The following is a 72,089-nucleotide window of genomic DNA, read 5'->3' on the forward strand; positions in this document are numbered from 1 at the left end:
TTCCTTTGGCTCAAATAAAAGATCTAAGACTATGAAGTGAATCTGTGACATACGGTGGACGTGGTTACATGGAGGTTAAGTAGCCTATAACAACCTGTCATTACCATGGAGGGAGTCATTTTCACCATGGATGATGGGGAGGGGTAGGGGGATAGGTGGGGGAGGGGATGGGAAGGGGGGTGTAGGGGATGGGAAGGGGGTGAGGTAGGGGAAGGGGGTGAGGTAGGGGAGGGGGATGGGATGGGGGTGTGGGATGGGGGGGGTGTGGGATGGGGGGGGAGTGTGGGATGGGGGGGGTGTGGGATGGGGGGGGTGTGGGATGGGGGGGGTGTGGGATGGGGGATGGGGGGGGTGTGGGATGGTGTGGGTGTGGGATGTGGGATGGGGGGGGTGTGGGATGGGGGGGGTGTGGGATGGGGGGGTGGGAGATGGGGGGGTTGTGGGATGGGTGTGGGATGGGGGGGTGTGGGATGGGGGGATGGGGGATGGGGGGGTGTGGGATGGGGGGGTGTGGGATGGGTGTGGGATGGGGGGGGTGTGGGATGGGGGGGGGTGTGGGATGGGGGGGGGGTGTGGGATGGGGGGGGGGGTGTGGGATGGGGGGGGGGTGTGGGATGGGGGGGGTGTGGGATGGGGGGGGGGTGTGGGATGGGGGGGGGGGGTGTGGGATGGGGGGGGGTGTGGGATGGGGGGGGGTGTGGGATGGGGGGGGGTGTGGGATGGGGGGGGGGTGTGGGATGGGGGGGGGTGTGGGATGGGGGGATGTGGGATGGTGTGGGATGGGGGGGGTGTGGGATGGGGGGGTGTGGGATGGGGGGGGTGTGGGATGGGGGGATGTGGGATGGTGTGGGATGGGGGGGGTGTGGGATGGGGGGTGTGGGATGTGGGATGGGGGGTGTGGGATGGGGGATGGGGGGGTGGGGGATGGGAGATGGGGGGGGGTGTGGGATGGGGGTGTGTGTGGGAGTGTGGGATGGGGGGGGTGGTGGGATGGGGGGGTGTGGGATGGGGGGGGGTGTGGGATGGGGGGGGTGTGGGATGGGGGGGGTGTGGGATGGGATGGGGGGTGTGGGGGGGGATGTGGGATGGGGGGGGTGTGGGAGTGTGGGATGGGGGGGGTGTGGGATGGGGGGGTGTGGGTGGGGGATGGGGGATGGGGGGGGTGGGGGAGGATGGGGGGGGGGTGGGATGGGGGTGTGTGTGGGAGTGTGGGATGGGGGATGGGGGGGGTGGGGGATGGGGGGTGTGGGTGGGGATGGGGGGGGTGTGGGATGGGGGGGTGTGGGATGGGGGATGGGGGGGTGTGGGATGGGGGATGGGGGGGTGTGGGATGGGGGATGGGGGGGTGGGGGATGGGGGATTGGGGGGGGTGTGGGATGGGGGATTGGGGGGGGGTGTGGGATGGGGGATGGGGGGGGTGTGGGATGGGGGATTGGGGGGGGTGGGGGATGGGGGATTGGGGGGGTGTGGGATGGGGGATTGGGGGGGGGTGTGGGATGGGGGATGGGGGGGGTGTGGGATGGGGGATGGGGGGGGTGTGGGATGGGGGGGTGTGGGATGGGGGATTGGGGGGGGGATGGGATGGGGGATGGGGGGGGGTGTGGGATGGGGGATGGGGGGAGGTGGGGTGTGGGATTGTGGGGGGGGGGAGGGGAACATGCAATTCTTTGCTTTGCCACTTTAACTGGGTTTAAGGAAAGGGGACGTGTCCACTACACGGGGCAGATTAGATGTGGGTCAGACGTGTTTCCGGCAACTTCATTAAAAAAATTACGGAACCAAAAAAAAAATAAATCTGATTCCTAACACGTCAGAGATGTGGGTGACTCAAATTCCGGACCGACAAGTGCAGGGTGAACAAAATGAAAGTTTAAAAGGCGGCGACAGGGGCCTCGGAACGCTGGAGAGTCGAAGCTTCAGACCGGAAGGAGTTCGGTGTGGGGCGCGCGCTCCGTCCGGGGAAGGTGATTTCCGCTTCCGGTCAGGGCGTTGCTGGGTAACCGGGGCCTGCGCCCTCCTCCGGACTGACTGGGCCTCGAGGCCTCGGGGTGGGTGGCGAGCGATTCTCTCCGTGTGGCTGGAGTCGGTCCGCGGTGTAGACTGGGGGCCTGTGACTGGGCCGAAGCCTGGGGTTGGAGGGGGGGGAATGCGGGGTGTTTCCCTGAGCAGGGAGTCAGTGTCCGGCCAGGAGCCAGAGACAAGCCGAGGCCCCCCCTCCCCTCCCCATCCCCATCCCCAGGGGCTGGATGAGCAAACTCACCCTGTGCCACCAAATCAAATCATTTAAATAGTAAGTTCAGGCCTTTTAATTTTATTGCAGCTGCTCACCTCACCTGGTGTATCTTAAAAGCAAAATACTGATGATGCTGGAAATGTTTTATTTATCATCAAAAAGCACCAATAATTTGCTCTTCCACCTTTTCATTGTGCGTAATCTTAACTAACTAACACACACCCTGGTCTCTCCCCCCCTCACAATTCCTTGGGCTTTTTCCTAGGTACCAGCTGCCCTCTGCCACCTCACCCAAGCAGCCATTCTTCACACCACCTGTGAACCAAGATTGGGTAGAGCTGTACGAAATCGTGATGGGGTTGGGACATTGTAGATAGGGAGAAAACGTTCCCATCGATGGAAGCAGTAAGAACGAGAGGGCGAAGATTTAAGGTAGTTGACAAACGAAGCAATGGTGACATGAGGAAAATCTTTTTAACACGTCGTGCGTGGTTGGGATCTGAATCATGTTGCCTGAGAGTATGGTGGAGGCATTCAAAATGGAATTAGACAGTTATCTGAAGAGGAAGAATGTGCAGGATTAAGGGAAAAGGCAGGGGAATGGTACTAGGTGAATTGCTCATTTGGAGAGCTGGTGCAAACATGATAGGATGTTCAATGGCATTAGCATCACTGAATACCCACCATCAACATCTTGGGGGTTACCATTAACCAGAAACTGAACTGGACTAGCCATATAAATACTGTGGCTACAAGAGCAGGTCAGAGGCTAGGAATCGTGTGACAAGTAAATCACCTGACTCTCCAAAGCCTGTCCATCATCTACAAGGCACAAGTCAGGAGTGTGATGGAATACTCCCCACTTGCCTGGATGAGTGCAGCTCCCACAACACTGAAGCAGCTTGACACTTCCAGAACAAAGCAGCCTGTTTGATTGGCACCTCATCCACAAACGTTCATTCCCTCCACCACACAGTAGCAGCAGTGTGTACCATCTACAAGATGCACTGCAGGAATTCATCAAGGCTCCTTGGACAGCACCTTCCAAACCCACAACCACTATCACCTAGAAGGACAAGGGCAGCAGATAGATGGGAACATCACATTTATCAAAATTCATCTGGTTTAAATATTGCAATGAAGTGTGAACTGAACAGAAGTTCCCCTCCAAGTCACTCACCATCCTGATTTGGAAATATATCGCTGTTCCTTCACTGCCCTGGGTCAAAATCCTGGAACTCCCTAACAGCACAGTGGGTGTACCTATGCCACATGGACTGCAGTGGTTCAAGAAGGCAGCTCACCATCACCTTCTCGAGGCAACTAGGGATGGGCAACAAATGCTGGCCTAGCCAGCGAAGCCCACACCCCTTAATGAATATTTTAAAAAAAGGCCTGCTCCTGTGCTGTAACAATCCTGTGATTCTGGATAAGTGCTAATGGAATGGTTGACCACACTATCCTCCAGAGTGCATCCTATGTTGACCAGATCAGTGTGACTGTCCTTGCTTGGTTACAGTTTTTCCCAACTAATTATAGGCTGAGAATCTCCTGCAAGGCTTCTCTTCCCACACCCTGTTACCTCTGGAGCCCCCTCAAATCTATCTCCTTTTCCTTATCTCCGTACTGTCCCTTGGTGACACCATCCAAAGATATGAGGTCAATTTCCACATATATACTGATGATACCCAGCTCTGGCTACCTTCCACCTTTCTCAGACCCCTTCAATACCTCTGCTGTCACACTGCCCAACATCAAATCTTGAATGAGCCAGAACTTCCTCCAACATTGGGAAGATTGAAACCATTGTTCTGAGCTCCCTAACTTCCCAAACTCTGATCCATCACCACTAATTCCATCCACCTCCCTGAGCACTCAGGCCGAAGCTGACTGTTTACTATCTCTGTGGCATGTTCGCCCCTGAGCTGAGCTTCTGGCCCCATATCTTCTCCATCACAAAGAACACCTCGTTAAATCTCAGTAACATCACCGCTCACTACCCCTTGCCTCAGCTAATTTGTTGAAATCCAGTTCCCAGGCTGACATAAGTGATGCCTTAGGTCCTAATGCATTTCCATTGACGAAGAACTGGGTTTAACCATTTAGCACACTTAATTCAAGTTAATATGTCTTGTACTTTAAGTGATGGAAATTGGAATGCAAGATTTGCCGTTGTTCACACTAAAATTCAAGGACAGTTACATCTTATATATTCCTCGCTGGTTCTCTTCAAGTCCACTTTGTGGTTGAAAGAGCAAATCGGCACCAGTCGTGACTGCCTCTGCTCTTGACCCACCAGCCAGATTTTTGATCACAACTTCGTTTTAAGTTTTTCCCACATCACCCCATCCCCAGTTTTGAGGGCTTATCCTCCACTTGTGCCCCCCTGCAGCAGATTGAAATTGCGACAACTGAATTGTTCCAAGTTCGCTGACAATACAAAATTAGGCAGGAGAGTAAGCTGTGAGGAGGATACAAAGGGCTGGATTTCACGGACCTATAAAAATGGTGGCTGTGACCTGGATTCAGAAATCCTGACCCCATTTCCGCCAGTAGTGGGGGGGTTGTGGGTGGTGGTGGGGTGGGGTGGGTGGCTTCGTAACTCACACATGAAGGTTGCCTGAATTTAGCAGGGCCATTTGAACTCCGTGCTGTGTTCAAACAGACCCCATTTTCGCTGTTGCAAGGGCCTTAATACACAGTGTATGATTCATAAATTTTTAGAGTAGATGCAGGTGCTTGTGAAGGGCAGGTAAAGTCTGTAGAATTGCCAGGCTGTGAAGCTATTTAAATCCCCAGCCCTTTAAAAGTTTTTAAAAAGGCTACCTGTGTCAATGAGGTGGAGGTGGCGTGGGGAGTGATGGGGGTGGTGAGACGTGAGGAGTGATGGGGGTGGTGAGACGTGGGAAGTGATGGGGGTGGTGGGGAGTGATGGGGGTGGTGAGGGCTTCAGGATCTAACATTTAAAGAAACAGATGGGACAAAGTCATTGGAGCCCATTGTTTACCACAAGGTGGGTAGGCCTTTTAAATAGCCCACCTCGGCATTCGGCAGCCTCTGTGTCCTCCTCTGATCTGCTTCCAGGAGATGCTGGGATGTGCTCCTGTCCCCCCCCCCACCACCCCGCAGCCCCACCCCCCGGCAGGACACTTTCTCCTTGGACGGGTGCACCAAGCAGAGAAATTTCTCGATGTGCTATCTGTCTGGCAGAGCAAAATTCCGACCCAAAGAGCCTGTACAGGGCTTTACACCTCTACCCCTCAAACCTCCATTCCCCCACCGGGATGGTCTGATGGCTCTCCACTTCTTCCTCGAACAGAGGCCCGAACAATCCCCATCCACCACTACTCTCCTCCGTCTGGCTGAACTTGTTCTCACACTGAACAATTTCTCCTTAAACTCCTTTCGCTTCCTCCAAATAAAAGGTGTGGCTATGGGTACCCGCATGGGCCCCAGCTATGCCTGTCTCTTTATGGGGTATGTGGAACATTCCTTGTTCCAGTCCTACTCCGGCCCCCTCCCACAACTCTTTCTCCGGTACATCAATGATTACTTCGGTGCTGCTTCATGCTCTCGTCTGGACCTGGAAGAAATTATTAATTTTGCTTCCAATTTCCACCCCTCCATCATTTTCACATGGTCCATCTCTGACACTTCCCTTCCTTGACCTCTCTGTCTCAATTTCTGGTGATAGACTGTCCACCAATATCCATTACAAGCCTACCGACTCCCACAGCTACCTCGACTACAGCTCCTCACACCCCGCTTCCTGTAAGGACTCCATCCCATTCTCTTAGTTCCTTCACCTCCGTCGCATCTGTTCTGATGATGCCACTTTCAAAAACAGTTCCTCTGACATGTCTTCCTTCTTCCTTAACCGAGGTTTTCCACCCACGGTGGTTGACGGGGCCCTCAACCGTGTCTGGCCCATCTCCCGCGCATCCGCCCTCACACCTTCCTCTCCCTCCCAGAACAATGATAGGGTCCCCATTGTCCTCACTTATCACCCCACCAGCCTCCGCATTCAAAGGATCATCCTCTGTCATTTCTGCCAACTCCAGCATGATGCCACCACCAAACACATCTACTCTTCACCTCCCCTGGCGGCATTCCGTAGGGATCGTTCCATCCGTGACACCCTGGTCCACTCCTCCATCACCCCCTACACCTCAACCCCCTCCCATGGCACCTTCCCATGCAACCGCAGAAGGTGCAACACCTGCCCCTTTACTTCCCCTCTCCTCACCGTCCAAGGGCCCAAACACTCCTTTCAAGTGAAGCAGCATTTCACTTGCACTTCCCTCAATTTAGTCTACTGTATTCGCTGTTCCCAATGCGGTTTCCTCTATATTGGAGAGACCAAACGCAGACTGGGTGACCGCTTTGTGGAACACCTTCGGTCTGTCCGCAAGCATGACCCAGACCTCCCTGTCGTTTATCATTTCAACACACCACCCTGCTCTCATGCCCACATGTCCATCCTTGGCCTGCTGCATTGTTCCAATGAAGCTCAACACAAACTGGAGGAACAGCACCTCATCATCCGACTAGGCACTTTACAGCCTTCCGGACTGAATATTGAGTTCAACAATTTTAGATCATGAACTCTCTCCTTCATCCCCACCCCCTTTCCGATCCCCCCTTTTTTCCAATAATTTATATAGATTTTTCTTTTTCCACCTATTTCCATTATTTTTAAATGTATTTCCATTCATTGTTTTATCTCTACCTTTTAGCCTATTTCGATCCCTTCCCCCCACCCCACCCCCACTAGGGCTATCTGTACCTTGCTCGTCCTGCTTTCTACCCTTAATGTCACCATTAGCACATTCCTTAGATAATATCACCACCTTCAACACCTCTTTGTCCTTTTGTCTGTGACATCTTTTGGTTATCTCCACCTATCACTGGCCCTCTATCCAGCTCTACCTGTCCACCCCCCCCCCCCACCCCCCCCCACCCCCACCCTAAACCAGCTTATATTTCACCTCTTTTCTATTTTTCCTTAGTTCTGTTGAAGAGTCATACGGACTCGAAACGTTAACTATGTTCCTCTCCACAGATGCTGTCAGACCTGCTGAGTTTTTCCAGGTATTTTTATTTTTATTTTTGTTATGGATTTCCAGCATCCGCAGTTTTTGGCTTTTAGCCTGTAAAGTGCTATGGGTGAGTTAAGTGAGTGGGTGAGGAGGTGGCAGATGGAATGTAATGTGGGAAACTGTGGTAGGAAGAATAAACAAAATATTTTTTAAACGTGAGAAACTAATAAAGGAATGTTGAGGAAGTTGACTATCCTTGTACATGAAACACAGAAAGGCAACCTGCAGACTCAGTAAGTTATTGGAGAGGCAAATGGTATGTTGGCCTTTCTTGCAAGCAGGTTGGAGTACAACATTAAAGAAGTTTTCTTGCAATTGTATAGGGTTACCACACCTGGACTAATGTGTACAGTTTAAAGCTCTGTGCCTAAGGAAGGATATACTTGCCTTAGAAGGAGTGCAACAAAGATTGATTGATTTCTAGAATGAGAGGATTGTCCTATGAGGATAGATTGAGTGGAATGGGCCTATACTCTCTGGAGTTTAGAAGAAAGAGAGGTGATCCAATTGAAACATACAAAATTTTAGGTGGCTATTTCGCCTGGCTGGAGTGTCTAGAACTAGGGGGCATAGTGTCAAGATAAGGGGTTTCCCATTTAGGATTGAGAATTGTATTCACTCAGATGGTTAGGAATCATAGGAATTCCGACTCCAGTGAACTATGGATGCTCACTCTTTGAATTTATTACAGCTGAAATCAATAGATTTTTGGAAACAAAGAGAATCAAAGGATGTGGGGATCAGGCAGGAAAGTGGCGTTGAGATTGAAGATCAGCTATGATCTTATTGAATGGTGGAACAGGCTCAAAGGGCCATATGGTTACTGCTGCTCCTATTTCTTTTGTTCTCATGAATATATTGACATTCAGACTTGGACTTCCTCCTTCCCTCCCTTGCCTTGCTGCATCATTATGTTCATGAGTCCCAGCTGCTCCTTTATGTTGCAGGCTAGTAAATATTTGGAGGATATTTGACTGTCGTAGGCATCATAACCAAAGTCAGACCCTGTCCTTGCCTAACATTCACACACTGTGTACATTGGGAAGCACTGAATTGTGATTAGGAATGGTAACTAGCCTGTTTACCCTCCCCAGCTCAGGGGCATGAGCCAAATTGCCACATCCTAACTACTGGCTGAGATGAGTTGTCTCTGCACAGACAAATTAAACTTGGGTAAAAACAAAATACTGTAGATGCTGTAAACCTAGAACAAAAACAAAAATACCTGGAAAAACTCAGCAGGTCTGATAGCATCTGTGGAGAGGGATACAGTTGACGTTTCGAGTCCGTATGACCCTTCATCAGCACTAAGAAATATAGAAATGAGGTGAAATATAAGCTGGTAGAAGGGGGTGGGACAGGTAGAGCTCGATAGGGGGCCAGTAATAGGTGGAGGCCAAGAAGAGACTGCCAAAGATGTCATAGACAAAAGGACAAAAGGGTGTTGATGGTGGTGATATTATCTAAGGAATGTTCTAATGGGGATATTAAGGGTAGCAAGCAGGACAAGCTAGTGGCAGATGGCCCTAGTGGGGGTGGGGTGGGGGGAAGGGATCGAAATGGGCTAAAAGGTGGAGATGAAACAATAGATCGAAATAAATTTAAAAATAGGAGGGAAAAGAAAAATATATTTGTAAAAAATTATAAATTATTGGAAAAAGGGGGATCGGAAAGGGGGTGGGGATGGAGGAGAGAGTTCATGATCTGAAATTGTTGAATTAAACTTGGGGCCTTTTGGTTGGTGTGGTTTGATAGTACATTTACTTACTGGGCTGTCACTATTATTTCAGCAATGAGCATTTGTATATAGTAGTTTGACAGAAACAATTTGCTTTTGACAGGTGGAGTTTTTAAAACAGGCAACAATGTCATCTATTATGTGGAACAAAGCTGCCATGTGTCTGAGGAGGAGTCTCTGGCAGTTTTCCTGGTTACAGTTTGTTCGTCATTGTAGCTGCAAAAGGGAAATACCCAATGACAGAGCATCAGTCAAACAGAAGCCCACAGTTAAATCTGAGAAGGCATCAAAGTCAAGTAAGAGCCACGAACACGACTTCAATAAGTCAGAACTGGATGTTAAAGGTAATGCAAAGAGATTAATTGAGTTCCCAAAGAGCTTCCATGGGCCTGCTGCAGTCAGAACGGCAAAGAGGCCAGAAATAAATCTTCCCACTGGAACTTCAAGAAAACAAGATGATGCTGGTTTTATTCAGGGGTCTCGAAACATCTCCAAAGTCACGTACGCACGATCAAACTCAAAACCTAACTGTGTCCGTAACTTGGAATTTCTGAACCTTAGAGACGATGATTTTACAAAAAGAAAAATGCCAAAGATCTCTCAACCCCTTGAAAGGGAGAGAGGTTCAGAGATGCTATTTGGCATTGCACCCTGCAGCCTGGCACTTTCCCAATTGCGCAGAAAGGTCTTCAAGCTGTTTGTTAAGGAAAATCGAAGCCGGCGAGCTGAAATGCAGGGGATCTACGAGCGAGTCAGGGAAATCGGCGTGCCAGTACGTCAGGTGATGAGAAAGGTGCTTGACAGGTTATGTGAGGGCCAAGTTCACCAAGGCATTTGTCTCGAGGTGACACCACTGGACTATGTGAACTATGATCAATGCTATTCAGCAGATATTGATGGTCCTGCACTTGAACGCAGTGACAGACCGATCTTGTGGCTGGCGCTGGAAGGAATCCAGGACCCCATGAATATGGGAGCTGTGCTTCGTTCAGCATACTTTCTCGGGGCAGATCTTGTTCTCGTAAGTCAGCAAAACAGGTAACTATTTAAGGTATTTTAAATTAACTGTCGATTCCTGTGGAGCATTTTTAGCATTGTTTTGAATGGCTGTTTAACATTATCTGTAAAACATAATATAATTTTCATCTAAATATTGACATGAAATATATATGAAAACCCATATAGGTGAGGAAATTGTAGTTGGTGCATGTAAACATTAATAAATCAAATTACTTTTTAATTTGGCAGTAATTGAACATGAAACTCTGATGTCCTCAGGATGGTGGCCCTGCAAATGGATCTGTGGCTTTTGTCATCTCTGTTGTTCACTCCATTGAGGTGAAAGAATGTGAATAAAAGTTAAATAAATAGTAATGAAATAAATAATGAAATAATGAAATGGTAATTAATCCTAGAATATGGTACTTTATACTATAATTACCATCTTTGAGGTAGTATTTTTATCATGAATATTTTTTGAAAGTAAACAGGCATTAAGCCATATCAAGAGAAATTATACCAATAAACATCTCATTAATTTCTGTTGTGCATGTTGCTGTAAATGCTGTGGGTGCTTCCACAAAATTGTCCAGCAGGTGGCACTCAAACCCTGTTTATTTAATAAGGAAAGCCTTTTCTTTCTCCCCCATTGCAGAACGAGCCAGTTAAAAATTATTTCAGGAATACTGGCAAGACTCCTTGTCAAGCTGGCACAGCCCCACCATAGGGATGCCCAAGTAAGCTTTGCAGCATCAGAGTCAAAAAAAACTTTCTCCTCTCTCATTGAGAATCTACAAATAAATAGGGGCAAAATTGTTCTTTGAATTTGAGCTCCTCCTTTTAACATTGCTGCTATCTATCTGCATGTAAAATGTCATCATTGTTTTGTAAGGGGTGGGGATTAGTGAAAAAAACTTTTAGGTTGGTGAGGTATTTTGAAATGATAGATCATTTTGAAATGATTAATCATGGTGCTGTCACCAACAGCTCCTGTTTTATTTAAATCCTCTCCTGACTTTACTGATTGATAGCCGGTCAGTCATTAAAAAATATTATTAGATTATTATACTCACAGAATGATGGGCACCTATTTTGACATATTGCACTGTTAAAATTTGCATTGTGATATAACCAGAGCTGGCCTCAGTATGATTCATATTTATGGAGATAAACTGTATAAAACCTGTTCCTTCGAAGTAATTTTGAACTTGCTTTATTGATCCATTTACGGTTAACTAAGTGGCAACTCTTCTCAGTGGAGACACTCTCACCTCTGGGTCTGAAAGATGTAGACTCAAGTCCTGGCTGCAGGACTTGACCATGTAATCTAGACTGCCACTTCAATGCATTATGGAGGGAGTACTACAGTATCAGAAGTGTTATATCTTAGATGAGATGTTAAACTGAGGCCAGGCGGACATGAAAAATTCAATGCGGCTTTTTCAGAGATCTCCTAGTGTTCTGAATAATACATCCAACAATCAGTGCATCAGTCCAGATCAACTGGTCGTTCATTCATCTCAGTAATGCTTGTGGGACTTTACTGTGTGCAAATACTAACTTCAAAAAGTAAATCATTGGCTCTGAAGCACTTTTGGACATCTTGAGGTTGCAGCTCTGAAGAAGTGTCATACGGACTCAAAACATTTGCTCTGTTCCTCTCTCCACAGATGCTGCTGGACCTGCTGAGTTTTTCCAGCATTTCCTGTTTTTGTTTTAGATTTCCTGCATCTGCAGTATTTTGCTTTTATCTTGAGAAACCAGACTTAGTTTACCATGAAAGCCAGCACTTCCAACAGTGCAGCACTCCCTCAGCACCACACTGATGTGTCAGCTTTGGTTTTTGTGCTCAAGTCCTGGAGTGGAACTTGGATGCACAATCTTCTGATTCAGTGATTAGAGTGCTACCGACAGAGCCACAGCTGATGGTAGCAATATACATGAAATATTTCACTATGAATTATATATAACAGAATATCTAGTAAATTTAGAAATGTACATTACGGAGATTCAGTGCTCAGAGAAACATTGAATATTTTTGTTTATTAATGTTCACCTTGTATTGTCTTCCAGTTGTTCTCTAACACCGACTGTGAGCAAAGCTAGTGCTGGAGTTGTAGAAGTTATGACTGTATATTGCACGCCTAGTTTGCCACAAGTGCTAAAGGTAACAAAAATTTAGATGTGCAAGTTGAAGAGTATGACGGTACTTTGGCAGTGTTTCTAATAACTTTGTAATGTTTCTTAACTGATGTCTTCTTTAACTTCAATACAGGCAAAAGCAGCCCAAGGCTGGCAAATAGTAGGAACAGTTGGAAAGTCTACAAAGGCTGCCAGTGCACCAATCATCCCTTGTGCACAGTTCCAGTGGAATAAACAGACCATCCTGGTTTTAGGTAGTGTAAAATGACTACTTAGTTTGCAAATGTTGGACGAGAGTGTTTATTTTAAAAAAAATTCCGTTGCTAATAAATTGGATGTTAGAATCTACATTTAAACCTGATACAACAATGCCCTTTTACGCAGGATACTCGGGGTGAGAGGTTTCATTTAAAAGAAAAATTCTTGTAAAATGGCTCCTTTGTTTATGTTATAATGAATAATTTATGCCTTGTCAGCAGTGATTCTGCTACAAAAATGTTGATCGACAAGGGAGTCAATGGTATGGGGGGAGTGGGGCAGGAAAGTAGAGTTAGGGCAACAGTTAGATCAGCCATGAATGGTGGAGCAGGCTCAAGGGGCCGAATGGCCTACTCCTATTTCTTATTGTCTTAATTGCTCACTGATTACACCAATTCTGTAGTTGTATAGTTTTATAAAACTGGTTTGTCACAGTTGTATATGCTTTTCAAATAACACTATTATTCCCAGCTCAAACGGCTTGAGCACAAAATCAAGGCTGACACTTCAGTGCAGTACTGAGGAAGTGCTACATGGTTAAAGCTGCTGTATTTTGATTAGATACTAAACTGAGAAATCATCTATTTGCTCAGGTGGATTTAAAAGATCCCACGGTACTATTCAGGAAAGAGCAGGGGAGTTCTCCGAACGTCTTAGCCAACATTTATCCCTCAACCAACACTACCAGAAAAGATTATCTGGCCACTTATCTTCTTACTGTTTCTGGGACCTTACTGTGTGCATTGTGGCTGCTGTCCTTGTCTATAGTATAACAGTGATTGTTATACGCTTTTGAAATGCCCTGAGGATGTGAGAGGCAACATATAGATGTAAATATTTTTAAATTTCCTTGCGTCTATGCCTTGCACTGAAATAAAATAATACGGGAAAGGGAGAGGGACTGACCACAGCCATATTCTTCTGATGTATAAGCACATGGAAAGAGTAAAGGTAGCTTTACTCTGCAGCTGGCTGTGGTACTCATGACCTGAGGTGCTTAATCTGCTCCTTATCTCTATGAGTACAACGCTCCCTCCAGAATTTTTGAGTAAGCATAAAGCAATTATAATTGCACATCAACCAAAAAGTGGCATTTTAACTTGGTTCCAATTTTGATGTCCAAATGCTTGGATGTCACACTCGCTGCAGCGTAACTCTAGTCAAGGTGGCAGAGCAGTTCACTGGCTCTTCTCACAACCTTTACTGTTGTACAGACATTCTTGCCTACACTCACGCTGAGAGAGCAGAGCATGTATCAAAGCACAGGATGCCTTTGTCACTGGAATTCAGTGTTGGCCAGATTAAGTCTGATCTGCAGCATGACAGGGATTTGCCAACTGATTTTCAATCTGCAGACAATGGTTTCTGATTGGCAGGTGCAGTATTACTGTAGTCACCAAGAAACTACTATGTCATAGTTGTTTTTACATCACCAAATCACTAGCCTTTGCTTTGCATTAAACATTGAGTTTACAGCAGTTCACCTTAACACATGCAAACTTCTGTTTTCCCGCTCCCCAGGAAATGAAGGTTTTGGCCTTTCCGATGAAATCGAAAGCCTTTGTCACACAATGCTGACAATACCAGCAGGTAGAAGCTTGCAACCTGGGATTGAATCCTTAAATGTGTCTGTTGCTGCAGGTAATTGTTCATGAAATAAGTCCACACCAATTTAGGCTGTTGTATTCAGTGTAATTTTTTTTCTCCCTAGTCAGAAACAACAATTGTGCACATTGAAGACTAAACACTATAAAGAATTAATGGTCAGCCTTTGGGCATATACTTCACGTTGAATAATTTTCAGAAGAATTCTGAGCATTGCCAAATGTACATTGTGAAAGGTGTAAGTTGCACTTTAATTCAGAATTAATATATGAACTGTTCTTCGCTGACGTGCACTTTATATCAGAGGCACCACATTAACTTCTCTAATCATTTGACTAACGTGAATGTTTGCCTGGTAGCTTATGTCTTATGCTATTTTAGGCATTGCAATTTCTGGAATTAAATATTTTATATATGTAATTTTGTAGTTTGTGAGTAATGGAAATGAATTGACAACCTCTATTAACAAAAACTACAACAGAGTTTGTATTTATGAAAAATATGGGGCAGGTTAGTGTAACGTGTAGATTGATTGGGATCTGGTTTAGTTCTTCATGCGCCGGTAGTTGTCTCAATAATTGGGAGAAATGGGACAATTTTTCTGTCAAACCGAACTCAACTTCACTCATGATCCAATCCAAGATGACACCACTTTGAAGCTCAATACTTTTAACAGTGAAAATGACGAAGTTCTTCTGTACCCAGTTTTGTTCTGTTGTTGTGACTTGATTCTTTTATTTTCTTCCTTCAGGGATTCTCTTACATTGTATAGCCAGCAAGAGAATGAAAGCGTGACCAAGGCTTCTCTCCCCATGCTGGTCTCCCCACACCATTTTGAGGCTGAAGTGATTTACTTTGGACCTGGAAATATTTTAGTAGCTGTCTGTAATAATGCTTCCTGGCTGGACCAGCTAGAGTGCTGTGTACTTCTGTCCTGTACCAGTTTGTCATTCATTTTAAACCTAATAGACACAAATAATTAATAATCAAACCCAACACTGTTCAGTATCGATAATGAAAGCCAGCGCTGTTCAGTATCAGTAATCAAACCCAATACTGTTCAGTATTGATAATCAATATGATGCTGTTTTATATACTGACTTTTGTACAAACATTGTGGAATGTAAATGTTTTATTGTTAAATGTGACCATCTGCACAGTTTAAAATTTGATCTCCATCTTCTCCCTACTTTGGGGTAAGAAAGTATTTTACTTTGAAATTCCTTTTCATGTGGTCTGATATATTGTAGTCAGCTGGGAAGTTGAGTGAAAATATTTACTGTGGAATAATTTTGAACTTGTAAAAATTACAATGAAAATATAACATTATTCTTAAAGCAGTGTACATTATAATTACACAAAATTTGCAGGACAGAAACGGCCATTCAGCCCAACTGGTTAATGCTTCACAGGAGCCTCTTCCCACCCTCCTTCATCTAACCATATCAGCATATCCTTCTATTCCTCCTGTTTATCTGGCTTCCCTTAAGGTGTGGCATAACTGTCAATTGAATACTTGTATTTAATATTTTATAACTTCAAAATCCATTCTTTAAGGTACATTTAAAATAAGTCTGGTTTACTGCAAGTTCATGCCAGCTGCAGTCTGGGTAGTCTTATTGCTGGAAACTTGTTGCTGTGTTTAACTTGAGGTGAGGCTGGGTGTCACTGCAGGGAGCCTGTCTGGACCAATGGTTATTTTCCTTGTTGTGGACAGATAAAACATATTTTCTACAATTATACAAATCATGAAATAGTTTAAGAAAAATGATTATTTTTGTGGCAGATTAGATATATATAATGTTTACTCCCTCCCTTGCTGTTTTTTTTTGCCTGTCCTCTTCTTAAGATGTTGCTTCTTTGCCTGGGTACGGTTCCAAGGGCACAAGTACAAGTGTACAAAGTGACAGACAGAGAAAGACCAGTTGCTTCATGAGCTCGGTCCCATTCAGCCGTGTTGCAATTAATTGACATGGCTTGTAGCACTCCCACCCTCCAGCAGGTTATGTACAGGAACTGGGCGGGTGGGGGGGTGGGGGGAAGAGGGGGAAGGATTAAAAAGAAACCCTTGGCCAATTCAGGGACAGAAAGAATGCTGGGAAATTCTCAGCTCCCTGAAGGTGATCAAGAACACGTCCTAGGAGATAATAATGACCACAAAGTACATTACCCAACATCCCACCTACCTTTTGTCTGCAGCAATAACAACCTCCAGGATCCTGTCCAGCAAATCTGCATCTACTGCACAAGACTTTTCAAAAAGCCAATGATCCTCTGACATCTAAACTAATTCTATGCGTACACAGCTTGTATCCATATCTTCTCATTCTCCCTAACGTACATTTTTCAAATAATCTTTTAATGTGTGCACAGTCTAATTCCTTTATCGTTTTAAATATTTATGTTGTCACCCTGAAGTCCACCTGCGCTTTTCTAAAGTAAAGAGGTCCAGCTCCCTGAGCCTATTGTGATAGTTGTAGGAATATAGTTCCTACCCTAAGCCTCCTCTAGGGCCTCTGTATTGTCCATCATGTGAGTGGACCAGAAGCAGGCATGGTATCCTGGATGAGGCTTGACTAAGGTCTTATACAGGGACACTATCGTGCTCTTTGTTTTGTATCGTATCCTCTTACTATACTTCCTAACACCCTATTTCCTTTTGGCATATCCTCTCGCTACTGCTCATGGGCCGTTAGACACTCTCGCTTTCCCTACCCACCACACTACATTTATCAGCAACAAACATTGTTGCTGCACAGATTTCCCCCATTGCTTCCAGATTTTACGTTTGTTCATCTTAAGAGTTCTGACATCAGCACAGATCTTTGTATCACCTGCAAACTTGCAGAAGTACCCTGCCACCTTCACCTGAAAGCTAGTATACAGGTACAGTAGGTAATAAGGAAGGCAAATGGAATTTTGGCATTTATTGCTAAAGGAATGGAATATAAAAATATGGAAGTGTTGTTGCAACTGTACAAGGCATTGGTGAGACCGCACCTGGAGTGCTGTGCACAGTTTTGGTCCCCTTACTTGAGGAAGGATGTAGTTGCACTGGAGGCGGTTCAGAGGAGGTTCACTAGATTGATTCCAGAGATTCCGGGGCTTGTCTTATGAGGAGAGATTGAGCAGTTTAGGCCTATGCTCGCTAGAGTTTAGAAGGATGAGAGGAGATCTAATTGAGGTATATAAGATGCTAAAGGAGATAGACAAAGTAGACATGGAGTGGATGTTTGCCCTTGTGGGGCATTCTAGAACAAGAGGCCATAGTTTTAGGCTAAGGGGTGGTAGATTTAAAGCAGAGATTAGGAGGACTTACTTTTCTCAAAGGGTCATAAATCTGGAATTCACTACCTCGGAGCGCAGTGGATGCAGGGACGCTGAATAAATTTAAGGAGGCGATAGACAGATTTTTAATTAGTAATGGATTGAAAGGTTATGGGGAGAGGGCGGGAAATTGGAGTTGAGGCCGAAATGAGATCAGCCATGATCGTATTGAATGGCGGGGCAGGCTCGAGGGGCTGAATTGCCCACTCCTGCTCCTAGTTCTTATGTCCACCCAGATCACTGATGTATTATGTAAGAGTAACATCCCTACACTGATCCCTGCAGGGCTTCACTAATAACCGGTCTTCATACAAAGCCTCTGCCATTAATGAAAGCTCTGTCCATGAGAATGCAACCAATTTCCTGTCAAACGCCGAATCTGATTTCAATCCTGTAGGAATCTGTATTGTAACCTATTGTGAAGCACTGTAAGCTTTATGGAAGTATAAATGTACAATGTCTTTCCTTTATCCATTCACCTGGTAACATCTTTGAAGAATTCAACCATATTAGCAAGTCTTCATGAGATGTCGCCTCACTTGGTGCAGCCTTAGAGGTTTGAAATTCTTCATATCCATTGTAAATTAGCAATAAGAGAATTCTGTTGTCCCTCTTGTCTCATGTCTTCCTAAAAATATTGACTTCTGGTGAGTATGTTCCATTTGTATTAATCACCCTCGAGTACCTTGCTCATTTCTTATGTGAGCTGAGACAGTGGGTGCTAGTGAGTTATTTGGCCATTAGGGGCAGTGGAGTCAGAGCCAAAATTGTTTCTGTCCTCACCTAAAATCCAGGTATATGGAATATGAGATTCTGAGAGGGTAGTTTCTCCTGGCTAGAGAGTCTAAAACTAAGAAACATAGTCCCAGGATAAGGGGTCAACCATTTAGGCCTGAGATGAGGAGAAATTTCTTCGCTCAGGATTGTGAATCTTTCAAATTCTCTACCTCAGAGGGCTATGGGTGCTCAGTCTTTGAGTATGTAAGTTTTTGAGCTCTAAGGAAATCAAGGGATATGTGGATTAGGAATGTAAAGTTGAGGCCAAGGAAAAGCAGGCTTGAGAGAGCAAATGGCCTACTTTGGTTCTTATTTCTTATGTTCTTCTGTTCTAATTGGTAGGGGAAAGAAAAACGAGCTGTGATTCTGTCTCCTGATTATGATCTAGTGCTGGGCACCAATTGGCACCAGGAAATCCGACTGACTCTTTTGCCTTTGCAAGAGCTGAGCTGCCTGAGATTAACTACAACAGCTCAGAATAGAAATTGAGCCTGGATTGTAATGTATTGGACTGTACCTTTACCCACTAGGCTATCAAGAAATTGCCAACTTGTTAATTCCTTTTAATAGAAGATAACATTTCTGAAATGGTGCCTATTAATTAAAAGGAAAATTTTATGACCTAGCCTAAAACTCAAGCCAGAATGAGAGCAATCGCCCAGAACTCAACCTATATGGTAACTATGTTTCAAAGCTTGAGACAGTTCATAGATTCATTAAATCATATAACGGTTATGGCACAGGAGGTCATTCGGCCCATCGTCTCAGTGCCACTCTCCGTTAAAGCTAGAAGATGTTTGATAGAAGCTGGAATACAAGTGTGCTTCACACAGAATTCCTGTCTTTTACATTCACTTAGTAATTTACTCAGGGTAGCTGAGTCCCAGGTTCTCGAGATGTATGCTCAGCTAAGCTGATCTCAACCGGGGTAGTGGTAAAGATGCAACAATTCACATAAACAGAGGAGATAAAAAAAGAATTAAAAAAAGAATCTCAGCATAAAAGGCTACTAAATGAATGTTTTTTGTCAAATGCTTTTTATGTGGATGTGCTTGAAGTCTATGGTAATTCAGTAATAAAGATGAGATTGGCTGAGGCTGATATTAAATTTAGTTGCAACTGAGCAGTGAAGGACGGATTCTGGCAGTTTAAAAATTGTTGGTTACAATGTTTACTCTTCCAGATAGTGCTCATTAATGTGATTGTCATGCCTGTAAAGCAACACGGGCTGCTTTTTGTTACCAGTCTGTCTTAGTGCCTGGTAAAGAGTCTGCTCACTTTGCAAGGGTGAAGTAAGATTGAAGCAGTGATATTTTAGCTTGGTAAGTTGGCTAGCTTTGCTAACCATTTAAGCCAGATTTCCAGTGCACCATCGTGTAAGTTTCCCCATTGATATCTGCCAAACACTACCACCCTCTTTCTTCTGTCAAACATAGGTCACGTTTTGGACCGCACAGAAATGAAATTGTACCTACTTCCTGAAGTTTTATTGAAATTTATTATTGGGATGTGGGTGACACCGCCAACAAACTTTTTTTGCCCATCCTTAGTTGCCCTAAAGGTTTTCGGTCATGTGCATGCCAGTCTGGGTTGTGATGCCAGGACACTGTACTAAAGGACAGTAGTGAGCCTGTTGTTTTTTTATGACAGTGGACATTTGTCTAGTACCAACCCATAAATTACCAGATTTATTGAATTCTGTTTCGCAATTTACCATTAATGGGTTTTCAGCTCACGACCTTTGAATTGTTAGCCCATAACTACTGACTTATCGTAGCCTATGGGACCCTAGTGATTGGTGTCTATATACAAGCAGTTTCTGAATTTGTGCTTTTCATTGCTCTGTGGAGCCCCGTATAACTAAACTTTCATAAAAACAAAAACAATGTTAGATCAATAGATTGATTATCCAATGAACACAAGCTGTGTTATCATTGTGCTGACTGAATACACTGACAGTTCCCATTTTCAGTCTGCTTTTAGCAGGTGAATGCAAATCTATAATAACTAATTTATTTCAATCAATGATGGTCCTTTTGGTACAAAGGATTGTTAAATATCTTCAAGTGTCACATTCTGGAAAGGTCTTTACATGTCATGTATTCTGCTTTAAAGGCTGGCTAGAATTATGATTATTTATTGTCCTGGCAACATAGGACATCTGGAACCTCTTCATATATCCCAATTAGGTCTTACATTATTATTTTTAATGTTATAGTCATTGATTGACTAGTTTACTAAATCGCAAGCAATAGCTGCAGGACAATAAGGATTTGTTTTTCAAAAAAATACTGCAAGTGGTGAAAATCTGAAATAAAAACAGGAAATGCACAGCAGATCAGGCAGCAACTGGAGGGGGAAAATCAGAGTTAATGTATCATGATCGATAACCTTTCATCAGAACTGGAAAAAATTAGAAATGTAATAGGGTTTTAAGCAAGTGAAAGGGAGCGGGTAGGGGAAAATAAACAAAACACTGTAATAGGGCAGAAGACAGGAAAGATTAAATGACGAAAGGGTTGGTGGTGCAGGGCCAAAGGGTGTGGTAGCGGGACAAGTAAAGAGACAAAGGAAGTATCTAGTAGTCGTCTGGTAGTACAGAACTTGAGTATTACTGAAAAAAGACATTTGAAGCTTTTCGCCTTGCACTCATCAGGACAATCACAAGAATACCAATGTTAGGGGAAGCAATAACTTTATACTGTATGAGAAGAGAGTGCTGATTGGTTGGCAAGTGGACTCTGGTAGAGGTGTTGCCATGTAGAATGCACCAGTTAATGGTGACTGACAGTTAACTGCCAAGCATTGTTTGAAATTTTAAACCAGGCAGCTTGACTCTGATTGGTCAAGGCATTGCCTTGAGGAATGAACCAGCAAATGGCTGTCACTTATTTTGTTTAGCAGAAACAGGTGAAATGTGTGTACATGTTCTTTCTGTCTGCAAAGAACAGGCCCTTTGTATCAATATATGTGGATTCCAGTATGCACAAATGTGCCACACTGCGAGCCCAACTGACAATCTTAAATTGGTTGTGGGCATAATTTTTAGCACAGAGGATCATTTAGCAAATGTTGTCCAATCGCGGAATCACATCTAATGTTGGACACGGTGTTTTGAGTTTTGTAAACACGGGCAGGTTGGGTACGGACTGTACCTTGCCCATTGTAAACAGTAACATGCTGCTTGATACAATCCGCCAGTCTCTGGAATGTACAGCCTACACACCTGGCATCACACTGGCACTGAAATTCATATACCACGTTACTCATTTGTGTGAATGGCAGAACATCTTTTTGACTTGATGGCAGCATCGTGTTAGTGGTGGATACCACTCGTGTTGCTACTGCATTGTAGAAGCGTGAAACAGCTAGCTTCACCTGTTGCTCAAATTTTTGAGATACCTTTCCCTTCCAGGGTAACCTTGAGGTAGACTATGCACTTTTCAGGGCCACAAGTGATGTAGGGGCCTTAGGCCCTTTCATGAGCTTGCGCGATATACAGCACGAAATGATCTGATCAGGGTAGCCATTATCCCGCAGAATGCCTTTGTTGCACCCCATTTCAGTATTAAATAGGTCAGCCAATGGCTTAGGCTCTATTTACAAGGTTGCCAATAAGGCCAATCTTATAGCGCGTGCAACTGTAAGAATCCCAACACATGTATTGACTGGTGAAGATAGGCTTGCAGTAGACTGTGGTAGAGAACCCCCGGCAGATTTTTCAACTGGTACATCAAGGAAGGGGAGTTCATTTGACTGCTCCATTCCAAAGGTGAATTTGAGTGCAGGATGGAGCCCACCATTAAGACATACAAGGAGATTATTACATGCTGCTACTGATTTAAATATTGCAAATGTCTCATCCACATATCGGAAATATGCAAGTGGTGGGAAATTAGGTGTCATTACATCGAAGACACATTTCTCATGAAACTCAACAAAGATCTTTGTGAGAGCTGGGTCTCGAGGGGAGTTCATGGCAATACCATCTATTTAGGCATACATGATGTCATTAAAGCTGAATTCAACTGCACGATTTGCCAAATTCATAAGCTCAATGAATATTGATTCACACAATGGTGGCAGGTCTAGATTAGCATGATATAGTGCTGCAGCACAAATATCTATGGCTTCCTTAAGTGGAATATTAGTGAATAGGCTAGCAGATTCCACTTGCCAACCAATCAGCACTCTCCTCCTACAGTATAAAGTTGTTGCTTCCCTTGACATTGGTATTCTTGAGGTTGTACCGATAAGTGCAAGATGAAAAGCTTCAAATGTCCTTTTGCAGCAATACTGAAGTATCTAGTGTTGTAATATGCCTTTAAGGGATAGCAGCATGACATCACTAGAAAGGAAGTGTGTCATGCAACCCAGTTTTAGTTTCACTTTTGCTTTTGAGCGCGTACACACACACACAGTTCTGTTGCTGATGTCTTCAAATTTTCTACCTTTGTATAGCTGTTCTTATGTGCCTTTTCTAAATAAATGAACCCAGAACAGTTTACCCAATCCCTTATGACTGCTTGGTGCCTTTATATCATTATAACAGCACAATATCTAGAGGAGGTGGGAATGGCAGTAGGATGAACGGCTGCCGCCTGAATGCAAAGAAAGAGAAAAACAAGACAGTAAAACCAAAACTTGCAAAGAAAAAGGAAACAAAATGGGGGCACAGGTCATGGTCTGAAATTGTTGAACTCAATGTTGAGTGCCTCATCAAAAGATAAGTTACTGTTTCTGGACCTTGCATTGAGCTGCATTGGAACATTGCAGGAGGCTGAGGACAGGTAGGTCAGCATGAAAACAAGGTGGAGAATTAAAGTGACAGGCAACCAGAAGCTTGTGAGTCATGCTGACAGACTGAAAGGAGGCGTTCGGCAAAGCGGTCCCCCAATCTGCATTTGGTCTCCACCGATGTAGAGCACCTCGTTGTGAGCAGTGAATACGGTATAATAAATTGAAATCATTGCCAGACAACAGCAGGTTTGCTGACAATGTTAGGCCTGGACCTAAGAGAATGGAGTGCAGCAAGTTCTGATGATGCCACCACCAAATACATAAAACACTCTCCTCCCCTTTCAGCATCCTGAAAAATCTGCTCTCTTCCCCAATCCCTGGTCCACTCCTCAATCACCCCCAATATCCCCTCCTGCTTCCCATGGCATTTTCCATGCAAGTGCAGTGGATGCAACACCTGCCCCATTACCTCCTCCCTTCTCACTGTGCAAGGCCTCAAACAATCCTTCCAGGTGAAACAGATTTATATATACCTCTTTCGATATAGGACACTGTGTTTGCTGCTCCCAACGTGGTCTGCTGCACATTGGCGCGACCACCCAGTATGGGTGATCGCTTTGCAGAACATCTCCATTCAGTCTGCATTGTGGCCTCGAGCTCCTGGTTGTCCATCATTTTAATTCTCCGCCCTGCTCCCATGCTGACTTCTCTGTCCTTGGCCTTCTGCAGTGTTCCAATGAAGCTCAATATAAGCTTGAGGAACAAAATCTAATCTTTCAGTTAGGTACTTTACAGCCTTCTGGACTCAGCATTGAGTTCAACATTTTCAGACTGTAACCTCTGTCCCCATTTTGTTTCCTTTCTCTTTGAAGCTTTTGGTTTTTACTGTCTTGTTTTTCTTTGATTTCAGGCAGCAGTTATTCATTCTTCTAACATTCACACCTCTTATAGAAACATCTTTTGTTTCTTTACTTATCCCATTACCACTCCTTTGGCTTTGTACCACTAACTCTTTTATTATCTCCCCTGTCTTCCACCCTATCACAGACCTTCGCTTTTGTTCTTTCTCCAACCCTAACCCGTTACACTTTTAAAGCCTATTACATGTCTAAGTTTTCTCAATTCTGACAGAAGGTCATCATCCTGAGATGTTAACTCTTGTTTCTTTCTTCATAGATGCTGCCTGACATTAAGGAAATGTTCAAGTTTCTTCCAAATGGTTTTATTGTCTATTTTTCTTCTTCATTCCTCTCAAAGGTGCTGATCCTTGCCTTTCGGTGCTTCAACTCGAGTGTCCGGTTTTCACGCATAAGCCTTGATGAATAATAAGATAAAAGCAAAAAACTGCGGATGCTGGAAATCCAAAACAAAAACAAAAATGCCTGGAAAAACTCAGCAGGTCTGGCAGCATCTGTGGAGAGGAACACAGTTAACGTTTCGAGTCCGTATGACTCTTCAACAGAACTAAGGAAAAATAGAAAAGAGGTGAAATATAAGCTGGTTTAAGGTGGGGGCAGGGGGACAGGTAGAGCTGGATAGAGGGCCAGTGATAGGTGGAGAGCACCTCTATCATACCTTGATGAATAATGTTGGCAACAAGTGGAGGGTAACACGGGGTACCTTGTCCTCAATCAACAATCACGTGCATGTTTACAACACTGGACTGCGATCCAGGGAGGGAGCAGCAGCTCAGTTTTCCTTCCTTACCAATTAGAACATGAGAAATAGAAGCAGGATGTAGGCCATACATAGTCTCCTGAAGCTACTCGGGCTTTCAAAAAAATTGTGGCTGATCTTTGACTTCAACTCCACTTTCCCACCTGATCACCATGTCGACTGATCCTTTAGAGCCCAAAAATCTATTAATCTCAGTCTTGAATATAATCAACAACTGATCATTCACAGCCCCCTCCCACTCCCCTGCCCTTTCACCATAGCCCTGCACACTTTCGTCCTAAGAATGATCAGAACGTTTTTTTCTGTGCTGTTATTTCTTATGATTGGTATTTGCTCAGGTCCCTGCAGAGAGCTTTCGAAACATGTCATGGGATATTTTGCACCAACTTGAAATAATATTTTGATGAGGCATTAAAGTGGTACAATTCATACACAGGCTTAACATCTTGTGCAAAAAAAAAAAGAGCACTTACAGCAGTGTAGCACTCCCTCAGATTCTACACTGAAGTGTCAGACTTGATGCAAAGCAAAATCCTATGAATGCTGGAAATCTGAAATAAAAACAAAGTGCTGGGAAAACTCAGCAGGTCTGTGGAGAGGGAAACAGGGTTAACGTTTCGAGTCGGATGTGACTTCTTTGGAGTTCCACAGATGCCGCCAGACCTGCTGAGCTTTTCTGGCACTTTCTGCCAGACCAGATTATTTTTCAAGACCTGAAGTGAGGACTTAAACCATCAGTGACTGGATTTTTAACCCCCCACTGGGTTTGGGATTGGAGGCAGGTGGGCCTACAAGTGAGCTTGACCGTCTGGCATGTCGGTTCTCTGGCTCCATCCTGTCTCCGGGCCACGTTTGCAGCAGCAGGACTGGGGCTAGCAGGGCCACCCACCCACAGGCTCTTTAAGAGCTTAATTGAGGTCAACAAAGGAGGCCAACCGGAATTTTCCAGTCTCCAGATTCCCAACACCAGCAGGAGCCAGTTTAGGTGTTTGAAGGTGAGCACCCGGGAGCAGGCCGGGGGACCAGTACTCCAGGCAGGCCTATAGGCCCCCTTTCTGTCAGCCTGGGTTCAGGATCAGGCACAGGGTACCATGTAGAGGGGCTCTCCACCTGCCTCCAAACCCACACCCAAAGTGGCGACTTGGCTGTTGAATCTGTTTTCAATTCAAGATAAAAAAAGTTTGGAGAGCTCCAACCTGAAGCGCCCTCTCACCTACTTGCCTTCCATTACAACCTGCTGCTCCTTCCAAGCTGGAAGGCTTCTGATTGGCCTTCCATCTTAGAGAGCCTGCCCAACACCTTCAACCTTTAATTGGCTGGAGAACCTGTGTCCAGGCCAATTAAGGAGGCACCACCGTGAAAATCCCAACGATGGACCATTTCCACCTCCCCCACCCAGGGTGGGTTCAGGATCCAGGAACAGTCCTGGGGCTGAATTTTGCCGTCAGTGAGCAGGGGGCGGGGCCCGCTCGCCGACGCGTAAAATGACGCAAGATGATGTCGGGCGGAGCCCCCAATGTCATCCCGCCCCATTTAAATTTTCAGGAAGGCGGGGGCACAGCCAAATCAGCTGCGGGCCCGCCGACCTGTCAATGGCCAATTGAGGCCGTTGACAGAATCATTGAAACAATTAAAGGACCTGCCCGTCCAACCTTAAGGTTGGTGGGTCGGCCAGGAGCCCCGGCGGCAAATAGAGAAAACATGAAACCTCATCTACCGGCGGGATGAGGTTTCATGTGGGATTTACAAAGTTTAATAAAATTTTAGTGTAATTGATGAACATGTTCCATCTCATGTGACATTGTCACATGAGGGGGACATGTTAAGGATTTCTTTTCTATTTTTAACGTTTTTTAAAGTGTCAGCGATCTCCCTGATGCTGCACTTAGCCTCAGGGGGATGTGCGCTCTGTCGTGCGCATGCGTGAAAGGGCAAACTCTCGCATTTGGGGAATCCCCCCCGCCCGCACAGGGAATGCATAGCGCTTCCCGTCGGACGTCACGCTGGGTGGGCCTTAATTGACCCGCCCACGTAAAATGGCGACGGGGCCCGCTTCTCCGGTGGGGATTGGCTCCCCGCCCGCCGGAGATTGGGTCGGGCCCGCCCGCCAGACAGGCAGAAAATTCTGCCCCTGATCTCTGTTTCGCACCCCGGAGAGAAAATCCAGCCCACGCTTTCTACTTTAGAGGCAAGAGTGTTTCTATCTGAAGCCAATTGTAGCACCCCAATTGCTGTCCTAACTTCAAAGAACTAACTCGTCACAGGTGAAGCTTTGAACTGGTGGACCTACTGGGGTTTGTATAGTCAGATTGTACAGTTATCAATGAAGGCAATCTAGGCTAAAACAGAAAATGCTGGAAAAAACTCAGCAGGTCTGGCAGCATTTGTGGAGGGAGAAACAGAGTTAATATTTCGAGTCCTTATGACTTTTCTTCAAAGCCAATTTAGGAGCTTGACAGTCTTGTGATGGTCGATGCTGTAATAAAATCCACCAAATAATCAGAATCAGAAAATAACCTAACGTGGGGAAGTGCAATTCTAGCACAAGCTCCACTTAGGCCAGACTGAATGCACTATTTTGGGGACAATTTTTCCCATATGCAGTTTTTTTTTGGAAAAATATACTTGATTCATAAGATATCTGAAAGAACATTACGGAACATTTCCAAATGGCCATCACAAAAAGCGCAATCAGATTCAACCTTTACACATGGATCACGAGGTGCTTCAATACAATCAACGAATATTACAGTCATTTCAATAGAATTCCCATATGCAGTTAATGAGAGAAAGGTTCAGTCCATTGTTAGGGCAGTGTGCAGACACCCTAATCCTGCATCCTAATACCTGACAGGGAAGCGCTTGATGATGACACTGGGTGAAAAACTGTTCTGTTCCTCCTCGTCTCAATAAGCACAAAATAAGTCAAATAATAAAACTGATTCTGCTTGTGCTGTAAGATTCATTTGTATATACTATCTAATACTGATCTAAAGGCTGAGAAATACAGAGTCACTGCAAATTAGATTACTCATGCAGATAATTCTTATCTTTCTGGTTCCCACTTCTTTCTGCAGTTTCTCTCCCACAGTGAAAATACTCATCCTGGACAGATTTACAAGAGTAATAAAAACAAAACCATTTCAAAACAAGATTATACCTATACACTTAATTATAGTTTTCTCATAACAAATCATATTTTCATTGCCTTGATGCATTACTTCAAGCCATCAGCCTCAGAAATATTTCTTCTGCAATATCATTTAATTTGCAACTGAAAATGGTTGATCAACAGCAGATTGTTTGGCTTTCAAAGCATGAATCTTAACACAAGGTTTTCAAAGCTTCTCTGGTGCCTAAAAGGGAATGGAAGAAGCATTTTTTGTTTCCTGGGGGGGGGGCGGGGGGGATGGTTTTTGTCTCGTTGCTATGTACAATGACAGTGTAAACGAGAGTGGGAAGATTTACCCTAGTGGGTATTCCTAGTGAACTGGTGAGCTTATTCGAGAATTAAAATATGTTAATAATTCCACTCGAAATACTGACCACAGGAGATTTTCACACACTCGTTTATGATTTCTGTATACAAAGTGATGGCAGGCAGTCAAGTCCACTGGTGACGATACAGGTTATGCTTTCTTAGGATGTGATGGGTTGCAGATCCTTCCACTTGGCTGGTGCCTGTGGTCCTGAAAGCTGCTGAAATCTTCGTTCACGCCTTGGCTGCCTCTAAACTCGACTATCCCAATGCCCTCCTAGCCAGCTTCCTATTCTTCCATCCTCTTTAAACTTGAGCTTATCCAAAATACTGCTGCCTGTATTCTAACTCACACCAAGTCCCGCTCGCCCATCACCCCTGCGCTTGCTCACCTACATTAGCTCCTCGCCCAGCAACACCTCAATTTTAAAATTTTTATCCTTGTTTCCAAATCCCTGAAGGGTCTCACATCACAAACCCTATCTCCATAACCTCCCCTAGCCCTACAGCCCCCCACAAGATCTCGGCGCCCCTCCAATTCTGGCATCTTGCACATCCCGATTTTAATCACTGCACCACTGGCTGCCATGTTTTCAGCTGCCTGGGCCATAAGCCTGAAAACTCCACTTCTCTTCCTCTCTTTCCTCTTTTAAGGGGTTCCTTTAGATCTACTTCTTTCACTAAGCTTTTGGTCACCTATTCCCTTATGTGGCTCAGTGTCAAATGTTTCATAACACTCCTGTGAAGCACTTTAGGATTTTTTATTGCATTAAAAGGTGCAATATAAATGCAAGTTGTTGTTGCTATTGTTAATATTTTTGATAGCTCACAGGAATGCCCTGACCTGGCACCGAACTATACAAAATAAGAGTCCTTTTCTGCTCAGTTCCTTCCTTACATTCTTGGAGGCAAGGATTCTGGTACAGTTCCATGATCGAGCACCTCACTTGGGTGATTGTTCATATGTAGCATATATATATATGCATATGTTTGTGTGTGTATTGTGTCTCAACAGCAAGTCTTTAGTTTACCTTTGAGGGACATCACACCTGAGGCAAATCCTTACCTGATGCACAAACATGCACATCTTCCGACTGATAAGGCTGGGTAGTGTTCAGGAGAAGGAATCTTGGTTGATTTTCCCCATCCCCCCTTCTTAGACACTCAGATCAATTCTACCACCCAATTGCTGCCTTGGGACAAATCAGCTGAGTTAGGCACTATCTTCTTCTCTGACATCTGGAATCTTCCATTGTGCGATGCATATCCAGTAACATGAAGGAAAATGTTGACAGCAATGTTTTTCCCGGTGTTGATATAAAACACTGTGTACATCATAGAGGCAATACATTTCTTGGCTTTCTAAGATGATTGATACTGATGTTACTGAAAAATACTTATGTAGTGCTTATAATTTACCACAATTTCGGATTTAATTTAAAGTGATGTCTATTAATATTATAATATGCCGGTTTGGAAGAGTCGGTGCTGTTAGTGATGCAGTAAAAAGTACATTTCTAGACATATTGAAATGAAGGAAATATGTAACCAATGAAGCAGCACACCATTATATATAATACAGTTTGCTTTTTCTTTTTCTGTTCTGCTATTATTTGCTTTGTAAATGATTGTATTTATTTTTAAGTTTCTACTTACACATTATATTTTGTGGTTTTAATGGTTAAAACATACATACACTGTAGCACAGTAATGTTTTGGGCTGGAAAAACCATTGGTTAAACAAGCCAACCCTTCCAAACATCCCATTAGTTTCCTTATCAAGTTTCTCAAACGAATAACCCTGTATCCCTATCTCTGATAGGAATTCATACTAATTTTTAAAACACACCATGGCTTTCTGTTCCACCACCCCTGACTAGTAATCTTTCCCACAGTTCTGCTACCCCCTTATGAAAAAAGAATGCTCAAGTATTTTATTTGCTTTTTACGTTCCTAACTTTAAACTGCGACACTCCCTTCACTCCTGGCAGAATTCTGTGTCCAATAACTTCCACTGTATCCAACTTCTTCATAAACATTTTAAAGATCTCTGTCAAGCCCCTCTTCCACCTGCATCCTCACCCTTCACCCTCTTCAGGTACCACCAAGAGGATGTTGACGACATGGATCTTCATGCTAATTTTGCTCTGGAGGCGTGGGTCATCTTCATTGGTGGTACATTTAACCAGTTTGCGAGGCTGTTTAGAAAGATCGTTCTTTGTCTACCCCGATCTCTCTTACCATCGACCGTCCTTCTTCACTACCTCTCCAAAAGGATAGGTAATCTTTCCTCTTAAACTCAGGTTCTAGTTTCAGGAATCTGCCTTGCAGCCCTTGACCCCCTTCCCCCTCCACCCCCTGCCCTCCCCCCCACTCCCCACTCCACATAGGCTCTCTCTTGTAATCCTACATCATATCTGTGACACAGTAACTAAAACTGTACAGAGTTGCAAATACTGCAGCTCCAACGTAGCCCACTCAAATATATAAATAAGAGTAAATTCTTAAATTTCTATTGCTTGCTTCAATACAACTGAACCCAGGACCAATGGTTTTAGCTATTTTCTTTTACTAGTTACATGTGACTTTACTGTTGCTTCCCTTTTAAAAGTATTGTTCTACTGTACGTATAAATTTGTGACTAGTACCTGTTAAAATTAACTTATGATTGGCAGACCCAAGTTATACTACTGGGTCTGTGTTGTACTGTGGCCACGAAAAGGAGTCTTATCATAAGAACATCCTGATCTACAGCAATATTAAGAAAAATGAAAACTAAGCTTAAAAAGCTCCAAAGCAATGTGTTAGCCCAAATTCAATTCAGAAGACTTAACACTGAATTGTGTTGCACAGTTTGACCAATGCACAGATAAAATTCCATTCTATCGACACAACGTGGTGTAGTATAATACCTGGCTGTACATATCCCTAGTTGATTCAGTAGCAGCTAGTTCTTTTACCATAGGCAATTGCTTTTCTAGGACACTGGCAACCTTATGCAGTGGAACTACTCTCTGCTTTGTGACTGACCATTACAAAAATGACCAAATCATTTAAGACACGTTACGGACGTACCTTCCTCGGCCATCAAGTCCTGGAGTGGGATGTTTCCAGGCACTTCTGGCTTAGAGGCAGGGATGCTATCATTGTGCCACAAGACCTCTTCTAGCAAGGCCCTGTGAATCTAAAAGAGAGAAATTAGGCTAATATTTCAAACTGATACATCCTGTTGGAAGAGACAATAAAAAAATGACAGCAAGAAACTCCCAATTTAATACTTTGCTGATTTAGTTTATAAAATCTGCTCTGGAAACCCTTTTCTTTTTAGTCCATTGAATTAATAGGATGCTCTGCAGTTTATTCACACACTTGTTTTGTTGACTTCCTGTGAATTATTTGGATTGTGTTTTCTTTTGGTGTCCTTTAATCACTTTTGTTTCCAAAGCACTAATTTCTCTGGAACATCATCCGCTTCCCTAGGAAGAACATTATTTTTGGTTCTCCTCCTTATTGATCGAGCCATCTACCTCTTGTACCATTAATTAAGGTTGTAAATGCGGTGCCACCACTGGTACAGTCCTTTATTGGATTTGAGAGACTTAATGCATTTAAAACTAAAATAGCTTTGGGCAGGAAAAGGTAGCCTTGATTGCAACTGAGTCCAACATAACGAGGTGAGTTTATATTTGAGTCTGACAGAAAGAGAGAAAGCAAACTGCGATGTAAACAATAGCGGTTCATTCATTACAATCTGTCTCTTCTTACCTGAATAAACGACACCACTGGGTAAAGTTTGCAATTCTCCGGTTGTAATGTGGTGATAATAGCACTTTGTAAATGTAATCAACCTTGGGTCTTGTTAGTTCCACAGGTGCAATTAACATTACCATCTGCTAAGCTGTGATTAATGGTGTTTACAAATAGGCTACAACATGTTAAATATTGTTGTACTCTCCTTTCTCACTTTCTAGTAAAAAGGGCAGAAGAGTTTAGCATTTTCCCGGTGGAGGGTACGCTATGGGCTTCTGTTAATTAGCAGAATATTTCTTCGTTGTAATTATGGAAACTATCATTAAACTCTGTACCAGCTGTAGTACTGACAAGGTCAATGCAGAGGTCAAAGCAACTAATAGCGATTTGATATAACCTGTGTCTCGTCGCTAATTGATGAATATGGATAAAGCTCTTTGTGAAATATAACATATGGCACGTTTAAGAAAACACACATCTTTTATTTTTCTAAATTCCCTCTGCATTTTGATCGTCTGCACAGCATTAATGTTCTTGATTATAATTTACTTTTCTAGATATCCAGAGTGAAGAGTATATTGCTGTCTAAATAACTCTGACGGCATGAATATGAAGGCTGACAATACTAGAACACTGATCCTTCTTAAAAATTGGTCTAGCCTTGCAAACGTATTTCTGGTTGTGGTGCAGTATAGGCCAAAACAATTCACTTTGTTTAGAAAAAAACAGTTAAAGGACAACATTGGAACATTTATTTAAATATTTCAGCTGATTGATTGCCATGTACTAAACAGCATTAAACTCCTGGTTAGTGGTCTTGAAGCAAAACATGAAAATATAATTAAATGTAGGCTAAATTATTTGACAGACATAATTTTAATTTGCCAGAATACTCAGCAAATATGAATGGAACGGCCTTTTTAAAAGGAGTAGTCAGAGTCCAACATTTTTCCCAACTGAGTGGACATCACAACTTGTAAGATATTGTGATATCACAGCATGCTACTCTTCTCAATCCACCTCAGATTATTCCTACTTTCTGAACTATTCTTGGACATCAAATGTTTTATTCAAATCAATTCTTTTTATACCTGCCCGAATCCACTCAGCAGGCCCAAGAAAAGAGAGATCTTTGTTGTGCATTATTCAGTTAGGTCTGCTCAATGGCTTATTGGATTGAATAAGTGCTTGGTCTGCATCGTGTCTATGTATGGGATGTGTGTGTTAAGGCTACAGCAACCGGTTCTGTATTCTCTCAAACTGAGAAGGTTGAGAGAGGATTTGCTAGTGCTGTTCAAAATAATGGGAATGGATAAAATAGACACAAATTATTTTCACTGTTAGGTAATTGAGGATAAGAGACAACAATCTCAAGATAAACACTAGATACATAAGTGGGGAGATTTGAAGAAACTTTTTTTTAATGGAAAGACTTACTGGAATATGGAATCCTTTGTCATAAACAGAGATTGGTGTTACCTTGATTGCAGCATTCAAAATGAGACTGGATAATTACGCAAAGAAAAATATAACGGGTGTAGGGACAAAGCAGTAAAATGGGATTTGTTGGAAAGAAAGCAGGAACTGTAAGATCAGCACTTAAAACAGACCCAAATTTAGGACAGGTAAAAATTGCCTTTTGCTGCGCTAATATTATTATACTGATATTGCACTCATCAATGGAAAATACTAAATGCTTTACATCTACACCATCAGTACAATCAATAAGAAGGAAATGCACAAAGGTTTTACTTAAATCAAATATTTACAAAACTGCTCTTTGACAATTTCATTTTATTCTACGATGCAGGTGAGGGCTAATCTAAAACTCTTGCTGTACCATTGTTTTTTTCCCCGGCTATTTGATAAGCATAAAACAGTTTTATTTGAAATCCTCTGATGGCCCATAGCAAAGCTACCACCCAATGCGGCATTAAAAGCCATACAAACTGGAAGGTCCCATCTGGATCCTTGCTTTATACTTTGATGCTCTCATGCAGGGCATCATTTGGGGAGTAGCAATTGGTCTCAGTGCCTCCAGGCTAGGAAAGAGCTCCTGTCTTTGCTGGGCATTATGCACATAAATGGAAGTCAAGTGAAGGCAGAATCTGACTAGGATTGATGAGCTCGCAGGCATTTGGCAGGCTGAAACAAAAAGAATGGTCACTAGAGTGAGCTACTAGTGGAACAACACTGCAACTCAAGTCGGCACCTTTAAAAGAGAAGAGAAAATTGAAAGAGGGATAAAGAAACTTCTTCCCTGCCTGCTGCATGGCCTTTGAGGTGCTTCTGAATCAGAGTACAGCAATACAGTTCTTCCGCTATTGATTCTGACACCGATTGTGCACCGATAGCATCATGGAGCCATGAAAACATTCTCTTGGGTCAAGGACGCCAGTTTATTTAAAGTGAATCCGAGGAGTTGACCCCATGTGCTTGGACTCTGGGGCCTGAATTTTCATAAAGACGGAGAGCCTCCCCGTCATTATGAAAATGGTGGCCGAGGCCTGAATCTGGAAGTCCCGCACCTGAATGTGGCACCTACCATTTCTGCAGGACGGGGTGAAATGGGTTTGGGTTCTATTGTGTATATCTGTGGTTCGCAGAGGCAGATACACATATTAAATTGCAGCTGCTTTAGGCTGATCTGATTTTTGCCATTGGGATGTTCAAAGCATGACTTGTGCACTTTAGACCTGGTAGGAAAAACTGCCAGAGTTCTTTGGAATGGTTCACATTTAGAGAGATAAGGTACCTTTTTTGGATATGGTCCTGGGACACCTTTGGGGAAGGTCAGGTGCCCTTTGGGATTGTTAAAATTAGGAATGAATGTGTGTAAAATGTGCTTAAACCCATTAGAAATGTCAAGCTCATTGGAACTATCAAAAGGAGCTATCCAAGATATTTAAAATTCCTGCTCTTTAAACATTTGAAAAAAACTGCCTGCAGTGTTAAAAAATTCAGCGCTTGCTATTTCACTCTGTCTGGTGACAAAAAAGCCTGAGGGTTATCATTACAGGATTAGTGCTGCATGACTGATTTCACAAGCTTTCATTAAAACAGATGGGGTGCCTGTCATTTCACAGTTTGATTGATAGCTCCAAGTGGTTGTAAGTGCTTTGAAATGGGACTATGAATTTCAATGTTTGTTTTTGAAAGGGATTAAAGGAAGTTGAACGGGTGTTTAATCAATGAGAGTGCTTTTTAAACAATTAATTCTTCAACAGATACTTGAGAACTTTATTTTATCTCATCTCAGCATGGGTCCTTGTCTCTGCCCATGGCTGCGGATACTGGGTGAGTTCGCATAGCAGGTGTAAGGGAAAAAGGTGTGGATGGGGGGTGTATGGGCTGTCACTAAGCTCTCTTAGGAGCTATAAAGGGTCATGGGAGTGGGTGGGGGCATAGGTTGGCATGGAGAGCATGAAGGGTCATGGGAGGTGGTTGGGGGCATGGATGGACATGGGGAGTATGTGGGTGGGGTGAGGGGCTATGAGGGGTGAGGGCTGGAGGGCTGTTTTATATTTTATTGTTTTTGTTAAACTTCCGCAGAATGCCGGTGCACTGAGGCAGATCTTCCGCCCAGCCCGTCTCCCCACCCAGCAGCCTCCACATTCATTCCGGAGTCCCTGTCACAATTCCCATTTTCACGTTTACCCATGGGCGAAAATCCAACCTCCCGGGGCATTTTCTGCTGGGTCGGGTTTGCAGAGCCGGGAATTGCCCCGAGTCTGCGCTACCGATCCAGGAGCAAGTTCAGGCCTGGGTCTCTGTATTAATTGTGAAGCCCAGCAACGCTGCAAGGTACTGTCGCCAACCACCCCCCCACACCCCCATCCCCCACCCCCAACATGGAGAGCGAGAAGGGAAGAGTGACACACATAAAGTGTCTATTTTCCCAAAACGTGATCAAAAATCCTGTCAAATACAAAAGAGCCTTAGAGTAAACATACGATAAAGCCTCATTTACAGTCTGAAGATGCAGCAGAGGTGGTAATCAGCCTGGGTAAAACTGTGAACATGTTGACAGACAATGCAGCTTGTGTAGCTTGGTGTTTGTAATGTGTGTATCTTCTAATTTATTCGGTTGGATAATGCCCTCCTCATGTTCCAAAAAACGTACAGCTTATTTTCTCCATATGTTGCATTTCAGTGTTTCACTGCGTGCTAATATAAATTTATGCTGGTGTGTGGCAATCTCAGAACAAAACATGCTGTGCCAGAACACGTCATCACAAGAATTGTTTTGTCTACTTCAGCTTTCTTTAATGCATTGCAAGCATCTAACTTCCAGGTGTCGGGAAGAACAGCGATTGGCAAATATGACAACACATTCCACATCTGCACTGATGAGATTGTGAGCCCTTGTAGTCGGTGTGGAGCCTCAGTAGATGGGAATATGGAGCTTTAATGTTGTAGCCTGACTGATGGGTCCAATCTGTATTCACGTTGGGAAGTTCTCTGGGGCAATTAGGGATAGGGAATAATGGCTTGCATTGCCAGCAATGCCCATATTCCTTGAACGAATGAAGGAGAAGTGCAAAATGATACATTTTGGAAGGAAGAACAAGGAGAGGCAATATAAAACGAAGGGTACAATTCTAAAGGGGGTGACGGAACAGGGAGACTGGGGTCATTTATGTGCATAAGTGATTGAAGGTGACAGGCCAGGTTGTGGAGGTGGTTAAAAAGGCATATAGGACTCTGGGCTTTATAAATAGAAGGAGAGCACAAAAGCAAGGAAGTTATGGTGAACCTTAATAAAACACCACTTCAACATGAACAGGAGTATTGAGTCAAATTCTTCGCACCGCACTTTGGGAAGAATGTAAAGGATTTAAAGAGGGGGCGGAAAAGATTTACCAGAATGGTTCTAGGAGTGAAGAACTTCAGTTTTGTGGATCGGTTGGAGAAGCTAGTGTTGTTCTCCTTAGAGCAAAAAACATTGAGAGGAAATTTGTTCAGGTGTTCAAAATCATGAGGGATCTAGGCAGAGTAGATAGAGAGGAACTGTTGCCATTGGTGCAGGGGTCAAGAATTAAAGGACACAGGTTTAAAGTGATTGGCAAAAGAACCAAAGGTGACATGAGGAAAATCTTTTTTTTTATGCATGAAGTAGTTATGACCTAGAATGCACTGCCTGAGAGTGTGGTAGAGGCAGATTCAATCATCGCCTCCAAAAGGGTATTAGATAAGTGCCTGAATTTGCAGGATTACGGGAAAGGGCAGGGAGCAGAACTAGCCAAATTGCTCTTGCAGAAAGTCAGCATGGACTTGATGGACCAAATGGCCTCCTTCTGTGCTGTAACCATTCTATGATTCTATTAGAGAAAAAGGTTTCATTCTGGTAGCAGAATCTCGCGGCTTCTACCATTAACACAAAAGACATCTGTTAGTAAAGTGAAGCCAATCACACTTCTCACAATTGAATTTATGTTGTAGGCACTTGTAGAATGAATTGTATTTATATAGCACCTTACACAACCTCAGGACGTCTCAAAGTTTTACTGCCAAAAAAGTACTTTATGTTTAGCCACTGTTGTAATCCAGATAAAAACATCAGCCAGTTTACACACTGCAAGTTCCTATAAACAGTATTCAGGAGATGGCCAGATAATCTGTTTTAGGTGTTGTTTGAAGGATAAATATTGGCCAGAGCACCAGGCTAACTCTCCTGCTCTTCTTCAAAACAGTCCCAAAGGATCTTTTACATCCACCTGTGAGGGTAGAGGGGCCTCAGCTCAAAGTCTCTCCTGAAAGATGGCACCTCCAAGACTGCAGTATTCCCTGAATTGTCAGCCTAGATCTTGAGCTCAAGGGTGGAATTTTCCATGCCCGCCTGCGTTGGGCTTGATCACTGGCATTGAGGAGACAATATGGCACGATTGGTTTCACAACAGCACGAAACCAGTTTGCGATTGTCCGCTGATGGTGGGTCGCATTTCCCGCCATTGGACATCGTGAAATTCATTGTAATACATCAGCATATCATTATCAGGCCAGCCCGCCGGAATTGTCCACCCCCGTTGGATCGTCCATTCACATCGGTGGGAAGACACGCCAATGTGTTTCACAGCAGCATATAATAGCACTTGGTGACCTGCACTTTGTGGGGAACTCGGGGGTGAGTGCACAGTAACATTGTGCAGCGCTCGCCAGGGTCACTTGTTGGACTTCAAGCTTGAGGGGCATTGGGGGGGTTGGGGTTAAGGGCAGCCCTGACTTTGAAGTGACTTCTGGGGGCAGGGGGGAGCGGGTAAGGGCAGCCCAGCCATTCAGGTGACCTGTGGGGGGTGGGACAAGGGGGCAGCCCTGCCATTGAATATAGTGCACAAGTATTTGGGGTGGGGGGTGTGGGTGGGTGAGGGAAGCGGCCACACATTAGGGACACCTGTATAAAGTGACCATCCCTCTGGAGCTGAGACAGTTCAGGCGCAGCCACATTGATATGATTGGAGTCGGGCCTCTAGCTTCTCTGCCCACTCAGCAATACAGAGGCACTAAAGTACCACCAAGCGCTCCAAAGCTTTTAAACCCCCCACCTACCATTGCCATTCCCACCACCCCCAGGCACAGACTGCAAAATCATGAGCATTTTATTGGACTGCAGAACAGTTGGACGACTGCACACGTTGTACAATCTCCTCGCTAAATCTGGCCATTGAGCAGTCACTGCCGGAGGTGCTCACAGCCCCTTGTAATGTCAGCATCCCGGTTTGGACCAGTCTCCCTGATGGTTGAAGCTAACAGTGCAGCCTTGCAGTGTGGGTTAGGAGAATGCCTGCACCCGAGCTGAGAGCACAGCATGTAGTCTAATGGGCAAAGCTGGCGCAAATCGGTTGGGTGGAGTGGGGCGGAGGTGTTGGGGTTTCGGGCAGCCATGCAGCGAACTAATCTCTGGCCATCCAAGTGGTGACCAGCACTGTCCAGGAAGCGTTAACCAGGACAGGTCCTTAATACACCAGTGCTAACCCACGACCTCTTTCATCCTACAGGAGGAGTACATCAGAATCATGGAGCCTGGTGAACTAGCTATATGCCTGATGGTCTACAGAGGGTGAAGACGATAGAGGAGGGAGCGACTGAGGCTCCTGGCTGCAGAGAGGCAGCAGCAGCAACCTCAGGAAGAAGGGACAGCTGGGGCTCCCGCACACACCACTGAAGAGCCACAGTGAGCTGTCACTGGTCGGTGCCTAGCGACACCCAGGGTCTATAGACGCCGCCTTTCATTCCTGACCGAGAACCAGTGTTGCCGAAGACTGCGAATGTCTAGGGAACTGGTCGGGGGTGGTATCTGCCAGCTGCTGCAGGATTTAGTGCCACAGGGACGTGGAGGGCATCCACTGCCAATGGCTGTGAAAGTGACAGCGGCGCATAATTTCAACGCCAGTGGCTCCTTTTAGGGCTCCACAAGTGACCTCTGTGGGATCTCACAAGCTTCCACCCATAAATGCATCCATGAGGTCACGGATGCCATCTTTGCGAGATGCACACAACTTTGTGCATTTTACCCGGGACCAGGACAGCCAGGATGCAAGATCAATTGGATTTGCCCAGATCTTGGGTTTCCCACAGGTGCAGGGTGCTATCGACTGCACCCACGCGGTGCTCAGATCTCCTTCGCAACACACGGTGAACTATATCAACCGCTAGGGGTTCCACTCGCTGAATGTGCAGCTGGTGTGCGACCACCAGAATCACATCCTACAGGTGTGCACACGGTTTCCAGGGAGTGTTCATGATGCCTGCATCCCCAGTCAGTCACAGATCCCTGACATCTTCCAGGGTTCACAGAGGCTGCAGGGTTGGCTCCTCGGGGACAAGGGCCACCCACAGAGGTCGTGGCTGTTGACACCCGTGCGGTGGCCTCAGACTGCAGCAGAGCGATGGGATAATGAGGCTCATGCTGCAGCTCACAACTTGGTGGAGCAGACCATTGGGATGCTGAAGATGAGGTTCCGGTGCCTGGACCGGTCTGGTGGAGCCCTGCAATACAGTCCGCAGAGGGTGTCACACATCGTCATCGTCTGCTGTGCCCTTTACAACCTGGCGCTGCAACGGGGAGAGGAGCTGGCTGAGGAGGAGATGCAGGAGCTGGAGGTCTCCTCTAATGAGGAGGACGCTGATGGGGATGAGGGCGAAGAGTTCCTCAGAGGCGCCGAAGACAAGGATGAGGCCCTCACACTGACTAGATGAGGCAGGTGTGCTCAGGAGGCCCTCATAGCTGCTAGAGTTGTGGAGGATGATGACAACATGCAGTGAGGCGATCCCATAGATCCTCACATCGCATTTGTGAACATTTTATTCCAGCCTGGCTTATGGCAGTGCGGATACCCTCTGTGAGCATGCTCCTGTCATGGAGATGCAGCGGAGGCCCTAATAGTCACTCGATTGCAGGAGGATAATGACGACATGCAGTGAAGACACTCCATAGATCTTCACACAGCCTCTGAGAATGTCTGACTCCTGTCTGGCTGAGGGCAGCTCGCTTGTGCTCTGTGATCAGGGTCATATCATGGAGATGCAGCTGTGAAACTTTACAAACATCTGATCCTTTATCCGCCTTCAGCACCTGAGCCATTCAGGTGCTGGAGCACAGCATCAGTGACCACAGATTCTGAAGAGATGGGGGCCAGACCCACCTTAAAGATGCTGAGAGCACACAGAGAGTATGAGGGAACTCTGTGACGCCTGCCCACTACATTCTGGCAGCAATGACCAGCACCGCCGAGGTGCAGGCATCAGTAATGTGTCCAGGACGCATGCGGCTGGACCATCACTTTGGTCTGAAGGCTGCACAGACACAGGGAAGAGGCCCTGGACTGAGACACCTGCCTTTATCTTGTGCTATAATGTTTCACATCTGAGTGACAAGAACACTGCTCATCAGAACAAGGAGCCATAGGCAGGGAGACATTCTTGGGAGTTTAGTGACAAGAATGAACAGTATGTACAAGTGATTAACACCTGTGCTCAGGATGTGCAACTAATTTTTCTTAACTTTCCTAACCCTGCCGCTACGTCTTGGTGCTCCCTGGACATCCACAGCGGAGGTGGAGGCAGCCTGTCTGTGATGACCTTGCCGGGCGTCCTCTGGAGGGCCAAGACTTGGATGGCCCCGGCCTGTTTTCGGCACCGTCCTCGGCCTGTGGAGCTGGAGCTGCTGAGGTCACAGGAAGAAGGGATACAGATGGGCCTGGAGTGTGCACCTGCTGATCCTCCTCCCTATGGGTTCCTGAGGACCCCAGGCTGACTCCTTGAGGAGAAGGGGTAGCTGGAGTGAGATTGAGCTGCCCGGCACCCCTCTCGCTCGTACACTGTGTTGGAGGCTAACTATGGCAACAGCGATGGAGTTCAGCCCGCGTAGTAGTGCAGGAGCGACATCCAGGACCAAGGTCTCCATGACGGCCGCCATCCTGCCAGTGTTGACCTCGGTGCATTGCAATGCTGGCACTATCACCTCAGCCTGAAGGTGGACGGACTCCTCCATCATGCCTTGCAATCTGAGGAGTGCAGCGGACATCCCTTCCTGATGTTCCCGAGCTTGCCTTTGCAGCTCCAGAAACTGTGACATGACCGAGTCCAGAGGCTCATCATCTTATTCGGACTCAGCAAATTTCTGACCTCCAGCAAACCTCCGAGTGCCGGACACCAGGGAGGTCCCTGCCACTGCCTGTTGTGGAAGACAGTGCGATGTGCTCACCAGATTGTGACCCTGAGGCTATTCTGAAGCTAGGTCCCACTAAGGAGTGTGCCTCTGCGCTGGTGGAGGGTGTGTGAGGAGGGTGCCTTCAGATTCCTCTTCCAAGGTTTCTTCGGGGCTTGATTGGAGGCCCTGGGTTATGGACTCCATCGGTGTGTTTCCCAGATGTGCCTGTGGAAGCAAGGGGAGATAATTAGTGCATGTCAGTGCACAGCATGGTTGTCTGATGGATGTTGCACTGCTGGATCCTCACTTGGTAGAGCAGCGCCGACCTCACCACCAGCACAGGACCGGTCCAGATCCTCACCGGCCAGCTGGATGGCTCTGTTTTCAAAGTCAGTGAGGACCTTGATTTCAAGCGTTTCTCCACTGGTCTGTGACCTCTCCCTGTTGTTGTGTGCCAACTTGTCCTGCATGAATAGAGATGGAGAGAGTGTAAGCAGGATGCCTGCCAGACCAGATGATAAGTATACCTGGTGTGTGTGGGTGGTGAGTGGTCCCATGGACAGGATGAGGACAATGACGGTGTGTGTGAGAGAGTGAATGGTGATGTCCCTTGAACTGGCAGTGAGTGAGGGCCCTGTGGGTGTGTGATGGGTTTGTGAGTGTGTGCGTTGAGAGCGATGAGAAGAGTTACTTACCCTGGCGGAACGGAAGAGATCATTCATCCTCTTGCGGCACTGGGTGGCTGACCTTTTCTGAAGGGCGTTGGTGCTGACCACCGCTGCCACCGCCCCCCAAGCCGGATCAGTGAAGTTGCTGCCCATCCTGTGGCCAGAGCACTTCCGGGCGGGACTCCACAGCATCCAAAAGGCGTTCCAGTGACATGTCGCTGAACCGGGGGCTGCAGTCTTTTTGCCTTTCAGGGCAATGTCTTTTCAGCAGTCATGGGCTGGAAGCGCTGAGATGCGTGCCTGCGGATGGACTTTAAATGTGGCGCCAGGCGTGATGCAGCAGTGGGGTGATGGCGGGTGGGTGAATGAGAGCCCGCTCGCCATGGAAACAGCGTGTTTCCTGGGAGTGCACAAATAATGTGGCAGGTTTGGGGATGATACGGTGTGAAAACCCGCCATTGCGGCCGACAGGTAAAATATTGTTTTACCTGCCTGCTACCGCACTTAATGCAAATCTGGGAAAGTTCCGCCCCAAGTCTCTGGAGTAGTTATTGGAGCTTACCTATTTTTGATTTTTGGAGGTGTGAGTGTGCTCAGTTGTGAACTCCGGCACAACGCTTGCCTAATATTTGATATGAATGAGATATCAGTGAAGCTTCTATACCTGATGCATTTGGGCAGGACAAACAAGGCACGGGAATACATATGAATGGTAGGACCCTGGGAAGTACCGAGGATCAGAGGGACCTTGATGTGCATGTCCACCGGTCCCTTAAGGTAGCGGGACAGGTAGATGAGGTGGTTTAGAAGAAGATACTTGCCTTTATTAGCCGAGGCATAGAATATAAGAGCAGGGAGGTTATGCTGGAACCGTATAAAATGTTAGTTAGGTCACAGCTAGAGTATTGCATGTAGTTCTGGAATCCGCATTATAGGAAGGATGTGATTGCACTAGAGAGAGTGCAGAGGAGATTTACCAGGATGTTGCCTGGGCTGGAGAGTTTTAGTTATGAGGAGAAATTGAATAGACTGGGGTTATTTTCCCTGGACCAGAGGAGATTGAGGTGGGACATGATTGAGGTGTATAAAATTATGAGTGGCATAGATAGGGTAGACAGGAAGGAACTTTTCCCCTTGGTGGAGGGATCAATAACCAAGGGGCATGGATTTAAGGTAAGGGGCAGGAAGTTTAGAGGGGATGTGAGGAAGAATTTTTTCACCCAGAGGATGGTGGGAATCTAGAACTCACTGCCTGAAAGGGTGGTAGAGGCAGAAACCCACATGACATTTAAGAAGTATTTGGATGTGCACTTGCGATGCCATGGCAGACAAGGCTATGGGCCTAGTGCTGGAAAATAGGATTAAAATAGTTAGGCACTTGTTTGACTGGCGCAGACCCAATGGGCCGAAGGGCCTTTTTCTGTGCTGTAGACCTCTATGACTATGACCTTAACCAAAGCTGTTGCTGAAAGATCTCAAATCAGCACGGATTGCAAGTGCTTATGCACACCTCTCAAGGTGCAATGCCTCTCTTAAACTTGACAGCAATTTCTGTTCATCACTGTCCAATCAGAATTGAGCAGGTGATGTCATTATTGATGTGAGAAGGGAGCTTTGGGCTTGAGCTGCCAAACGGTGAATGGATTGAGGGCTGAGTGGTTGCCCAGAGATAGCTTAGCACATGAGGTAACAGGAAAATGTGCAGGGTCGGCAAGTGCCTTTGTGAAATTGGCTGTTCCCAACCACACGAAAACCATAGAGATAAAAACAAAAAACTGCGGATGATGGAAATCCAAAACAAAAACGGAATTGCCTGGAAAAACTCAGCAGGTCTGGCAGCAACGAGTACTCGAAACGTCAACTTTTTTCTTCTCCGCCGATGCTGCCAGACCTGCTGAGTTTTTCCAGGTAATTCTGTTTTTGTTTCACACAAAAACCATGCTATACTCTGTTTCTCATAACCTCACACACCATACTGTCCCCTTTCAGATTAGTAATTTTATCCACCGTATTCCTGGACATTGTACTCCTCAGTTTCACTACCATCTGTGTGAACTAGTTGAAACTAACTGACTTCAATTTCCCTGGCCAGGCTTCAGCCTTTGTCACCTATTTAGTTCACAGTTTCTTCCATGAACACTGATTATATAGAAGCCCTTTAGAATATCTGCCAACCTTTGATCACTTCATACCCTACCAACCTTAGGATGGCTCAGGGATCTAATTGTTTTGCCTGATAAATGTATTTAGAAAAACCTTTGACTTTGTGTTCAACACTGCAATCTTAATCTTGTTTCCTCTCCTGACCAATTGCTTAATCTCCTTAAACTTATTCCATATTCATCTCTGTTCTTTGCTTTACCTGTAAAGTTGGCTAAGTTATTGTTCTCCCTTATCTCCTAAATTGCTTCACTTGTTGTCAACATTTGTTTCTGTCTTCCTCTGCCAGCCTGCTCAATACCAGGCTTACTTTGTATTCTGAGTGATACATCCTTGAAATACTCCATTTATATTCTGTACTCCTCCCTTCCAACAATGTATTCCAGTCTGACTCTCTTAAAGTGCATTTATATTACAACTATCCTGCTGTGAAGCTGTAAACAGTTCTGGCCTCCATATTGTATAAAGGTTATAGAAATACTGGGGAAGGTGGAAAAGAGATTTACAAGGATAATACCAGAACTGAGAGGTTACCCCTATCAGGAAAGATTGAACATGCTGGAGCTCTTTTCTAGAAAAGGGAAGACTGAGGTGTGACCTGATAAAGGTCCTTAAGTGTACAAACGGGTTTGTTTTGGTTGACATGGAGAAGATATTTCCATTTGCAGGTGAGACCTGAACTAGCAGTCATAAAAAACAAAACATCCACTAATAAATCAAACAGCGCATTCATGAGAAACTTCTTTACCCAGAGAGTGGTTAGAATGCGGAGCTTGCTACCTCAAGTGGTTGAGGTGACCAGTACCAATATATTAAAGGGGAATCTTGATAAACACATGAGGAAGAAAGGAATTGAGGATTGTTATGCTGAATGGGTTACATGAAGAGGGATGGGAGCAGGTTCATGTGGAGCATAAACACTGGCAATGGCCCTATCCGGCCATTGCTGTTTCTGTGTAATTCTATGAAACTTGTTTTGCTAAGCAGCTATAATGCAATACAGCCTGAATCCAGAGTTGAGGCTTGACCTGATAATGGAACAATGACAGGGGGGTAGGAACTTGTATTTATATAGCGCCTTTCATGATCACAATGACATCCCAAAGCATTTTACAGCCAATGAAGTGCTTTTGAAGTGTAGTTACTGTTGTCATGTGGATACATGCAGCAGTAAATTTCCATGCAGAAATAAATGAACGTTCATCTGTTTTGTTCAGTGATGTTGGTTGAGGGATAAATATTGGCTATGACGCCAGGAGAATGCCTGCTGCTCTTCTTCAAACTGTGCGATGGGATAGCTTATCCACCACTGTGGAAAGGAAACTCAAACATCTTCTAAAACGGACTGCTGTCCTTTAATGCCAATGCTAGGCTGAAAAGTTATGTGCGTAAGGGTTTATATTTTGTTATGTGCGTAAGGGTTTATATTTTGTTATGTGTGTAAGGGTTTATATTTTGTTAAGCATTGACTCTGCTGCACAGAAGTTGCTGAGGGGACCAATTCCTTGCCATGAGCAATGAGTGCAATAGGACAGAGGTGCAACCACCAATTGAGTGATGGTAGAGACACTAGAGGTTTGTTCATATCCAGGTCCCTGCATGTGAAGGATCATTCCCGTCAATTGAAATTGTTAACAATACGTTTACTTGAAGTGATGGGCAGAACCTTACCACCTTAGGTTGTAAAGGTGGCCAGAACCATCTTAAGGTTCCCACGCCAATGGTTTCTGAGGTCTCCCCACCTGTGTCATCTTCCTGGAAGCAGGCAATTGACAGGTTGCCTCCGGGAGTCGGTCCAAGTTGAATGGAATGCCTGAAGTGGCGGCTGCGGCTAAGGGCAAGGCGTCAAAGCAGTCGCTGACTAAAGTCACCAAGAAGCCGCCCAAGAAGCAGAGGAGATCTCACAAGCAGAGCTATTCCAATTACGTCTACAGGGTACTGACGCATGTTCAGCCTTCCACCAGGATCTCATCCAAGGCCACAAGTGTCATAAACTCCTTTGTTGTCGACATTTTTGAGCGCATCGCCTCCAAGGCCTCGTTCACTACAACAGGTGCCAAACTATTTTGGCCAGGGAGATCCAGAGCGCTGTCTGCCTCATGCTGCTGGGGAAACTGGCCAAACACGCAGTCCGCAAAGGCACAACAGTGGTCACTATATGCACCAACTCTGTTTAGGTCAACCATTCTAAGGATTAAAAAGAAAACACCATTCAATTATGGATGTTGGGCAGGCGTGAGGGCCAATGGGAGTGCCCGAAGTTCTGGGCAGCCAACAACCCCACTGGGAGAGACGGGAACTGTCGCTGCAAGAGGGAGACCACAAGGTTGCCTTCTGAAGATTTTTAAATGCTTAAAACAAACTGTGAATAAACTTAAATAATTTTAAAAAATAAACTTGACAACTGCTGTTCAGGGGACAGGAGGCTGGATTTAGAGGAGGCCTCACTAGCCCCCTGGCCTGCCGCTGGGAGGCCACCTCCAGGCACCTGCCAGGCCTCAGTGGTCCTGACCACCTCCAGTAAGACCCCTAGTTACATTACCAATTTTCCCCTAACAAGGTCCATAATTGCTGATAATTAGCTACCAGCTGCTGCTGGTGCCAGTCTCGCCTCACCTCTTGCAAGACCCCTTGGAGGCAGAAATGCAATTGGGGGAAGGCCCGAAGCACATATTTCACATTTTCCCCACCCTCCCGCCTTCTGATAAGATTCCACCCTGTGATTCAGATTTCTCAAATGTTTTTGAACTGGACTCCAACAGAAAAATTCATGTCCTCTAGCCAGCGATACTGGCCATGGTAAATCGGTAAAAACTCTTACCCTCTCATCTATTTCTGTTTCTTCCTCTTCTGTTTTTCTTTCTCTCTTTCCTCTCTAGCTGCTGCTTTTATCTTATTACTTTCTCCGTTTTGTCTCTGTAAATGATTAACAGGGGCTGTGCATGTTCGCTTTACTTCTGTAGCCTTTCCTTTCAGGGTTCTGTGGGCATGTATACACCTCTACGGCATTCATAGTTATGGGTCTCTGGAGCTCACTTCCTGCAGTCAGAGACATTTTTACCAACTTCCATCACCTTGTCCAGTTGATTTCCCTATTCCTCTCTTCTTCCTGTATTGGAAGATGCCTCCTCCTGGCTTTTCCTGCATTGCATTCCTTCTGAAAGCACTGATTCCTTCCTGACATATGGTTTCACTGGTACAGGATGCCCCTGGATGGCCAATATGCTTCTGACAGCCTGGACGATAAGAGTCAATAGGCTCTTTACCTCAGTAGAAAGACAACTGGACCCAATCCCATTTAGCCAGTGTCAGTACTTGCGCATTTGCGCCAGTATTACCTGTTAATATTCCCTTTCCCTAAAATAGTGTTAAGGACAGCAAGAGAGTTGGTGGGATAACTTTTCCCCTTTCTCCTCATATCTTGGTTGTCTGCAACAAGATATGTGTTTTAGAGGGAGTGTTTTAAACCTTTTTAGTGTTGTGATTTTCAGTGATAAACATAAAGCAAGCTTTCGCGTAAGTTTAAATCCGGAGAAAAGATAATGTTTATTCACACCACGCCTGGAAATGTAAATGCTACAAAACATACTCATTTCTTCATGCACACAGATATACATATACAAGTAAAGATGGATTCTAAAGACAAAGCATGCATTTAGATTATTAGCAGCAGTATAAGAAGTGAATCATGTGTTCAAATTTCAAACCTTTAAGATGTACACGTTGCAGGCCTGAATGGGATCTCTCTCATGGGTTCTTTGGATGAAAGGATGTTGGAAGATTCTGGGTTTCTATATGAAATTGTGGCCAAGTTCCCGAAGAGGCAAATCTTTTCAGGTGAAGACAAATTGGCTCCTCTCTCTCTACCCTTCCTGCTGGAGGAATGGTCTCTCTTGTGTCCAGACTACCTTGCTGGGTTCTCTTGAGGAGTAATAAATTCTCACCTCCCCTGCAGCAAGTTTCAATCATGTGATGGCATGTTTCAGTGTCCACATAATGGGTTGGAGCTGGGGTGATTGATACACAATGGGGGAATGATTGATAATCCATCAACATACCAGATATGTTTAGTTCACTGGAAGACATTTAATATTCCATCCTCATGGCCCCAACAGTTCTGGCAGCCATTGAGCCTGTGAGGGTGGTCAATTTGCATCTGGAAAACCTATTTGCGCTTTTAAGTAACCTCCTAGGCATATTGGGCTGGGTTCTCATCCTCAAGGTGGGTGGCGGGAGTCAGGAAAATGCCCAGCTCAGCCCGCTTGCCTTAGGAAGAAGTGCCCACAAAGACTGGATTTTTATTCCCAGGGAGAGGGTGCAGGCTGCATTCAGACCAAACAACCTGGGAGAAATTTCAGAGGCAGCCACAGTTGTTGCCGGGTGTGGAGGTGGGTCGTTTAAAAGGCCTTCCAGCCCTCACCCTTCTACACCCTCTCACTCCCAATGCCTTATCCTTGCCATCTCATGCCCTCCACCCATTCCTATGGCCTCTCATATCCTCCTTGCCAAGCTATGCCCTTCCACCCACCCCCCATGGCACCTCAGGCACAACAAGGCTCGGCTGAGAGTCCATAAATCCATTAGAGCACGGAAGCACCTGAGCCCCAAAGAAAATATTGCTTGAATGACAGCTCTGGCCCTCTGATCTATACTGTCAAGACAAAAAGCTTTCAAGAGCTTGCCGTTTCTGCTATTGATACTTTAAAGGCTATGGATGATTGTCACTTTTATTGGCCTGCAATACAAAGGGGTCTATTCATAAGAACATGAAAAGTAATCAATGAATGACTTTTTTAAAAAAGCTTTTTTTTAACACATCCTACTGTCACCATAAGACCATAAAACATAGGAGCAGAAGTAGGCCATTCAGCCCATTGGGTCTGCTTCGCCATTCAATGAGATAATAGCTGATCTGATAATCCTCAACTCCACTTTCCTGCCTTTTCCCCATAACCCTTGATTCCCTTACTGATTAAAAACTTGTCTATCTCCGCCTTGATGACCCAGGCTCTACAGCCCTCTGTGGTAGAGAATTCCACAGATTCACTACCTTCTGAGAGAAGAAATTCTTCCTCATCTCTGTCTTGAATGGGCGACCCCTTACTCTGAGATTATGCCCTCTGGTCCTCAACTCTCCCACAAGAGGAAACAACCTCTCAGCATCTATCCTGTAAAGCCCCCTAAGAATCTCATATTTTTCAATAAGGTCGACTCTCATTCTTCTAAACTCCAGTGAGTACAGACCCAACCTACTCAACCTCTCCTCATAAGGAAATCCCTCCATACCCGGGATCAACCTAGTGAACTTTCTCTGGACTGCCTCCAATGCCGGTATATCTTTCCTTAGATACAGGGACCAAAACTTTTCACAGTATTCTCGGTGTGGTCTAACTGGTGCCTTGTTTAGTTTTAGCAAGACTTCCCTATTTTTATACTCCATTCTCTTTGAAATAAAGGCCAACATTCCATTTGCCTTCCCTACTACCTGCTGAACTTGCTATATTTTTGAGATTCATTCATTGGTTCTATACAATATATAGTGGGTGAATGGGCATAGAGGTGCTTGGCATGGAGGGAACGAGGGGCCACGGGGGGGGTGGGGGGTGGAGGGGCATAGCTTGGCATGGAAACTTACCTTTCAAAAGGTTCCCTCATTCATACTATGGTTCATGACTCCTCTGAGGTGCAGTGATCCACAGCTCATTAACAAGCTGTCTTGACTGCATGAAAATTGCGGAGGACAAGGGTCATGCCCATCCCTGCCATGGAGCCAGCCAGGTCGGGAGGGCAGGGTGCGGGGCTGCAATCCGAACCAGCCCACACCCTTAAAAGGCACTCCTGGAAATGGAAACCCCGGGAATGGGGTCGGGAATCCCAGAATCGGGTCCTGGCTGCCATTTGGAAAGGTCCATGGAGTCTCCCCGACTCTGTGAAAATCCAGCTCATTGTCCTCTGTCCGTTTCAGAAACCACACAGGGAAGTCACCCGACTTTCCCGCAGCAATTTTGGGAGGGCATTGTGCCCATTATTTAATATTTCTTCCTTTTAAAAAAAAATACAGAGTCCACTGCGCAATTATCTTGACAGGCACGATGTGACTGTCACAACAGGCACACGAAGGTCACCTCTGATTGCTAAGATCAGCTAATTCACCTCATGCCAAGCATTGAATCTGGAAACTCCTGAGCTGTGAGAAATGTGACTACTCACAACATAAACCCACAGAGCAATCAGGGGAATGCATTTTTAAACATTATGTACCTAATTGGTCTCATAGAGTCAGTAAAGGAATCCTCTGATTTTCTGTTCAATGCATCCCTGAACGATATTGAGAAAGCCATGAAAAACCTTCGGGGTGCAGATAGTAGCCTTCCTCCATTTTTGACTGAAAGATTGCTGGTTTGTGCTGAGCTGATTGACCTGAACTGGGGCAGCAGTGCCCTTGGTACCCCTGGACTTACATAGAGGAACAATGAACCAGGATTCATGTTTCTGATTGTTATTCAGCAGCTCCTGCTAGAATGTGGTTGCATTTGAACATTGAGGAAAGTACAGGGTCAGGCTTGACTGTCATGGCTCTAGATTGGACTCTAGCCTGCTGACTGCCTGGGCCTACATGGACATGAACAGTTGTTTGTGGCACTAGGTGGCTGATAAATCACTGGCAAAAACAGAATTACCTGGAAAAACTCAGCAGGTCTGGCAGCATCGGTGGAGAAGAAAAGAGTCGACGTTTCGAGTCCAACATGACCCTTCAACAGAACTGAAGTATAGTTAGGAGAGGGGTGAAATATAAGCTGGTTTAAGGTGGGGGGCGGGGGGAGAGAGAAGTTGAGGGTGGGGTGGTTGTGGGGACAAGTAAGCAGTGATAGGAGCAGATAATCAAAAGATGTCACAGACAAAAGGATCAAAGAGGTGTTGAAGGTGGTGATATTATCTAAGAAAAGTGCTAATTAAGAATGGATGGCAGGATACTCAAGGTACAGCTCTAGTGGGGGTGGGGTGGAAAGACTAACAAGGTATTAGTTGTAGATTTAAAAATAATGGAAATAGGTGGGAAAAGAAGAATCTATATAAATTATTCAAAAAAAAACAAAAGGGAGGGGGAAGAAACGGGGTGGGGATGGGGGGAGGGGGAGTTTAAAATCTAAAGTTGTTGAACTCAATATTCAGCCCGGAAGGCTGTAAAGTGCCTAGTCGGAAGATGAGGTGCTGTTCCTCCAGTTTGCGTTGGGCTTCACTGGAACAATGCAGCAAGTCAAGGACAGACACGTGGGCAAGAGAGCAGGGTGGAGTGTTAAAATGGAAAGCGACAGGGAGGTTTGGGTCTTTCTTGCGGACAGACCGCAGGTGTTCAGACCGCAGGTGATAAATCACTGGATCTAGGAGTGAAGGAGGAGAAAATACAATTAATTCCAATCCACCTCACAGTGCAGGTAAAGAAAACCAGTTCTTGTTCCTATGTATAAATTGAATTGGACAACAAGTCCTTTGGCAGGGGTCGAGTATAATCAGAATATTGTGTTTAATGCTGTAAGATTTCTGCAGCAGTTAAAGTCTTGACCTTTAAACACGGGTGCTGCATTTGCTTTGGGTTTGTAAACAGCAAAACTGCTGCAACAGATGGGAGTGTATTCACTTCTGTCAAGGTAATTCATTTTCACGTAAACTCTCCTCTTGGGTGCCGGGGGGAGGAGGCGAAGGGGGAGGAACTTCCAAAAAAAAAACCCTACAGTATTCTTACTAAAGATTATGCCAGTCCTATTTGAGGAATTTTATTTGTGGATGATTTTAAATAAAAAAATGTTGCTGGAATTTTATTCATTCAGGTCATTTACAATTCAACTTTAGAAGTGCTTGATGTTGTGACAGCTGTGAATTTTTATAGTGTACTCAGCTGAGACATTAATGACTTCCTTATGGATGACAACGTAGAATATTTTTCTCAGCAAATGTAAAGCTATGCATTCCAAGCATGGTGGCTTTCTGTAAATACAATAATTTATACATTATCTCCGTGGAGATTTGACATTTAATATGTTAAAAAGAAGTGGCTTGCAATGAAAAGCTCAGTGCAGGATTTTGGGTTAGAGCTTAAAGCTTTGAAAAAAATATATATTGATACACGTTTAAGGGAATTTTGTTTTGACTGTGTAGGATGACTTTATCTTTATAAAACTGAGTGCTATAAGTAACAGATGTCGCCAGTTGCTTTCTGTGGCTCCCAGTGATGCCTACATTATCTTGTTTCCTTGAAGGATTGAAGATTGAAGTGTGAGTTTAGTGCTTGTCAACAAGTGTGGCACTATCCCTGTTGGCCTGACTTGGATCTAAAGGAAATTAGGTATCCGACAGGGTCATCAATAGCGACTGCTACCTATTGATTGGGGCATTGATTAGGATGGGAGCTGAAGCAGCAATGCTCAAGGAGGGCTACTGTGGTTCATCACAATGATTGGTAAGACTATTGACAGATTGGATTTTCTATCAGGATCCAATGATGAGAACAGACAGCAACTCACTATAAGTGGGTTTCAGCTAGAAGCAGCTGTCTGTCAGAATTAAACTTCCTACGGACGAATTATTTACAAACACTGTCTTTATTAAGCCTCACCTGTAAAATGAATCATCCTGTAGACTAGACAAGAAGCTATAGGCTAACATTATACAATTCGAGCATAATTAATTCATTATTTTCTGCACTTGTTAGCCTTCAAGCTGCATAATAAACAAAAGTTGTCATGCAGCACACATTGGAACTATCTCTTTAAGCAATTAATGTATGCTTATTGTGCCCATACTTTTTCATTCAGAAATTTTAAGATCTAGACTTCATGGTTCTTGAACTGGATTTTGAGCTTATTGGAGACTCACATCACATCAATAGCAAGTCTTTCTAAAATGGCTGACTTTAAAGACTTCCCTATGGGTAAGCCTATTCAGAGAGTAAAAAATACAGTGTTGTAGGTGAGATACTTGTGGCACATCCTGGGAACATTCAAAGTCTACACAGTTCATTTACATATCTGACAACTTTTAAAGTGATATACAATTGACACACATGCACATTGATGCATGCTACAATAGTGAGAGGTCACTCACGTTGACCATGTTTATTTCATCTTTAAATCAGGGCATTATTGGGAGCTTCTACCTTGCTCATAACATGCACAAGTAAACCTCTTGTGATCTAACTTACTCCGAGGGTTAACGATATCAGATTTTCAAGAAGTAGAATTTTCCCCCACTCCCTTTTCTCCTGTAGGTGCTGATGTGTCAGCTCATTTCACTGGCACCACTCACTCTGGTTCCTCAACACAGCGACGGTTTTTAATGTGTGTGTCAAGATAGTGAATATTCTTACCTCACATTCACGCACACACACACATTACAAGAGGGATCTCTGGACGGCAATCAGGAGGGGATTCTTGACGACTTCACATCCTTTGAAAAGTACGTGGATGAGCACTTGGCACATCATAACATTCAAGGCTATGGGCCAAGTGCTGGTAAATGGGATTAGGTAGGTAGGTCAGGTGTTTCTCACGTGTCGGTGCAGACTCGATGGGCCGAAGAGCCTCTTCTGCACTGTGTGATTCTGTGATTCCTCCTTTCCTTGATCAGCCCACAGACAAGTGGACCCCTAATCCTGTTCTGACTAAGGAAAATCAGCTCAGACTGGGAATCGAACTTTGGACCTCCTGATTTGAATGGCTTAGATACGAGATAACAGCAGAACCATCAGGAGATCAGAATAAATGTTAAATACTTAAATGTTAGCCACTTAATTTTTTTTTTGTACCTGTTTGTGGTTTTGTGAAATTCGGAATGGTTCAGGCACTCTTTGGCAAATGGGTGCAAATACATTGAAAAAGCAGAAAAGGAAATGATAAGGATGCTCATTTTTAATGGGTGTTGTGGCTAAACTGCATTCAAACCTGTAGCCAAAATATCCCATGAGGAGGGAAATAAAAACTGCATTATAAACTTCAGAGAGGAAGGATTTGTCAGAGTAAGCAGAACAGTTGAGTAATTGGGCAGATAATACAGCAACCAAAAGGCAATGAAACCTGAATGTCATTAGAAAGTGTTCGCTAATAAAGATTACTCAGCAGTACAGTGCTTGTAACACTGCTTTCTGCCAGTTTTTACTGCCGTCACATATCAACAGATGTCAGTCTGAGGAGGCATTTGGGTGAAGTCCCCAGACTCACTAAAAATGGCAAGGAGCGTGTAAATTTTACAGTACTGTAGGAGAGATGTCTGATACAGATAGGGAACATCATGAGTTGGGAATATTCAAAACCTATGCAGCTCCTCTCTTCATTTACACGTCCAACTTTATGATGCCAGAAAACTGACCTAACTCACTTTGTCACATCATTGTGATATGCTGGGGGAGGAAAAAAACTGTATCTTAAAAGTGTCACAGGGCAGAGAGATGTAATAAATTGGCACAGAGACCCCCACTGAGGTTTGAAAGTACCATTATGGAGTTTCCCTTGCATTTTTTAAGATGGAAAATATATCATAAATGCAAATCTGTTACATCTCACTGTTGTATTAAAAATGCACATTGCAAATATTTTAAAAGTCTGTTCCTTTGTCTTCTTCAACAACTTGCATTTTTATAGCACCCTTGTGTAGATGAATGCATCGGGGAGGCCTTACAAGAAGGCAAGGAGAATGCTGAGAAGGGTTAAGGGGGAGGGTCGATTATAAAGTTGAAGTGATGGATTTACAAGAGGCTTTTGAAGGAGCAGGGAAAGAGAGCAGAGGGAAATGGTTTTTGGAAGAGCTCCAGGGAGCAGAGGCATTGTGACGGGAAGACTGAAGATGGAGAGGATGGAGTGTGAAACGAGAGTCAAACTGGTAACGATGAAGTGAGATGTGTTTATGCACCTTCATTATACATATATTAAATTGTAGATATTTTGAATACCAAGAAATGTTGGCAACGTTTGTGAAAACGTCATTATTTTTAACCTGGGTTCCAATTCTTTCCATTCACACGACAGAAAATGGCTAAGAAATGGTACAATGTAGCTAAATCAGAGCAAGCCATTAAGAAAATCCTAAAGACAAACTGGTGCTCAGATTCAGCTATCACGATGTTCCGGTCCCACCAGCTGGCAGGATTCTCCACTTCCGCTTAAATCAAGAGTAACTCACCGCATCCCCCACAGTGGGTTCTGCCATGGTGGGGCCAGGAAATCCTGGCCTAGATTCTTTCTAGAGTTCAAGATTAGTATATTGTAAATTCTATTCAGGTGGTGTGAAATGCTAAAATTCCTCTCGGTGGAGATGCTGATGGGAACATTAGAACGGAAGTAGCCCACACGAGGTTCTGCCATTCAATGAGCTCATGGCTGTTCGGTGGCCTGACTCCATATACCTGCCTTTGCCCCATATCCCTTAATACCTTTCGTTAACACATATCTATCAATCTCAGTTTTAAAATTAACAATCGATCTGCACCGGTTCTCCGAATGATCAATTCATCTAGTACCATTCCCCCTCCTTCTCCCCTTAGCTCTGCATATTCTTCCTTTACAGATAATAATCCAATACCCTCTTGAATGCCTTGATTGAACCTGCCTACACCACACTTGCAGGCAGCGCAATCCAGATCCTATCTACTTACTGCGTGAAAAAGTTTGTCCTCATGTTGCCATTGCTTCCTTTGCCAATTACCTTAAATCTGTGCCCTCTGGTTCTCAATCCCTCCACCAATGGGAACAGCTTCTCCTGATCTACTCTGTCCAGGTCCCTCATGAATTTGACTACCTCTAGCAAATTTCCTCCCAACCTTCTCTTCTTCAAGAAAAACAGTCCCAACTTATCCAATCCACCGATGCAGCTGAATTTCCCCATTCCTGGACCATTCTTGTGAATCTTTTCTGCACTCTTTCCAACTCCTTCACATCTTTCCTAAAGTGTGGCACCCAGAACTGGACCCAATACTCTAGTTGAGGCTGAATCAATATTCTAAACAAGTTTAACATGAGTTCCTTGCTTTTGTACTCTATGCCCCTATTAATAAAGACAAGGATGCCGTACGCTTTATAAACTGCTCTCTCAACCTGTCCTGCCACCTTCAATAATTTATGTACATATAGACCCAGATCCTTCTGCTCCTGTACCTCCCGTAGAATTGTACCCTTTATTTTATATCCTCTCTGCATTCTTCCTACCAAAGTGAACCACTTCACACTTCTTTGCATTCATTTTCATCTGTTATTTGTTTCTCCATTTCACCTGTCTATGTCCTTTTGAAGTTCTACACTATCCTCCTCACAGTTCCAAGTTTTGTATCATTCCCAAATTTTGAAATTGTGCCCTGTAAAGCAAGGTCTAGGTTATTAATATAAATCAGGATGAGGAGGGATCCCAAGACCGACCCCTGGGGAACTCCAATATAAATCTTTGGTCTAAAGAACATCCATTAACCGCTACTTTCTGTTTCCTGTCATTCAGCCAATTTTGTATACATGTTGCTACTGTTCCTTTTATTCCATTAGCTATAACTTTGCCCACAAGTGTGTCGTACAGCACTTTAAATGCCTTTTGGAAGTCCATGTACACCACACTGACAACATTACCTTCATCAACCCTCTCTGTTACTTCTTCAAAAAAACCCAGCAAGTTAGTTAAACATGATTTGCCCTTAACAAATCTATGCTGGCTTTCCTTAGTTAACCTGGATTTGCCCGAGTGATGATTCATTTTGTCCCAAGTTATCGTTTCTAGAAGCTTCCCCACCACCGAAGTTCAACTGACTGGCCTATAGTTGCTGGGCTTATCTTTAAATGCTTCAGCTAAAAAAAATGGTGACAGCTGCTGAGTCACTATTGTGGAAGGGAAACCGATCCCAAGGGCAGTCTATGGCCACAGGTGTACCCGAGTAGGCGAGGGGTGGGTTCCGTAAAAGTTCTGGCCCCCCCAGTTCTGCTGCTAGGACCCCACCATCAGGTAGAGATGCTGTGCTGCCAGGGTCACAGGTGAGTAACCATTCCAGTCCAGAGCTAGCGTTCCCCAAAATGGCTCTCGTTGGAACGGTGCCACCAAACCCCGGCCCCCGTGCAAAATTACGCGCCCGCCCACCTCTGACCCCCATCTCCGTCGACCCACGAAAATCCTGCTTTATATCTTGCACAAGCACATGTGTTACGAAAATCCTGGTGAATAATCGGACTGTTTAAAATCAATGTGCTGTTATTTTACTCTTACTGCACTAATGGCATTTTTATAGTTTTAAGGTAAGATCCCTAAAACATCTTTCACGTCTTCATGCACGGAAGATCGGTGCATGACACAACAGGTGGAGGTTCACTTGTATGAGAATGTTTAACTTATGCAAAGATGTCAGGGATATTTTCAAAATTGGCACAACTGGGGTTCCTCAAAGGTGAAGCAATAGGAATTATTTTTACAACTCATTCCCCACACTCACTCTCCCCAACATTGGTAGGCAAAAGATACAGGTTAATAACCAGTGAAAGAGCTACGCTTCATAAAGAAGAATTACATAATTAAATAATAAAAAATATAGCCTCTATTAAGAAATTTATACAACAGGTATTAGGGATTTGTAACCAATTTATATAATATTTGTTGTTAACGAATTAACCTTTTCCTGTCTCCTAGCATAATGAATTACTGGTTCTGCTGATATGGAGGTATCTTGTCCTCGTCTGTTCATGTTATTCAAACCTACAGTTTGATTACCATTCTCTAGATTAACCAGTTATAAAGTTTGTGCTGATGAATGGGTTTAAACAAGAACAATAACAAAATCTGTGGACTTTGAATAAAATAAATCTCAGTATGATGCAAGTAGCCTGACAGTATACAGAATATTTTACTTCAAGCCAACTTAAACCAATGAATTTTAGGGTGCAGTTCTACCCTACTCAGATACCCTGCATTGTGGTCATGGTGATTTTGTTTAATATTATGAGTGTGTTCACTTTGCTTGAGGAAACGAAAGATCAAAAGGTGAGTTTATAAAATCCCCCGGCAGGTTCAATTGACTGGACACTTTTAAAATGCAACTTCACACCTAGCTGGAGTTATACTGCATTGTGTGTGAACTTTTTGAGAGACTTACCTGTTGGAGCTAATCTCACATCTCTCATTTCAGTGCACTTGGGAGTCAGATTGCTGGTCAACTTCCGAGTTATAATATCACTTCTACATTGATTCACACCCAAAGCTGCTTCGCATTGATGTGAAAGTGACAGTGTAACACAAAGAGAAATCTTTGCAAAACTGAACTCAAGACACAGGACTACCTATGAAAACATTAGCATTTTGCAATTTAAGAGAGACAGATCATAATTTTAGTTCTTTCAAAAATGAATTCACTATTAAGTATTAAAATAGTTTGTTTAACAAAAGCATCTCGTTAATCTGAACTAACACAATATTTGTCCTGTTGGATTGACTTCCCTACTGTTAAAAGCTGTAGGGGACAAAAGTTATACTTTAAGAAATCACGCAAATGCTTTATTAATCTGAGCAATGGAAGAGAACATTCAAATGGCAGATTCAGATATTGTTGGGTTTGATTCAAATTCGCCCTGAGGCCTTTTGTTAACTAATTATAGAAAACAGAAGCCACACATCTTCTTGTCTTGCAGTCTTGATAGCACTGCAGTCATCAACCACTCTGTATTTAATTAGTGTTGATTGTTGTTAGCATGTTCAATAATTATTAATTAGGTTTGGGAAGGGCCTTAAAATTCCAGTTGCATGCCTAGAGCAGTGTTGCATAGTTCATGTTTGTGATGAGGACACTGACTTTTTTGGTGAAGTGAGTGTATTATAAATGGGCAGCTTAGGGGCGTAAAGCAATAAATTTGTCACTGTATCACAGACAAACAGCAGAATTCACCTGGAAACCTTTAATGAACAACTAAATTCGGTTGGGGGGGATAAATGTTGGAAATCTGAAATAAAAATCCAAAAGAGCTACAAATAGTTGGTTAGCTTTGGAAAGAGAAGGTTTATGGAAACGAATGGAGTCATTACATTGGTTATGTTTACAATGCCATTCTCTGCAAGGCAAGTTTCGACCTCTCCTGCTCCGGTCCCTTACCCCATCACCAACACCACCACCACCACCAATTTCACTCCCTTCCATGGAACCCTCCTGGAAGACCCTCCTACCCCACATCTTTCTCCTGTAACGAACGTCAGATTTTGGCGAGGCCGGCAGTCTGTTCCAGGCGGAATATGAACCAGCGGCAGTTGAGATAGCCCAGCGTCAGTGAGTGAATTTCCAATTCACCTCCCCAAAACCTCCCTGGGACAAGACCGTTGAGAGTTTTAAATGGGGATTGATCATATTCTTCATGTAAATAGTCTTTCCATTTTATATAATGCAACATTCCAACTGAACTTCACAGCTGATGATTCACAATGAACTCTTGCCTCTGGGAGAACAGCAAAGCCCTGACCTCACAACCTAAAGTTATGGTACACATTACCCAACCTCAGAGAGCCATTAGCAATAATACTTTCTTTCACATTGTACCTTTTCACGTTGGAATGCCTCAGAACACTTTACACAGTGGATGGTTTATGAGGTGCAGTGACTATAATCATGAAACCAAAAGGCTAGCCATTCTGTGCTGACAATCACCCATAAACAGGCAGTGAGATGAATGACCATTGAATCCCTTAAGAGGCAGCAATTAATGTTTCATTCATTTAAAGAAAACCAAAAGATAAGTGGGGGTGGGGGAGTCAGTGAATTAAACTGAACACAAAATGGTGGCTGTGAATTGGTTCTCTGGGTACCTTGCCTGATTTCCCTCCTCGCTGACTTTGAGTGGGGTTTATAATAGCCTGTTGATCCACAGCTGCCTGTTTGGACCCCCAATGAGGTTTAATTTTAACTTCATGGGTGTTCATCTTTTCTGGACAAATGCACTGTGTATTCTGGGTTAGCTGAGTTCTCCTGCGGAGGCTGTGAATGTGCAGCAATTGTTGGCACAAGGTCAGTTGGAATCGACATTCCTGGATGCTATAAGTGACTCCTGATAGAAAGAATATATTGGGGAGATTGGGTGAGGACAGGGTCTGTCCCCATACACTGCAATTACTTGCCGTCTAGGCTGATACTGGATGAATGGCTGCTTGGGTAAGGTACTAGAGGCTACTTATGACCATAGCAGTGACATACAACTACTGTAAGAGAGAGGAGATAAAGAGGAAATATTTGGGAAAAGGGGAAGTTTTTGGAATTCCCCACCACACATCAAGTAATACGTTATATATAGAGTAGATGTTAGGGAATAAAAATTTCTCAAATAATAAGACACTCATGATGTTGGTTTCAGCTCAGGCATGCCTGAAGTGTCAGTGATCTAAACATCTGGAGGTTGAATGACCGGTCGTTTATTAACCACTGCTATGGTGTCCTCTTGAAATGTTGCTACGCCAGGCTGGTTGGAGATGCCTTTGATTTTATGGTGCATTTGGGCATTTCGAGTCACACCAGTCCCTCACTAAAGTCCATAATGTCCATTTCAGATTTCACCTGAAGCAGAGGAGCTACGTGGTTCTCAAACATTGTTCCATGAATCCTAAGTTCATTGCAGTAAAGATATAACTGCACATTCTTGGGCGCATTGTTTCTATCTGAAGAACTCTATTATTGTGCTTGCAAGGTTATAGTAGTATCAATGTCAAGCATACTTGAAAGATGCTTTTATCTGTTGACCAAATGATCACAGCACTGTTCTTGTAAAATTAACCTTTTACCAGCTCTATAGGGAAGGCTGTACAAGTTACCTCCCAGGTGATCATGTTGGTTCCAGTTGGGGGATCACAGTCTGAAGCTGAGGCTGAGTAAGATTTATACCATTAGGAGAGGATATTATGCCTGTCCAAGGTGCTTCCTGCAGTTGCTTTGCCAACCACCTCGGTACACGTCAGAAGTGCTATGCGACAGAAATAATAAACTTTTCTCTCCGCTATACCGTGCCAGTTTGCCTTTTGTTGTGCCTAATGACAGCAATGATGGAATTGTCATGGTTAGGTGCCCACAGTCTCATAACCAAGCTGCTGCTCAGTGAATCCAATCTCACACTCCATTGTATGGATATTCTATATATAACCTGCAGCCAAATGAAATGTGAAGGAAAAAAATCAAATCTAATTACACGGCATTGATTTCTCTCCAATTTTGCTTCTAATACACTTTTTGTCTCCTTGATTCTTTTTTCTCCTTGATTCTCCCCCACCCCATCTGCCTCTTTGAAAATGACTTGTGATACTGCTATACCTAGATTAAACCACAGTAAGAGACAATAAGGTGCAGAATTATTTTTAACATAGAGAGGTATAGTACAAAGTACAAACAAAATGTGGTCTGCATCTGAGAAACAGGTAGGATCTGGCTTTATATTTCCCTTAGTTTAACTTGTACCTGCAAGCAGTGATGGTGCTGTCTTATTCTGGACGTTCTAACCAAAAAAAAAATAGCATTAGTAGGCCTCATCCTCTTTTGTTGAGGTATGTAATTGATCAATGGAGAGTGTTTAGAGGGAACTGTTTGTTTTCATCTGTGGGCTGCTGTTGTATAGACTGCCAAATCTATGTGCGCCAGGTAGACGAGAAGTGAGAAGATGCTTGTTCTAGCTAAGATGAAGGTAGAATCCTGGCAATTAAAATTGATACATTAATAGTGTGAAGGTCAGTAGATTGCTGTTTTTTAAAGTGCTTTTGTGTGTGTGTGTAAGATATGTCTCCATGATGCTGCTATAGACTTAATGGCAAATGTGTTTTTTAATGATCTGGCTATAATGTCTTTGTGCCTTGCAATATTAGTAAAGTTAGTTTTTATATTTTGTGGCTAAGAAGTAGAAATTCAATTAGGGAAATGGAAACTACAATCAGAATATTGCTACCTTACTTATGCTTGGTTGGAAAGCAAAACTGTGACCCATTGAAATCCTGAAATGCTTTAGTGTGCTGGTTCAAAAGATTTAAATTGTTGATACTAAAACTGTTTATAGTGTTCGAAAACAAGTTACGGTCCACATTGACCATTTATGTTACCCATCAGAAAATAAGAGACTTCAGCAATACAAAGTCAAGGAATCACTTGAATTACAGTGATGATAAATTGATTTGTGTAGAACTTGCATGCGAATATGAACCATTAAAAGTTGGATGGATGCATTTTCTAGACGCTTGGAGAAACTGGTACTGTGCACTGGAATCCTGTTAGAATCCTGCAGGCAACATCTGTAGGATTTTACAGCTTATTGTGATACATCCCATAAACTATAAGTACAACTGAATTGGCATAAGGTTATATACAGCAGCGTAGAGTCTAAAATGTGATTAACCATATGCATGGACTACATTATTGCTTCGCAGTACATTTTATTACATTTTTTGGTTCCTATGTTTAATACAAGACTGGTTTTTGCTTTTCTTCCCCCAACCCCCCTTTGCAATAGTGCTGTTTCAGTTCAGAAATGACTGCATTCTGCAGGATTATTCATTATTCATTCTTGGACTTCTCTGCTGATTTGAAAAGCAGTGTACTGTGACCAAAAATCTTTTTTTTATCTTCCTTCCACTATTGTGATTAGTACTCCAGGTCATGTGCTCAGGGGCCCTGCACAGTAATTTCCAACTGGGAATGGATATCAGGCTAGATTCCACAAAATGCTTGAAAATAAAAGATTATTTTTGTGTGTTTGTCTGTGTGTGTGTGTGTGTATGTGTGTATGTGTGGTGGGGGAGGGCAGCTGCCTTGGTTATGAGGCACCGCTGCTTAAAAAAATCAAATAACTTGTAGCGTAAAATCCTGGCTACAGCCACAGCAACGTAGTTTTGTGTGTTGCAAGTAGAAAGTTGTCGACGATAGCTACCGGATCAATAATTAATCCAGCCAGCCACCCCATTCACTTTTACAATACAAGTTACTCTTTAGAGAGGGAACAACCTGTCATCGGTGGGGAGGGAACAAAAATTCAGCAGCGAAGACCCGTGAGGGACAGTCACTTTTTTATGGGTAGCTGGTAGGACCGACAGATTTAGTTAGCTCCCAGGTGTACCTTTCGTGAGCTGCTTGCAAACTATGAAAGTTCGAAGGTTTTTTTTTTAAAGCAGATGCCGCTTTCTACTTGTCTGATTGACAAACTTCAAATTAGCTTTTGCAATTCATTTTCCAGTAATGTTACATCAATAGAGTGATGGGAGATCGGGGGGGTCGGGGTGGGGTGTGTGGGGTGGGGGCTGCTTCTCAAATTAAGTGTTAGGCTGGTTATTGTCGCAGGTGTTAGAGTTGTTGTATGCATTAACATTCCTGTGCAAACTGACTTATTGTGCCGTATGAAATGCTGTCTCTCTGCCGTACACAAAATGGCACATCTAGCTTTTTTAAATGGCAGGTCATGCAGTGAATTTTCTAATTGAGATGTTTGATGTTTGGTTTGAGAGCTTTCCAGCTTGACTTCCCAAGTTCCTTTATTCTTGTGCTGTTTTTTTGTCTAATTATATACCATTGTAAAATAATGAGCTGACACTCGTCACTTACTAGTTAATCTCCTGCGGTGTTCCTCACAGTAAGTTGAATGATACTTTTTGTCAGGACAGGGCTGTTGACTGTGCTCTATAAGAACAAGAGCGATAATTCAAAGTGTACTATTCTGCTACTAAAGTGTACCGTGTCCTTTTTGAGGTCTCAGAGTTTACTCAGGATGGGGTCAGTAAGAGTTTAATTGTAGTTTGTTGAAGACAGTTTGCAGGTTTTTGTGACTTTTGAAACCCAGGACGAAATGCCTATCTTTCCTTCTGTTTAGTTTTAAAATAGTTTTGCATCTTTAACAGTCTGTGACATCTGGAGAGTAATGTCTGGATTCATTAGACATGTCATTTTTAATGCACTATATACAGATGGTAGATGTATATCATTGTTTAATTAGCATTCAATGTACTTCCGGCTTTCTTCTCAGCTTTCTACTCCTGAGGATGCTGACTCTCACTCAGATACAAGTTCCACAAGTACTAATAACCACCTATTATATCATCCAAATTGACCATTATTTATCTGTGAACCTATATGGACATTTTGCCATGAAGGCCATTGAATCCTGTCCTCACCAGATGTCCATAAGCACATGCACATTCCAGCAGGCCCACAACTGGGACTGAGCGCCATAGCTTTATTCTGCCCCTCTCCCCTGGTCAAGTGGAGATCAGATCAATGATGGGAACCCTTCAGCTGTTGCCCGACTTTGAGATCAGCTTATTCAACGCTGACTGGATATTATACCTGAGATCGCCTGAATGTGATTTCTCTACAAAGACATTTGGAGAGCTCATTTGATTTCTCAGCCTACCAGAGCTCTTCTGCAAGATCTCGGTCATCTGGTCGTCTACAAGGTCTCAGTAGTCCAGTTTGTGTAGTCCAGTTTAGAATTACTGGTCACCTACGATTATGCCGATGGTCAGATTTTTGAACATGAGTAAGAAAAATGACCCAGAAGTTAGTTATCCCACTGTATGGGTTTTGATTCTGCTCATTGGTTGAATGGCATCATAGAATGCCAAAGCCTTCCCCAGATAGGGAAGCATCTTTATTAGCAAAAGTTTTGGGGGAAAATTAACTCTACAATGACAGAACAATTGCCATTTGGAATGGAATAAAAACAGAAAATGTTGGAACAACTCAGCAGGTCTGCCAGCATCTGTGGAGGGAAACAGAGTTAAAGTTTCGAGTCCGTATGACTTTTCTTCAGAGCCGTACAGACTTGAAACGTTAACTCTGTTTCTCTCTCCACTGATGCCGGCAGACCTGCTGAGTTTTTCCAACATTTTCTGTTTATATTTCAGATTCTCAGCATCCGCAGTATTTTGCTTTTACCCATTTGGAATGGATTCAGTAGAAGGACATTGGTTAAACAGCAGGTAGAATATGTAGAACTATTCAAAATCATATCGCTGTTTTAATGAAATTTCTCATTGCTAAGGTGGAATCAGGCCACATCTTTGATGTGTGGGGGCTTCTGCCTTTCACAGCGGTGCACTCATGACCTGGTTGTGCATTCTTATTTTGTTATATTTTTCAATCCTTCATGGCAACACAGCTCTGTCTGCTGCTAGTGATATCCACTACCTCTGCATTACTATGTTGGAGGCAGGAAACAGGGTGTTCTGAAGAAGTTCTGAAGGTGCATCTCTGCTACTTTCTCTTCCTCCCATCTCTGAGTTAGCTTGCCCTCACTCGGTGCTCTGCAAGGCCCAGCTGGCTTTGACTGGCAACTTATCATCTGGGCGCTGCCCAGCTACAGAGTGGGATTTAAAGCCACAGTGATCTAAGTAATGAAAAAAGAAAAGTGGAACTGGAAATAATCAATGCATGTTGTCAATATGCCTAAATAATATAATTAACCATTCCTGTTTTTGAGCAGTTGCCAAACAATGAGCAGTGAGCTGCTGTGAGCGACTCAATTGCCAATCGTCTTAACTGTACATTTCAACATGTTGCGTTCATTGTAAATTTTCAAAGCAGTTCACATGTTTTACATTACAGATTGGTCATTTCCCCAGGATAGCTATTTTTTCTTGAAGTCAAAGTACCTTTGCAGCCTTAAGTATTTCTATCATGGTTGCTTCTGGAGTTTTACACCACATGAGCACTTTGCAACCCCCACAAACCCAGAAAAGTGACAAAAGAGCATGGAATGAATACAAATCATAGAGATGGTATGAGGGTAAGACAGTGTGCTGACACGAGGTCTGGACCCAAGGCTCTTACCTTACCACATAATATTCCAGAGGTTCAGGGAGCTGGTGAGACACCAGAAGCAATTCCAACCTGAGAAAAGTCTCAGAGGTAGATTTTGGCCCGGCCTTGTTTTTGAGCCTAGCCTCACCATGTCCTAACCAAGAGGCCCAAGGATTTCAGAAATTAGTCCTCGGGCCATATCTACATATTCATGACTATTGTGTGCTTCCACATAATGAAAAGAATCAATATTGTAATGAACGCTGAACTTTACAAGATGTTTTGAAATGTACCTTTAACTCAAGTAAAACATAGAATTCCGGATAAACACCTCCACTCGGATACATGATCTTGTGATCCGGTTCCCACAAGGAGGGAAATTTGAACCAGAAACCCATTGAAGTGTTGGGTGCCAGTTTTAACACCTTTTCACTGCATCTCATAGGAAAAGGATGGCTGCTGTTTGAGACGCAGAGGGAGACAAAGATGCTACTGCTGTAGGGGAGCAGGTAGACTGTTTTCTGCACCAAGCAGGATGCTGGTGAGAGTTTGCTTTCTGTTTAAAAGAAAGGGAATAGAACAGATGGAGCTCTTGAAGTTTTAAGGAATGCAGAGTCATTACGGTGCGTTTTGCTGATGGGAATCATTTATGGGAAAACTCGGGCTGAGTGGGACAATTGCCGAAGGACATTGTAAGACTCAACCTGGCATGGTGGGGAGAAATGAACCTGCTGGAGAGCTGGGAGTGACTGTGGGAATATTCCCATAATGCTACACATCTGCGAGAAGCATGGTGCAGAGAGAAGGGGTTTCATAAGACCTATTTCTGTTACCTTATTTAATACGAAACTTACCTTTTTTGTTAGTTTGATGTTAATTGTTAATTATTGTTAGATCTGTGTTAATTTTAGTTTTTTTGTTACAGTAGAAGTCTTAAAACATGAAGTCTTGACCTTAGGTTCTTTCTGTTGGTCGCTTGGTCTCTATGGGGAAGGTAATAGTATTAAAATGCCTACTTCATCAGAGGTGATTCTCGGGGGACTCCTGGGAAGGATGGATCTTTGGTGGGGGAGGGGAGGGAGGTGGTATCTTGACGCCTTTGGAGTCGGGAAAGAACTCCTGCCCAGTCTTTCTCCACAGGAAAGATTTAAGAATGGATATAAAACTTGCCTCTCATTGTCGGCCTTGTTTGTCTGAGTGCTTTTAGCCATTTATAACATGGCAAAAAGAGTTGCCATCTTTTTGTAACCATTCTAAAAAGTATTAATTCGTTACTCTAAGCCCTGGGCCAGTCATGCAGACAATTCTGTTTTGAGCTTCTGTGGCATTATGCTCAGTGATCGCCATGCCAAGATCTAGAGGATTTGTGATATTTGAAATGTGGTTACTGAAATGGTTAAATATAATTTTGTAAAAAATGATGAAATTTTAAAGCGAGAAGAAAATCCAAGACAGTAAAGTGTGGAACCCCTACCCAAAAACTGAAATATACAATTGTAATTCTGTCTATGCTAAAACAAAAAACTGTGGATGCTGGAAATCTGAAATTAAAACCGAAAATGCTAGAAATACTCAGCAGATCAGGTAGCATCTGTGGGGAGAGAAAAAGAGTTGATGTTTCGGGATGTTGAGCTTTCATCAGAAGCGACATGCTGAGTATTTCCAGCGCTTTCTGTTTTTATTTGTAATTCTGCAATAATAACACTTTCATTGTTATAGCGTTTTTACATATTGAAATGTCACAAGGCACTTCATGGATAGAATTACTATAGAAGTGCACGGGCTGTTCCATAGACAAACGTGACAATCATTCTGCATTAGTGACATCCTCTAAACTGCGATGAGATGAATGACCTGTTAATCTGTTTTTTTTGGTGTTATTGATTGAGAGAGGAATGTTGGCAAGGATACTGATGGAACAATAGCTGTTTGTATAAGAGGTAAAGGAGAGAATAGTTATTCCTGGGTCAATACCTCCACATTCTGGGAACCAACAGCATTGTGGACCATGGGTCTAGAAATGTGTTCTCATATTTAGCAGGTGTGTTGCAGTGAAGTGAAGTGAAGTGAATTTACTACATTATCGCTAATTGTGCAGTTGGGGTCTCCACATTCTACAGTGGAGCTTCCTATGACCTACACATAAATGTAAAAGCAAAAGGGGGAATGTTTTAAACAAGAGTTCATAAAGATTTCCTTAAATCCTTGGGATTAGGTAATTTTTTTGCCAGTTTTCTTCCCTACCATTACATTGGCTACTGTTGAAGTTGCTGCTCCATTGTATCTCATCCCAGTGGCTATCCTTCATATTTGACTCTCAACAGTGAGTGCTGACAGGCTATTCCACCAGACAGGGCATCACAGCTGAGCCCTAACATCCATGTCCGTGCACTTTCCAACAGGGCCACAGGGTAGTGATCAGGACTGAAAGCCAGGGCTGAATATCTACTCCCTACACTAGGGGCCCTGAGGACATTGTTGCACTCCTACCATTAACCAGGTTGTGATCAGCTAACTTAGCACAGAGCAGGGAATTCAAACCTGGAACCTTCTGATCTGTATGATTCCATTACTTTCACTCACAGCTCACCATCGGGATCTTTGAGATCTTACTAAGGATGGGTAAGCAGCAATCAATGTACATACAACAATAACTCGCATTTATGTAGTGCCTTTAACATAATAAATATTGTTTTTCCCTAAGCATCCAGAATATTGTTCCCATTGGTGGAATCTTCCGGTAGCGGCAAGGTTGTTGGCAGCAGGACAGAAAGTGAGCAAGACTTCTGCTTGGGGGCAGGGTGACAGGCCCCGTGGGATTACACAGCAGCCAGACAGTTAGCTATGTACGTGTGAGGATCATGCTGAATCATGTGGCAGGGGTGGGCCGAAAGTCAGCATCCCCACCGTTACCTCAGGGGGGAGGGGTCAAAAATCCAGGCGCCATATTTAAAAGGAATCCGGACAAACATTCATTCCCTGCAAGCCAGGAGCGAGACCCTGGCCGTCATTCTGGAGGCGTTGACACCTTTTTACACCCATGTGTGAAACCTACTGCTGCTACCATCATGTCACAGAGCAGGCAATGAATGACCCCGTGGTTCAGCGACGCCTCGCTGCAGGTTCTCCTCCGGGCCTTCTGGGAAAAGGCAGGAGGTCCTGTTATCCAGGGATGGCAACAGCAGGCTCTCCCATCTGACCATGGCAGCCTGGGACCGGAGGTTTCACCCATGGGGGCCCACTCCAGAATCTGGGTGCAGGGCAGGGACTGGATGAACAATCTGCTGTGCTCCCGCAAGGGTAGGCAGCATGGCACAGTGACTGCACATGGGAATCAAGCAGTGTAGGTGTGTGAGCGCAAAGGGGTGTCAGACAAGAGTTTGTGTTGCAGGACTCAGAGGCAGATGGGACATGTGCACTGAATGTGTGACAGCCACTTGATGCTGTGAATGTTGTACCAGCTGCAGGACAATTTGGGTGTCAAACACTGACTGGAGAGGGTTCAGGAGGTGCCATAGGCATACATGCCCATAAAGTGGTGATGCACCCAATGGGGTGATGCTCAGTCATTCTGTGTGTCTGTCTGCAGGAGAAAATTGCTCATAATCACTGGGAGTGATCAAAGACTGGAGGAGGTGTCCCCGATATTAGAATCCTGATCCTGTTTGAGGAAGAGGCCACGGAGTCTGCTGGGGAGGACCGAGCCTGCGCAAATGGAGAGACTGAAGTCTCACAGCCATCCAGTGAGGATGTCTTCCATCTGCTGTTCACAAATGGACATACAATGGCCTGAAAGATTGTTGAGAAAAGGGATTGTGCATAACCATCAGCTAATTCCTTTTGTTCTCACTGCTGGTTCTCACGGCAAGTCGAAATCTATATAGATGAGACAGCCTTCCCCTAGCTCCAGCTCCAGCACCACCTCTGAGGAGGATGATGCTGCAACATCATGGCATTCCCTTGCACCCTCCACCAGTGCAGAGACATTCACCTTGATGGGTTCACATTATAGATTGGGCTTGGGGGTCACAAGCTGGTGTGCATATCTGGCGGGCATGTGCCCACAGCTGATGGAGGATGTGACAGCCTCGGAGGACTGCTGGAGACCAGGCCCATGCTGGGCACCATGCAGATGACGAGCCTCTGGATTTGGACATAAGAGAGCTGATGGAAATGTAGAGACAGGCAGGGGAACATCAGGCAGAGATGCCAAAGGCCGTGCGCAAACTTGAACGAAGGTTGGAGGAGTCCTTCCATGTTCTGAGTACCATCAAGGCTTTGGCATGGGAGCGCTTGGCTTCCTCCATTGAGAGGGTGGCAACAACCATGGAGGGCCTGGTCTGGCAGATAAGTGGTGGGCAGATATGCCTTTGGATCTCCACTCCATCATGCTAGGCATGGGTGCAGTGCAGCAGTGGATAGGTGAGAGGGGGATGGGGCACCTTGACCTCCCTCTAGATGCCCTTTCCACTCAAGGAATAAAGGAGGTGACATCTTGCACCGACAGAGAGGAGTGCCAGCCAGCCACCCAGGGGGCTTCATCCCAGGACACTCCAAGGGTGCCCTGCCTCTCCCCCTCCCCTCTGCCAATGACCCTATCACCTCCAGCAGGTCAGGCTGAGTAGTGTGCACCTGCACCTGTGCAGGAGACCCTCAGCAAGCTGGAGCCCTCTAGGCCTCGGACCACCAGAGGACGCCCGCCAAGGCCATCTCAAGCCAACAGGCAGTCAGCAGGCTGCCTCCACATCAGCTGTGGATGTCATGGTTGCACCTAGGTTCAGTGGTAGGAAAAGAAAGATTAAGGAATTATAAGGACATAAAGGTGCCACTGGTGTCTAATCACCGTATATATGAAACACATGAATAATATGCAGTTAAACATACATTTACATGTATGTTGTATTCTCATTAAGCTGCTAGTTGCTGCAATGGTCGCATGTCTTTAAGGGTGTTGCACTTTATTCCCGATCAGTCTCGGACGATATGGGCCTATGGATACGCCATTTATTGTGTCACATTGTCAGTAGTTGCATCTCTGAGTATACTGACATGCGTAGGATTGACCCGTGGGCATCACTTGTAAAAGCTGTGGCCTTGGAACGCATTGGGCAACCCAGCATGTAGTGTTCATCCGGTTATCATCCCTCTGAGGCTGCTGTCTGAGTGGCGTCTGCAGCCGAGTCACTGCACATCTTGTTGGTGTCCGCAGGACAGAGTTCTTTGCAAGGCATTGCTCCAATTGGAGAAGGTGTCAGTGAGACATGAGTGTATCCCTGCTAAGTTAACAGTGCATCTGTCCTCCGATGTAGCGTACATATGGACTTGCCTGTGCCAGGAGTCTGCAGCATTTTTCCTTCCAGGTGTCAGAGGTGACAGGAATGTGCAGTGTTATGCAGGTTGTGTTGCGCTCTTGCTGGCATTGATGCCGCAGTGTTGTTGGAGCAGCACAAGTGGCATGTGTTTCATTTCAGATTGGCCCACACGCAGGATCACAATACCAGGAGATTTCATGTGAAAATGTAAAATTTAATGCAGCTATAAGAACATAAAACAATGAAATGAAACAAATACATCTGCACCCATGAGGGAACTCCAGCCTCCCGGTCAACAGAGGATTGGAACTCACGGTGTAGCAGACATGTATCGGTGCCTCACTCAGCCTGGGCTCTGGTGGAAATAAGATTGTCACGAGGCTTCTGTGCTGCACCCGCAACGTCCACTCCCTCATCAGCAGCATCGTCTTCCCCTTCCTCCTCGTCAAACGATTCATCTGTCTCCTCCATCTCCCCCTCTGCAAAATCACCCCCCTTTGCTGAGCAAGGCTGTGCAGGGTGTAGCAGACCACCATCATGGACACTCCGTCTGGTGAGTACTGAAGCACTCTGCCTGAGCGGTCCAGGCAGCAGAACCTCATTTTTAGCAGTCCTATCGTCTGCTTTACTGTTACCCTTGTTGAGGCATAGACGACATTGTACCTCTCCTCGGCGGCACTTTGAAGGTTTGGCACTGGTGTCATCAGCCAGGCTCTCTCTGGG

General features: G+C 44.3%; 1 protein-coding gene across 3 annotated transcripts; it reads left to right on the plus strand.

Annotated features, from left to right (window-relative positions):
• The first annotated feature begins 2,503 nt into the window (after positions 1–2,503).
• On the plus strand, positions 2,504–30,411 carry mrm1 (mitochondrial rRNA methyltransferase 1 homolog (S. cerevisiae)). Of its 3 annotated transcripts, none has more exons than XR_013577482.1 (6): positions 2,504–2,665; positions 9,174–10,108; positions 12,143–12,236; positions 12,345–12,465; positions 14,181–14,312; positions 14,826–18,008. XR_013577482.1 is itself a non-coding variant. In XM_078547953.1 (6 exons), exons 1-6 carry the CDS (start codon positions 2,630–2,632, stop codon positions 14,867–14,869), a joined length of 1,350 nt encoding a protein of 449 aa, XP_078404079.1. In that variant the 5' UTR covers positions 2,504–2,629; the 3' UTR covers positions 14,870–18,008. The 3 variants fall into 3 exon arrangements, 2 of the variants coding, with proteins under 2 accessions (XP_078404079.1, XP_078404078.1); XM_078547953.1 differs by lacking the exon at positions 14,181–14,312 and adding an exon at positions 13,991–14,110; XM_078547952.1 differs by lacking the exons at positions 14,181–14,312; positions 14,826–18,008 and adding exons at positions 13,991–14,110; positions 30,172–30,411 and having other exon boundaries at positions 2,595–2,843.
• The last annotated feature ends 41,678 nt before the right edge of the window (positions 30,412–72,089 follow it).

The sequence above is a fragment of the Cetorhinus maximus genome, chromosome 9, assembly GCF_964194155.1.
Source record: "Cetorhinus maximus chromosome 9, sCetMax3.hap1.1, whole genome shotgun sequence".
Classification (NCBI taxonomy): domain Eukaryota; kingdom Metazoa; phylum Chordata; class Chondrichthyes; order Lamniformes; family Cetorhinidae; genus Cetorhinus; species Cetorhinus maximus.

Coding starts and splice junctions, on each gene's coding strand:
- mrm1 (XM_078547952.1), top strand. CDS start 9,198: ATGTCATCTATTATGTGGAACAAAGCTGCCATGTGTCTGAGGAGGAGT. Junction 12,237..12,344: donor GTTTGCCACAAGTGCTAAAG/GTAACAAAAATT, acceptor ACTTCAATACAG/GCAAAAGCAGCCCAAGGCTG. Junction 12,466..13,990: donor ACAGACCATCCTGGTTTTAG/GTAGTGTAAAAT, acceptor CCCGCTCCCCAG/GAAATGAAGGTTTTGGCCTT.